The sequence below is a fragment of the Phaseolus vulgaris genome, chromosome 1 (assembly GCF_000499845.2).
Source record: "Phaseolus vulgaris cultivar G19833 chromosome 1, P. vulgaris v2.0, whole genome shotgun sequence".
In the NCBI taxonomy this organism is placed as follows: Eukaryota; Viridiplantae; Streptophyta; class Magnoliopsida; order Fabales; family Fabaceae; genus Phaseolus; species Phaseolus vulgaris.
This window is the reverse complement of record NC_023759.2, coordinates 14,983,342-15,055,430: the sequence shown is the minus strand read 5'-3', so window position 1 is coordinate 15,055,430 and position 72,089 is coordinate 14,983,342. Positions and strand designations below refer to the sequence as shown.

General features: G+C 32.3%; 2 protein-coding genes and 1 non-coding gene across 3 annotated transcripts; 1 reads left to right on the top strand and 2 right to left on the bottom strand.

Moving 5' to 3' along the window:
* Positions 1–38,742: 38,742 nt before the first annotated feature.
* Positions 38,743–39,126, top strand: LOC137815568 (secreted RxLR effector protein 161-like). The gene has a single exon (XM_068618682.1). The coding sequence runs from the start codon at positions 38,743–38,745 to the stop codon at positions 39,124–39,126; it is 384 nt and encodes a 127-aa protein (XP_068474783.1).
* Positions 39,127–41,114: 1,988 nt separating this feature from the next.
* LOC137813665 (glycerophosphodiester phosphodiesterase GDPD1, chloroplastic-like) lies at positions 41,115–43,683 on the bottom strand. Its single transcript, XM_068616040.1, has 7 exons — positions 43,332–43,683; positions 43,074–43,255; positions 42,721–42,780; positions 42,342–42,620; positions 42,101–42,196; positions 41,779–41,975; positions 41,115–41,682 (listed from the first exon to the last, which is right to left on the bottom strand). The coding sequence occupies exons 1-7, from the start codon at positions 43,618–43,620 to the stop codon at positions 41,448–41,450; spliced, it is 1,338 nt and encodes a 445-aa protein (XP_068472141.1). The 5' UTR covers positions 43,621–43,683; the 3' UTR covers positions 41,115–41,447.
* A 21,665-nt stretch (positions 43,684–65,348) lies between these two features.
* LOC137816767 (small nucleolar RNA U3) lies at positions 65,349–65,571 on the bottom strand. The gene has a single exon (XR_011081879.1). It is a non-coding gene; the product is annotated as a small nucleolar RNA U3 (small nucleolar RNA).
* Positions 65,572–72,089: the final 6,518 nt, after the last annotated feature.

The following is a 72,089-nucleotide window of genomic DNA, read 5'->3' as shown; positions in this document are numbered from 1 at the left end:
CAACTTTTGATATATTTTTTTCAAACTTCTATATAGATTAGAGTTATTGTGTGCTTTTGATTTTCATTTTTGAGTTCTTAAATTGCTACTAGACCATTAGTAGTTTTATTTAGAGAGATTTCCATTATCATCCTCTTCAAATTTCAGTTCCGAAAATTTCTCAAAATTTTTTGAAAAAAGTTTTATGGTGTGAAAAGAAATTTCTAGTGGTGTAAACAGTAATTTGTTGTGTTCAAATTTTCACAAAAATTTCGCTGCACCGTCATTCACGTTTATATTGTTCTTCATTTTTTTGGCGCGGAAATGTTGAATTATGTATTGTTACTATTTTTGGTATTACTCTGAAATTTCACTGAAGCATTTCATTATGTTTGAGCAACAACGTAATTGAGTGTGAATCCTACTCTAGGCGCAATTCTTGCTTCACGATTTCAATGTTCGGTGAAAAGTTATTTGAAATTCACACTGGCGTATTGCTGGAATTGATTGAAGAACGCATTGCAATTGAAGAATTACTATTTTCTGTTCTGGATTTGTTTAGCTGGTGAAGGAGCTATTCTTCGTTCTTTTCTGTTGCGACTAGTTGAGTTGTGAAATTCACGCTATAGCGAAATCCAGTGTTTCAAGCTACTACAATTGGAGTGAAATTCATTGTGAAACAGTGCAAACGAAGTAAAACAATGCAACAAAGTGAATTTAGAAGGTTGAAATAAGAGAAGTTAACTTCTCCGACGTCAGCAAATTGACGCTGATTTGAGCAGCACAAACCATTTAGTTGAAGCAATTGTAGAAGGTTTTCGGTTATTTTTAGGTGTTTGATTAAAAGCTTGATTCAGTGATATTAAGTTCAAGTTATGGTGTTGTGATTGAGTGAGGAACTCAATGTATTTTAATAATTGTTGTTGTAAGGAGTGGGCGCCAACTGTTTGCTAAAATTGCAAAACTACTGAAATTGGTGTAGCAGAAAATTGAAGATTGATTTGGAGTTGTAGTGCTGCATATTAACCAAATTAGAGACAATTTATGATGCTTTGATCAATCATTGGATTTGGAGAATTTGTTGGCAAGCTGGTGCAAAATTAAAACACGTAATCTGATTCTTTGGTGCAAATTGCTTATTGAATTGCTTCAGCTTGGACTAAATCATCTCAAGTGTCAAAACTCAAAACTCAAATTACAGTACCTGCAGATTTCTATTCTATTCTGCATTAAAATTTCGAGAAATTTATAGGAAAATCTAAATCCATTTTTACTGATTTATTTTTTTGTCCTTTGCTCGCAGAATAAGAGTATTAATTTGGGCATTGAAAGCTAGCGCTGGTTTGGCTGTCTTGTTATAGATGTTGTGCATAATTTTATCAATTAGCACTGATTTTTAAGGTTCTTGGTGCCAAGTACTGTTGCATGAAATTCATGTGGTTAAAGCAATGAAATAATTGAAGTGATGTTGAGCATTTTATCCATGAAAGTTAGTGATTGGTTGAATTGCAAGTAGATTTGATGAAGCAGGCACGTCAAAATTAGTTGATTAAATATATGTGTGGAATTTTGCTCGGTGCACAAGCAAGAAAAAGGCAATATGCTAGTAAACAAAGGTGCTGTCAAAGTCTAACGAATTTTATTGTTAATGCATCTAAGAAATTACCTGAGAATCGTTGATTGGTGAAATTGGATATTTTATTGCAGCAGCTGAATTAAAATTCAATGGCAAGTTTTGGCCGAGATTCGCTATAGTTAAAGTTGTAGTAAATGTGCTTGGTGTGTGGCTTTGATTGGTTACATTCCTTCTTCGATTTTAATATTTTTGCCTATTTTTAGGAAATTATTTTTGTGCCTAGATTTTTAGAAACCTTAATTTCTTTCTTGTTTTAGAGTGTTTAAAATTATTCTTTGAAGTTGTCATGATTCCAAATAACTTGACTTGAGTTTTTTAGTTTTGACTTTTTCTTGATTTTGAAATTTTGTTCACCTCTTGAGATGGAAATTATCTCTTAGTTATGATCTTTGAGAAATGTTGACTAATATTGTATGACCACTCTTTAGAGAACAAACAAGTAGAAGTTCAACACTAAGAGTGATAAACACTTTAGAGGAAGATTTGGCAAGCTACAGAGATCAAACATAAAATTTTATTTTTGTAAAATCATATTGTCACGGAACTTTGTGTTAATTTTTTTCATTTGTAATTTGTTTGCTTTGTGTTTGGGAAAATTCTCTTAAAGCAATCTCAAATTTAAACATTGTAATAGTAAGCACTTAGTCATGTGGAAACGTGATGAGAATCAAAAAGATGTTATCCATAGAAGAAATGGACAAGGGCCAAAGCATTTAAAGTTCTTCTTATTAGTCTTTGCAAAAGATGAGGCCCAAGCCCAAGAAGGCCCAAGCCAAAGAAGCCCAAGTCCAAACCATGAGGGGCAAGGCCAAGCATTAAATAAAAGAGCATCATTTAAATGACTCTGGTAGGAGGTGTGGATATTAAATAAATAGGTATGAATGTATTAGAGAGAGTCACATTGTCCATGTGACTTAGTAGGGGGGTGTAGGTGTAGTTTTTAGGAGGTGTCATAGTAGAAAAAGGTCACACCTCCCATGTGACTTGTTTTTGGTGGGAATTTCAAATGAGTTTCATTTGAATTTTCCCACCTATTTTTCAGCACCTCTTAGGCTATAAATAAGGTGCTTGCCTTTGTAATATTCAGATTGGAATTTTATAGTAGAGAGACTATACTCAAATTTGGAGAGAAATTGTGAGTCTTGAGTCTTCTTCTTCCTTTGCCTTATCTTGTGAGCTATGGTGAGCTTCAAGTGGCGGCATTCCATCACTTATCTTGGGTCAAGGAACCAAGTGGCGTGAAGTGTCTTCCAATTCTCAAAATCCAGCAAGCTTCTCCTATAAGTGTTCTTCTTCCTTCATGTTCTTTCAATTTCATTCGGCAGTTTTTAATTTCCTAGTCTTTCCTTTCAATTGCACCGTTTAAATTTGTATTTCCAGCTTTGTTCTTTGTTTCTATTCGGTTCAGTAGCTTAGCTTTTCAATTCTGTCCAGTTTTCATTTCTTGTTCTTCATTCCTTGTGTTTTGATTCCATTTGACAATATATGGACTTCCATATGAGTCTTGGTTGGTGCTAAGTCTTGGTGAGTTCTTGAATTAGAACATTGATCCAATTCTAAAGTAAGGTGCCATTTATGACCAGCTCAAGTTGCTCCTAAGAATGTCAAAGAATCATGTATTCTTGTAGTTACATTCACATCAAAACGTGTCAAAGGGCTCAAAGTTGTCACTTGCATTTTCCTTTAGGAATTTCATCTAGATTTTTTTTTGTTTTACTTTAATTTCCTGATTTCCTTTTATCTAGGGTATATCTCTCAATTATATCTAGGGTATAACTCTCAATTTTCGTAGTTGATCTTCTTGTGATCCTTAGGAAGCCTTGCACACACACAACTAGGAAAGTTTGTTTCAAATTTCTTTTGAGAGAGATTGGTTAAGTCTATTTCAGGAATCTCTGGCTAGAAAGACAATCATACTTATGCGGTCCAATTGACTCACCACTCATTCTTGGGAGTGAACTCATAGAAACCTAGACTCGTTTACCTTGATAAGAACTTCCAAATTAAAAAAACCTATTTGTGAAAATTTTTATCACTCATTCATAAATCATTTTTTTTTTGTGAAAAGCAATTTCTTTTTAGTTCAAAATGAGTGATCATATGCATGTATAAAGTGCTCAAGGTAAAAGTATGGGTGGAAAGAGGAACTTAGGTTTGAGAGAAAATTTAAAAAATGGATAGATAGAAAATTTGATGAACTAAAGTAAATGATGTCACAAATACACTTTAATAAAATAGAGGCAAGGAACATGATGGAGGACCATTTGGAAGGACTAATATTAGGCCTTTGACAAGGGTCGTGGCTAGAAGATTGGAAGCAAAAGAATGAGCTCAGAAGACTCTCTGTTTGTGAAGAATTAATTGTTGATTTTTCTTCCAATTTCTATGGTCTTGTAAAAATTGTACAAAGTAGTCTAGGCTTTATTTGGGCCTTATTTGGGCTTGTACTTGGGCCATGTATTGGGGTTATTTCATGGTCCAATTAGAGTAGGGTGTAAATAGGAAAAAAAAGTCTAGCTAGAGTTACAATTAGGCCTCCTTGGACCCAATGCAACTCTAGACCATCTAGGGTGCACAAATAAATTACTAGGGTGCAAATAGAAAGCATGGAGTAGGAAGGAAGGCATGAAGGTCCACTTGTCATCTCCTTTATAGAGAGGATTCTCACCAATTCCAAACACTACTTGTTTTCATGGGAATGGAGAATACTTGTCAACCTCTAATTTGAGAGGATTTACTCAATTGAAAGGAAGTTCATTGTCACCATGTGAGTGAAAAGCTTTTAGGGTTAATACTTGCACATTTGCTTTCCTTTGCACTATAAATACAAGTGCTAGCCCTTTTATAAAGGAGATTAGAATTGATAAAGAAATCTTACCCAAGTTTGTGTACAATTTGTCTTCTTTACTCACTCTTTTGTTAGAACTAGTTTAGTGTTTAGCTTAGAATCACTTAGGAGTTGGCCTCACCTCTTCTAGGTCTCTATATTCACCACCAAATCCATCTTCTCCATTCAGTTTTCTTCATCCATTTAACCCACTCAATGTTGAAGATGTGAGCTTTGATGTTTCAAATCCACATGAGGCCTGAAGTTGTGTTGATTTCGAGGTTTGGGTTTAGATTAGGGTGTTTAGAATCTTTGTAAGATCAGTCCTTGATTTCTACACAAAGCTTGATCATTCAGTTTTAAAAGAAACAAAGTATTTTTTCATGCAAAGGGAAAACAACCGGTTGAATTGTCGAGACAAACGATTGTTTGTCACTAAGCTGACAATGAGGTTTCGAAACTGTTTTTCGAATTGGTTATGTAAAACTACCTGACCCATTCAACCGGTTAAATCGTGGTTTCAACCGGTTAAATGAGTGTTGTGCTAACAGTTTTTTGAAAACCTGTTTCAGCTGCTTTAAATGAGATCAAAATTGATTTGACTCTGTTATTGTACCGATCGGGTAGTCGGAAGTGATGACGTGGCAGCAAGCGATAATATAGGCGTGTTGAGCGGAACACCTGGCTGACAGAAGGGAAGCACATCGGGAAGTTTGTGTAGTCGCCAATTGTTAGCTTGACGTTCTCCGATCCCTGGTATGTATGACCGGCGGTCACCAGGCTCGCGTCATAGTCGCCGTATACGGGTTTTAGGCGACCAAATGGTTAGAGACCGCCGAAAGGGGCACATCGCCGAAAGATCAGGAAGGCTTGCTTAAGGCTTCCAAGGGGTACTAGTATGAAGGACGAAGTTATCAGATGATCATTCCCTGGCCAGAGGTCGAGGCAAGGGAACAGTTTACCAGAACATGCGCGATGTGCAAGAGAAGTAGATCGTGATAGCGGCAGGCGAGACCACAGAGAAGGTGTGCATGGTGACACCCCGTACTCGCCACTTAGAAGAGATCGCGCTCCAAGGAAGCTACGCACCGAGTTACTCCTTTCATGGGTAACTTAGTCGAATAGCTTGAAGAGTAGAGGTGACGCTCAAGTAGAAGGTGGCTCCAGATGGTGACACGTGTACAGCTGGATATGAGCCACGTGTCCAGAGGTGTAACCGTCAGGAGAGAGAAAGTGCTCAGGTATATAAGGAACTCCAACGAACTTCTGAGGTACGCGCGTTTAGAACACTTCTTTACGCTTTTGAGAACACTTGAGTACGCTGAGAGAACATTTGCACGGTTCCTTGAGTTTAGCTTTTCTCTCTTAGTATTTGGTGATTCCGTCACTGACTTGAGCCTCGGAGCGCAATCGGCCGCAGCGGCGCCATTCTGTGTCTTTGTTTTCTTCAGGTTCTCGCGAAGAATTGAGACGTGGAGATCGAAGGCTAGCGTGGTGCGAAGCTGATCGAGAGAAGATACCTTTGACGTGGCAAGACTCTTGCACTCGAGTCAATCGGCAGGATCAGTTATATTGCCTTTAAACGGCTAGATTTCAAATGCTATAAAATATCCTTCTTTCAAATGTTTAATAGATAAGTTTTACACTCTGATTTAAGATCAAAGGAGTTTTCCAAGATTAGCAAGATTGCTTTTAAGATTTGTTGTGGTGCAAGAATTGGTCATAGGGCTTCTGGTTTTCAGTAATTCCAGGTGTTTTCTACCCTTACTTAGTTTCTTATAATTGTATTCTGACATTGAAAACGTGTTTGTAAAATCCTGTAAAGTTAGTGTGATTCTGGCTTGAGGTGTGTGCTGGTGCAAAGAGGGTGAGTAGGCTTTGTGGGATTCAAAGTCACCTCTTTGTGGTGCGTTGTTGTAATCTATGATTGATTACATAGTGGAATACTCAGAGATTGTTCTGAGGACTGGATGTAGCTCAGTGTTGAGTGAACCAGTATAATCTGTTTGTGTGAATCTCTCTATCTCTTAACTCTCATAACTGTTTGTGTAAATTCATTTTCTGATGCTGCTATAAACAACCAGTTAAAACGTATTTTTAACCGATTAAAATTCTGAAACTGTTTTCTGAATTAGTTGTTTATCTGTGATTGATTGATAAAGATTCATTCTTAATCAAATATTTGCGAAAAGCTTTTATAAACAATTCACCCCCCCTCTTGTTTAGCCCTATAATTCTAACACTCAAAGCATCCATCAAACCACAAGATATCAAAAATCACAAAGAGCCACGTGGCTTTAAGTTACAACTACATCAAATATGAAAATGAAGAACCTAGACTTGGATGAAGAAATAGTTATGAATCCAGGGATCATTCTGAGGAGTTTTATAATGAATATCCTTATCCAACACACTCTAGAAATCATTACAGAACCCTAAACCCTAAACCTTTCCCAAAAGAACAAAGGAATGACCTTCCTCCGTTTTATGAATGAAGTGACATACATGAATTTTTAGATTGGGAGATGAAGGTAGAACAAATCTTTGTTAGCCACCATGTTAAGGAAGAAAGAAAGGGGTCATTAGCTACAGTTATCTTTCAAGGACAAGCAATGTACTGATGATCTGCATTATTAACATACCATGAGGTTCAAATTAGATACTGTAATGAATTAAAGACTGCTCTAAGGGAATGCCATATTCCCTCTTACCATGACAAGGAGTTTTTGTATCAACTCCATAGGTTCCAACAAAAGGATAGAACTATAAAAGGAATGCAGGCATAAAATAGAGTTACTTATGTTAAAGGCATGAATAAGGGAAAAGCCTAGAAAAACCATTGCCAGATTCCTGAGTAGCCTAAACCTTGATATCAGAGATAGGGTTGAAATTTTTCCTTTTAATTACTTTAATGATAGAAATGATTTGGTTCATTACTTTAGGGTAGAACAATAACTCAAAAGAAGGTATGCCTCTAGGGAAGACTATCCTAATACATCCTATTCCAGGGAAGGGTTTAAAAAGGAGGACTGACCATCCAAGTCCAAGTATGAAGGCTCATGAGAGGAAGAAAGGGAAAGAAAAATAAAAAAGGAAAATATAGAAAAGTCTTTTTTTGGAGCTAAACCAGGTATTGATAACATTTTACCTTGCATAAAAAACCTTTTGAGGATGTGCTTGAAGAACATATGTGTTTGGGGCTGAACAAGATATAAATATAAACTTTTCCTCCACAGAAAAGCCAAATAAAAATTTGATTGAAAATAAGAAAAGGAAACTAGTAAAGAAGAAGAGTCTTTTATGACACTCCCTGCAAGCATAGCTGAGAAAGAATCCTTAAAGGGAGATTGCAATACTTTGAAATATTAATTTCAATTATATAATGATAATTTTTCATCACAAAAATTCCAGAAACAACACTTTTTGAAAACCTTTGAAAACTATTGTTGGGTTCAATAGTGTCACAGTTCAAGAGGGGGGGTGAATTGACCTTTTAAAACTTTCGCGCAGATTCAGATTTTATCACAGTACACAGAAAATAAATCGATTTATTTAGCAATGAACAGATTTATTTTTACACTGTTTATGTATTCAAAACGATTATATCAGCCAAATGATTCTTGAAGTTATGCAGATTGATTTGCAAGCTATACACACACTGATTTTAAGAGGATATTATGAAAAACAAAATCAGTGACCTCCAACTTTTTAAGCAAGTGATAGAGGTTCAATTACTAGCTTGACCACCAATTGGGTAACCTATCACAATCAAACTGTTCCAGTTGTATTTAACAGATCATATATCTTCTTAATAGGACCAACCTAATTTTCCAGAAAATAAGAACAGAATGAACAAGCCCAGAAAGAACAGATTTATTTTTAATTGAACAGATTCAATTTCTAACAGATTAACAGATAAGCAAGAACCGAGTGCAGGTATGAAGAGAAATTGAACACATAACAATTATACTGGTTCACTCAAATGAGCTACATCCAGTCTCACCTAATCCAAGGTGAAATCCACTAAAAAAACGTACCAAACACTTACACAGCCACTGTTCTTGAACCCTACAAGAACCCTGGCACACTTGCTGAAAAACACTATTTCAACACACACTCTTCAAGAAACACTATCAAGAAGAGTTTACAATCACACTTTTACAAGAATTCGAAATATGAAACGAATACACCTGGTAGAGAACGCAGAAATCTGCCTTAGACCAGTAGAACAGATTGCTCACACAGTAGCAACACCTCTAACCAAGCCTTAGAGCCAACCAAGAACAAGCACACTTTGTGATTTGGAAAATCTTTCAAGAACACATGTTAATTCTCTGACAATCCTTAGTTCTCTGTTGTAAAACTTGTTTTCTAAATTGTATGATTAACGTTTAAACGCAGAAACAAGCTCTCCTTTTATAGAAAAGCAACTTATAACAGATTTTCAAAAAATAGTTAAAGCTGTTATAAAAAGAACAGATTGAAAATAAAATGAACAGATTTATTTTCAAAAGTAGTTAGAGAATCTGTTATGTGAAGGAGACTTAGTCAAACACACTGGTGCAAGGATAAAACGTAAAAAGCCTTTTAAGGTAAACATGGCACCAAACTAAAAAGAATCCATTCATTTACAGATGAACATATTTATTTTCAAAATGATAATAGAAACTTCTTAACAAGTAAAACACAGTCGTTTTGATGGATTGAAGATTTAGTTAAAATACTTGATGCACAAACCATGATTTTCAAAAACACTTAATCAAAGCATCAGTATAAGAAAAAGAATCTATTTATTTAGAAAAGAACATATTCATTTTTTTATGCAGTAAGGATATTTTTGCAAAACATGTAAAAAACAGTTTCAGAAAACTTGTGCTTGCTCTTATCACATGGTCAGGGGTTAAGAGGTGAGTTACTTAGAAAAAAGTCTACTCTAAACAACCTCTAAACTATACCTAAGACATTCTTAAAGCAAATGTAAATACAAATGAAATTTACACAAATGGCTTCATCAAACACATGTCTTGAAGGGGCAGCAACCATCAACAACAATCTCCCCCTGTTTGATGGAGACAAAACCCCATAGCTCTGTTGCTTTAAGAACCTGTACTGCACCAAATACCAAACCAGAAAGTTGAAACAATGCATAACATGTGAATCAGTTTTAAGGTGCAGAATGTAATGTCCTGTTTCACCTAGCATGGTGAGCTATTTTTCTTCCCCTTTGGATTCATCAAACAGCATTTAAGCATAGAGAAAGATAAAAACAGAAAGATAACACAACCAGTCCATAAACAAATACAAATTGTTCAACATTACAGAAATATAAAGTGATGAAAGGAAAGCATGGAAAGCAAGATACTCCTAATCTTTTTAGTATAATTCTGCAAGTTGCAATTGAACTCCTTCAATTTGATCATCAAGATGTTGAAACCTTGCTTGAGTTGTCTCAAAGTATGCCCTTTGTTTTGCTGTCATGGCATCAAGGCGATACAGAACCTGCCTCTCAAACATGAATAAAGGTTCACCTCTATATTCTGGAGTCTGATAGGCAACAATAGTATTTTGATGAGTTGCAGCAGCCTCTTCATGCATTGATTGGGGAGCATGTGAATCTCCTCTGATTTCTACAGATGGAGAACTTATCCTTTGACTTCCAGCATGATCAGCAGATGGCTCTTGCCCGTAGGAGTGATGGATAACATAGCATGAGTCTTCTGCAGCTTGAACAGTGTCATCTTCCATGGGAACAACCTCATCTCCATCTTCATTGTTGAGGTTTGAGGCTCCATGTTCTTCTTGAGGATTTTTGCCTTTAAGAAACACCCAGTTGTCCTCCACTTTATGAAACCCCATTTTTGTGAGAGTTGAGTTATCAATCTCACTTACAGCTTTGATGGTTTCATTTCGCTCATTAGAGGTGTCAATGCCAAAGTAATTAATCAATTTTGAAACAAAAATAGCAAAAGGAAAGCGATAATCAGTTAATCTTTTGGATTTCAACATATGCTCATTCATGATATACACCCAGTTAACCTTGATCAGATTCATGAAGCAGTAAAAAGGATTAAATCCTCTTCATGTAGAACAGCATGATTTGTACCTCTAGGAATGAGCTACCATGCAATGATGTAGGCAACTAGACGTGGAGTTAGGTTCAGATTACCTGCATGGAATCTGTTTATACTCTGGGCAGGGTTCCTCAAACAGCTTCTGTAATATTGGATTTTGTTGAACTCCTGAATCCCACTTGTGTTCCCTTTTCCAACCTTTAGACCAGAGTATTTGATTCCAACCACTGAATTCCAGACTTCACTGGTGACCTTCATTTTGATCCCTTTCACATAGGATACAATATTCTTTCCATCTAGAGTTAGATTTGTGTAAAACACCTTAACCAAGTCAGGGTATACATTACCAGTTAATTCCAACAGCTTTTTCAGTTTCTGATGCTTCAGTGAGACCTTGTTTCAGCCAGTTGAAATCCAGCACCTTAGGTATGTTAATTTGTTTTATGCTCATCTCGTGAATGTAGGCATTGATTCCTTCTTCATCTCCAGCAAACCAGCTTTCTAGAACTCCTTGAAAGGTGTTTTGCCTATCCTGGTTTTTCTTTTTCTATCTTGAAGAGGAAGCCATGGTTGAACCAGAATTTTTTTCTTGCGATTTAAATGGTGAGCAACGATTATGGGCAACCAATGTGGGTAGCAATTTCACATAGATTTATATTGAAAAATGAAAGGGTTGATGGAGCAGTTAAGAACAGATATGCACGAGGATCTTATTCTCTGAAAAATGTGCAGAGAATCTTTGAAAAGGTGCAACAAATATTTGGGGTCACGATGCACACATATCCCACCTTAATTGAGCAGCCAATGCATCAAATCAGTTACATAACCATGACCAAAACCGTCAAAGGTACAGTGGTTAATACCCACTAAGTCAGTCAATCAGTCAAAGATCAAATTTTCTCTTTACTAGTCATCAAAGCATATCAGTACCAAAAATAAACACATTCAATTACAAATAAACAAATTTAATTTTTTACTACGAGGCACAATTGACATTTATAATTCCCAATTCATTAAGCAGAAAATTAAACCTATCTTTAGCCAATGGTTTTGTAAACAAATCTGCAAGCTGTAGATTTGTACCAATGAACTTAATCTCACATGTTCCATTTGATATGTGTTCCCTTAGAAAGTGATGCCTAATTTCAATGTGTTTGGTTCTTGAATGCATGACAGGATTTTTGGTTAAGTTGATGGCACTTGTGTTATCACACAGCAAAGGTATATGGTTAAGTAAGATACCAAAGTCATTTAATTGTTGTCTTAGCCATATGGTTTGACCACAGCAACTCCCTGCTGCAATGTACTCTGCTTCAGCAGTGGAGAGAGCAACACATGCCTGTTTTTTGCATTGCCATGAGATCAAGCTTGATCCAAGCAAGTGACAGGTACCACTGGTGCTCTTCCTATCAATTTTGCAACCTGCAAAGTCTGAATCAGAATAGCCAGTCAAACTCAATGAAATGTTACCTGGATACCACAAGTCAACTTCTTTAGTTCCTTGCAAATATTTCATAATCCTTTTGGCAGCATTGAAGTGTGATTCTTTAGGAGAAGATTGAAACCGAGCACACATGCACACTGCAAACATTATGTCAAGCCTGCTGGCAGTGAGATACAGTAGGGATCCTATGAGTCCTTTGTATTTAGTTTCATCAACAGGAATTCCAACTTCATCATGATCCAAGTGACAGCTAGTTGAGAAGGGTGTGCTGATTGATTTGCACTTGTCCATTTCAAATTTTCTCAGCAGATCCTTGCAATACTTGGCTTGATTCAAGAATATACCTTCCTTGAGTTGTTTGACCTGCAAGCCTAGAAAATAATTCAACTCAGCCATCATTAACATTTCAAACTCACTCTTCATGATTTCCACAAAAGTTTCACACAATTCTTCATTGTTTGATCCAAATATGATGTCATCCACATAGACTTGTACTAGAATTGTGTCATCTTCTTTCTTCTTAATGAACAAGGTCTTATCTGATGTGCCTCTGTCATAGCCTTGTGAGATAAGGAAGTCACTTAGCCTCTCGTACCATTGCCTAGGAGCTTGTTTAAGCCCATAAAGAGCCTTTTTGAGTTTGAACACATGTCCTGGATGCTGATGGTCTTCAAAACCTGGTAGCTGTGAAACAAATACCTCTTCATTTATATAACCATTCAAGAAGGCACTCTTCACATCCATTTGGAATAGCTTGAACCCTTTGATGCAGGAGAAGGCAAGTAGCAATCTGACAGCTTCTAGCCGAGCCACTGGTGCATATGTTTCATCATAGTCTATTCTTTCTTCTTGATTATACCCTTTAGCCACTAGTCTAGCCTTATTTCTGGTAATCACCCCATGCTCATCCATCTTGTTTCTGAATACCCATTTTGTTCCAATGATATTCATTTCAGGTATTCTAGGAACAAGAGTCCATACCTCATTCAGAGCAAATTGATTCAGTTCCTCTTGCATGGCCAGAATCCAGTTACTGTCCTTGAGGGCTTCATTTAGATTTTTGGGCTCCACTTGAGATACAAAGGCCATTGTCTCACAGAAGTTATTCAGGAATTTCCTAGTTGATACTCCCTTCTCAATTCCCAATGACATTATCAAGGGTTAGGTCTCTTGGGGTTTTCCATTCTTTTGGCAAACCTGTAGAAACAGTAGGTTCTTGGATAGCATGTGAGTCAGCAGTATCAATATGAATCGATTCATTTTGATTTAAAACAGATTTAAATTCATCACATTCAAGGTCATCTGCAACAATTTTAGATATGCTATGATCAACTTCATCAAATACAACATGCATTGATTCTTCTACTATGAGCAATCTTTTATTGAAGACTCTATATGCATGACCATTCAAAGCATAACCAATGTGTACACCTTCATCAGATTTAGCATCAAACTTACCTAAATTCTCTTTGCCATTATTCAAAACAAAGCATTTACACCCAAACACTCTAAGGTGACTCACACTAGGTTTCCTGCCCTTATACAATTCATATGGTGTTTTCTTAAGAATGGGTCTAATTAAGGTTTTGTTTAACACATAAGTTGCAGTATAGACTGCATCTGCCCAAAAATACTTAAGAAGCTTATATTCATTTAACATAGTTCTAGCTAGTTCCTCTAATGATCTGTTTTTCCTTTTAACTACATCGTTTTGTTGGGGAGTCCTAGGGGCTGAAAAGTTATGTGATATCCCATGTTTCTCACAAAACCTCTCAAATCTAGCATTCTGAAACTCTCCACCATGATCACTTCGAATTGATTTTATACAACAACCATTTTCATTCTGTAAAATCTTTGCTAATTTCTTAAAGGCATTGTAAGCATCATTTTTATGTGCAAGAAAAAGAGTCCATGTAAATCTAGAGTAGTCATCCACAACAACCAAAGCATACAAATTTCCAGCCAAGCTAGCAACTCTAGAGGGTCCAAATAAGTCCATATGCAATACATCCAATGGATTTTTTGTAGAAACAATGCCTTTTGAATTGAAAGAGGATCTTATTTGTTTACCTTTCACACAAGCATCACAGAGTCTGTTATCCTGAAATTTAATGTTAGGTAAACCAGAAACAAGATCTTTAGATTTCCATTTATTTAAGTGATTAGTGTGTATGTGAGCTAACCTACTATGCCACAGCCAAGACTCATCACTTCTAGACAGTAAACACTCATTTGAAGAATTAGTTTCCATAATATCCAAGAGATATATGTTATTCGCTCTCTTACCAGTAAATAGCACCTTACTAGAGGAGTCACTTGAGATTGTGCAGCCATTTGACTTGAAGTTCACCTTGTATCCTTTGTCACAAAGTTGACTGATACTGAGAAGGCTATGCTTGAGTCCTTCTACATAAAGCACATTCTCAATAGTGGTTGAATTCCCTGTTCCAACAGTGCCTCTGCCTAGAATTCTTCCACGGTTATTATCATCATAGGTTGCATGTCCCTCTGCCTTGAGCTTCAAGCTAGTGAATTTTGTCAGATCTCCAGTCATATGTTTGGAACAATCACTGTCCAAGTACCATTGATTCCTCTTGCTGCCTTTCTGCAAAACAGAGCAAACATAATACAAATGGTACCCTTTTCAGTATAGGGTCCAACACAGATTAAAACCTTTCCTTTGGTAGCCATTTTGCTAAGCTCTTAGGAACAAGATGTTTTTTAGCAATGGATGACCTAGAGGTATGACCAGATTTCATGCAGTAAAAACAGGTAACATGAGATGCCTTTTTGCCACTGTTAAAAGCTGAGAAACCTGATTTTGCTGGAACAAAAAAACTTGAAAACTTGAAAGTTACCTTGGGTTGCCAGCTTCTGTCGAGGCACTTCAGCACTTTTATGTTGAGTTACTCTCTGTCAAATTCCTTTCCCAATCCAGTAAGATGATTCACAATATGAGTGAACCTTTTCTTCACATCAGCAATGCTCTCCTCGGGTTGCATTCTAAACAATTCATATCCTTGGATGAGAGAATGTTTTCTTGATCTCTTCACATCTTCAGTACCTTCATGAGTAACTTCCAAGACCTCTTACATCTCCTTAGCTGAACTGCATTGGGATATCCTGAAGAACTCATCCATTGTTAATGACGAAGTTATGATGTTGTTGGCTACAAGATCATATTGAGCCTTCTTCCTTTCAGTTTCATTCCATTCAGATCTTGGCTTTGCCACTTCTTCATCCTTGACAACCTGCATTGGCACATAGGGTCCATGGACCACAGCCTCCCAAATAAACGAGTCAATAGATTCCATGAAAATTTTCATTCTAATTTTCCAAAAAGTATAATTCATCCCATTGAACATAGGGGGTCTATTGATAGACAAACCCTCAGCAAAAAGCACTTTAAACTCAGACATTATTGCAAACAAACTTGATTAAAATACAAGTCCTAGCTCTTGATACCAATTGTTGGGTTCAATAGTGTCATAGTTCAAGAGGGGGGGTGAATTGACCTTTTAAAACTTTCGCGCAAATTCAGATTTTACCACAGTACACAGAAAATAAATCGATTTATTTAGCAATGAACATATTTATTTTTACACTGTTTATGTATTCAAAACGATTATATCAGCCAAGTGATTCTTGAAGTTATGCAGATTGATTTGCAAGCTATACACACACTGATTGTAAGAGGATATTATGAAAAACAAAATCAGTGACCTCCAACTTTTTAAGCAAGTGATAAAGGTTCAATTACTAGCTTGACAACCAATTGGGTAACCTATCACAATCAAACTGTTCCAGTTGTATTTAACAGATCATATATCTTCTTAACTGGACCAACCTAATTTTCCAGAAAATAAGAACAGAATGAACAAGCCCAGAAAGAACAGATTTATTTTTAATTGAACCGATTCAATTTCTGAAAGATTAACAGATAAGCAAGAACCGAGCGCAGGGATGAAGAGAAATTGAACACACAACAATTATACTGGTTCACTCAAATGAGATACATCCAGTCTCACCTAATCCAAGGTGAAATCCACTAAAAAAACGTACCAAACACACTTACACAGCCACTGTTCTTGAACCCTACAAGAACCTTGGCACATTTGCTGAAAAACACTATTTCAGCACACACACTCTTCAAGAAACACTATCAAGAAGAGTTTACAATTACACTTTTACAAGAATTCGAAATATGAAACGAATACACCTAATAGAGAATGCAGAAATATGCCTTAGACCAATAGAACAGATTGCTCACACAATAGTAGCACCTCTAACCTAGCCTTAGAGCCAACCAAGAACAAGCACACTTTGTGATTTGGAAAATCTTTCAAGGACACATGTTAATTCCCTGACAATCATTAGTTCTTTGTTGTAAAACTTGTTTTCTTAATTGTATGATTAACATTTAAACGCAGAAACAAGCTCTCCTTTTATAGAAAAGCAATTTATAACAAATTTTCAAAAAACAGTTAAAGCTGTTATAAAAAGAATAGATTGAAAATAAAATGAACAGATTTATTTTCAGAAGTAGTTAAAGAATCTGTTATGTTAAGGAGACTTAGTCAAACACACTGGTGCAAGGATAAAACGTAAAAAGCCTTTTAAGGTAAACATGGCACCAGACTAAAAAGAATTCATTCATTTACAGTTGAACATATTTATTTTCAAAACGATAACAGAAACTTCTTAACAAGTAAAACACAGTCGTTTTGATGGATTGAAGATTTAATTAAAATACTTTATGCACAAACCATGATTTTCAAAAACACTTAATCAAAGCATCAGTTTAAGAAAAAGAATCTATTTATTTAGAAAAGAACAGATTCATTTTTTTATGCAGTGAGGATATTTTTGCAAAACATGTAAAAACAGTTTCAGAAAACTTGTGTTTGCTCTTATCACATGGTTAGGGGTTAAGAGGTGAGTTACCTAGCAAAAAGCCTACTCTAAATAACCTCTAAACTATACCTAAGACATTCTTAAAGCAAATGTAAATACAAATGAAATTTACACAAATGGCTTCATTAAACACATGTCTTGAAGGGGCAGCAACCATCTACAACAGTTGTGTGGCTTGGACAATGAACAACACAATGTGGACAAAAATACTTTTGAGAAAGGTCCCATTTCTTCCTTCTAAAACTTTTATAAAAATAAAGAGCCTTATTTCTTTTCATTTTAATTTTCTTTTAATAAAGAAACTTATCTCGTATTTGTTTGATGACTATTGTAGAATGACATTTGCTCTAGGAGGAAATAAAAAATAAATAGAGGCTGCTATTTTACTGGATAGGCCCTCAGTCCAAGAATTTGGTTGTGATCAGCTCGGCTTTGGGCCCAAAAGCGGGTCATGGACTCAGCCCAGTTTTAATGGTAATCTCGGTAAAAGAACAAAAAAATATTAAGTTTAGATATAAAGCCGTTAGTTAAATATATATGTCGATATATATTAAGCTATTAAAATATAATACATGTGAATATACACAGAGTTGGTAGTTAGTTAAATATATGTATAAAGTTGTTAGTTAGTTAAATATATGCATAAAGTTGTTAGTTGAATATATAAAGTTGTTAAATAAGTGGAGAACACACGAGAATAAAGGTGCACGAGATTCTCTTCTGTTGTTAGAACCGTGAGTAAAGGTGCTCGTTGACAGAATATTTTCCTGTTGTTAGCACCCTAACATGAAAGGTGCACGTGAGCATGTGGTTTTCTGTTATTATTTTATGCTTTCAATAGAGATTATATTCTCATGAGTGAAAGTTGTTAGAGGAATAAATATAAAAGGGGCTTGAGACCCTCGGAAAAGGTATGTTGTTTCTTAATACTAGAGACTAAAATTGTTTATTATTTTGTATGCTCTCACTGACTTGATCTTCGGAGTGTGATCAACATGTAGAGTCCCCTTTGTCTCAGCGGAGCGTTGTTCCAGTGCACAAAGAGGAACAGATTAGAAGCGGACCTTGCCCATTCAATCAACTTGAAGGTCAACCGGGGAGAACAACTATCATTGAGCATCATTCAGGTCTGAGAACAGATCCTTCTCAAAAGCAAGGAAATGATGAAAATTATCTAGCCTCCAAACTTTTGGATAAGAAGATAGACGCATATTGAGCCTTAATGAAGAGATTTCAAAGTATTTTTATTTTTCTTAGTCTTGTAAAAATTGTATAGAGTAGTTAGGAAGTATTAGACCTTGTATTCTAAGTCAAAGTATAGTAAGGTGTAAATAGAAAAGAAAGTAGATTGTAAAACAGTAACAGAGGGTCCAAATAGAAATGTAGGCAAGGAAGGCATGAGGGTCCCCATGTTCTCTCCCAATAGAAATGTTTTACTCTATTGAAGGCATGCCACTGGTCACCCTCGCAATGGAGAGGATTTGCAGCAATAAGGTGGTGACACATGTCACACTCTCATTTGAGAGGTTTTGAGAAACTTTCTCCTATAATATGAGTCTCTTGTTCATGATTCTTAACTTTGATTTGAGTAATGAAATATTGTCCAATTTGTGAGACGAATTTACTTGTTCAAAATTCTCTCTAGAGTTGTCTTCTTGCTAGACAATTTTCTAGACTCCTCCTACTAGTGTTGGTCCAACCTCACTCTAGAAACTAAGTGTTGGTCTAACCTCACTCGAGAAACCAAAAGAGACAGGAAAGGGACCCATGAAATCAATACCCCATACATTGAAAACTTCACAAAAGAATATGGATTGCTGGGGAATTTGTTGTCTTTTGCAGATAGCAGCGCCAACTCTTTGACAGCTCTCACATGTAGATGAGACAGTCCATACATGATATGATTCCAATAACATGATAGAGATATTATATGAACATGTTATGGATTCAACCATAGTTAGAATATGATTAGGCACTTTCTAAGAATTGGATCAATGTTCTTAACATTCAAGAACTCACCAAAACTCAAGAAACCAAACCAAACTCACTTAGAAACCCATAATATGGCATATGAACCGATTAAAGCAAGAGAAAACACAATTGCACCAATTAAAACACAAAGAAACTCAACCTAAACCACAAGAACAGCAAGATAACAGAAACTACCGAACAGAAACACAAACAAAGCAATTTCTACCGATTAAAATGACTAGAAACATCAAAGACATGTTTTAGAGTTTGTTTGGGAATGGAAATGGATGAATAAGATGGAAAGAAGAAGGAAACTTATGTGGTTGGAGTCCTTAGAGAGGAGCATGCCACTTGAAGGATGCAAAGCTTCAAGATGAGTGTAGATGTCGCCACTTGAGGTTCCAAGAGTGCACTCAAGATAAGACTAGAATAGGAGAAGACACAAGTCTCTCAATCACTCACCAATTTGGGAGAATTTCTTTACTCAAAAATATCAAATCTGTATTAGAAAGACTCAAGCCCTCCTTTTATAGGAGAAAGACCGGTCATGAGTGTACAAGAAGCTTACAAAGGAAGCTATCCAAGGTTACCTTGCAACTCTTCCACTTCTAACACCTAAAATGGAGAATAGAAGGGATACCTTCTAGATTTTTCTAAAGATAATATCTAAAGATGTTTTACACAAGAGGAGGTATCTTTAGGTTTCCCTCTTAGCACCTACCTAAACACTATTCTATATTATTTACAAATTTATACAAAATAAACTATAAAGAGAGATATTAATTGAAGCCCATTCTTGAAAGCTTGTAGTCTCCTTTTGGCTTTAGGCTTGGTCCTCTCTTTATTTTAATTCTTCTTTAATTTTTTAGAAGACTAGAAGGAAGAACTTCAAATGTTTGGGTGAATGACCTTTTCCTCCATTAGTAAAATCCTCTCTTATTTGATCTCTATCATACTCCCCGAGTTGGAGAGAATTCGACCACGAATTCTGAATCCCTGCATATAACAAAGTCAGTTTACTTTCACAATTAACAGTTGAAGAAGAAAAAGGCAAACATGACTTAGAATTTGTAAGCAGTGGGAGTTCATAAAAGGAAGTCCTATAAATAGACCAAGTTGGAAAAAATTGTTTGGGGATGATGATATTTTTTTGAAAAAGTCCTCTTAAATGGTGAAAACCATTAGGAGGTATGAAAAAATCATCCCTAACATTCTTTAACCAAGTTGGTGTTGAAATAGGAACCTTGGGTAATAAAAAAGATAAAGAAGAAGAATACCTTTGAGGTTCAACTTGAGGCATAGCACAAGTCAACATGATTGATTTAGTGGATAAAGTGGTGTGACTCGGTTTAGTACTTACTTCTTTTCCTTTCTCATTTTCTCTTTTAGTTTTCATTTTTATTTGATCCTTATGAACCTCTTTGGGAGAGAGGGTTTTTAAGATAACCTTGCGCCCTTGGAAGGAAAAAGACATTGTATTGGATAGGCCATCATGTAAAACATGTCTATCATATTGCCAAGGCCTTCCTAAAAGAAGATGAGTTGCTTCCATGGGCACAACATCACATAAAACCTCATCTTTATACTTTCCTATTGCAAAGTTAATGAGAACTTGTTTGTTAACCATGATTTCACCTTCGGTACATAACCATTGCAATTTATAAGGCTTGGTATGAGAGATAGTGGGTAAGGCTAACTTCTCCACAACTCTTGTACTAGCCACATTAGTGCAACTACCCACATCAATAATCAAGGAACATAACTTGTTGTTGATAAGACAGAGGGTGTGAAAAATATTTTCTCTTTCGATATCATCCAAAGATTTTGGAATTGTTCCCAACATTCACCTTATCATCAATAAGTCACCTTCATAAGGACTTTCGCTCTCAATCTCACTTGATGGCTTAGAAGGTGAAGAATACCTAGATGAATTGGAATCATGCTCACTAACTACTACCCCATTATGCACAAATATATTCCTTTTAGAAGGCCAATTAGAAGTTATGTGACCATATCCCAAACATTTAAAACATTTCTTACTAGACGATTTGATTGGTGATATATGAGTAGAAGTAGAAGGCTTAGACTCTTTATGGTTGAAAGAAGAATCTTTAGAAGGAAGGTTTGAAAAAGTTTTTTTATTTTTCCAAGAATTGTTGTAGTAGCCATCATTGGGAGAGTTTTTAAAAGCATTTTTCTTTGCAAGTTGGGATTCAACCTTCATTGCAAGGTGAACCAAAGAACCCAAAGATGAATACTCTTGAAGTTCAACAACATCTTGAATATCCCTTCTTAGACCACTCACAAACCTAGCTATCAAAGCTTCCTCACTCTCTTTCAAGTTTACTTTAAGTAAAAGCATCTCTAACTCCTTAAAATAAGCATCCACACTTAGCGTGCCTTGTTGAAATCGTTGGAGCTTCAACATTAGGTCTTTCCTAAAGTGTGGTGGCACGAATCTAAGGCGCATACACTCTTTCAAATCGTTCCAAGAAACCACGGGAGGTCTCTTGTTATATCCAATGTCCATTACAATACTATGCCACCAATTCATGGCATAATCTATGAATTTTAAAGAGGCTACTTTCACCTTTTGGTCTTCATGGACCTCATAGGCTTTAAAAATTTGTTCACATTTAGCCTCTCAATCTAAATACAGATTAGGATCACTATCACCATTAAAGCTAGGTACTTTTACAAAAGAAAGTTGAGGCTTTGCTTCTTGGTGATGTCTTTGTTCACGGTGATGGCTTTCTCCATGGGAATGATGATGATGCCTCCTTCTTCTATAATCTTCTCCATGGTCGTGAGCATTGGAAGAATCTTTGGAAGAATGCCTAGAAGAATGATGTCTTCCATGAATGGAATGTGAAGATCTTTCTTGCTTCAATTCAACTTTTGCTAATCTTTCTTCCAATCTTTTCATAGCTTCATCTTTGAGAACAAGGGCTTGTTTTGCTTCTTTTAACTCATTAAGAACATAAGCCTTATGAGGAGAATGTGGCTTGGAAGATTCAGCACTTGAATATGTATCAATTTTACAAAGAAAACAGCAAACACAATAGCAAACAATATTAAGAAAAAAAAGGTTAGCAAAAAGAACAATTATAGAGATGTACTGAAAATTAAAAGTCACTCCAAGAAAGAATACTTCCCTCAACCAATCTTCTCTTGAAGTCTTAGTAACCTCAAATGAAAGATGTCAAATCAAAAGCAATTTATCTCAAAGCCAAAGCACCACAAAACTTAAAGAACAATAAAAGACAAACAAGAAAAGGTGTAAACAAGAAAGGCTATAACAAAAGGAATACAAGATATATGACAAACTCAAAGATTAGTGAATAAAAGACAAGCAATAAAATAAGGTACTCAATGAAAGGAAGGCACACAAAAGAAACCTAGAGAAAAGCACTAGAATAGATGAAGAAAACAAAAAACAGAACTACTGGAAAATATTTTTGTGCAAACTGTGCGTGACTTTACAGATTTATCTGGAATTGTATAAAGCGAACTGGATTATGAAATTGTAACCACAGAAATTTCAATATCTTATCTCAATAATGGCACTGGAATTACACAAAAACAGTAAGCCAATTAATTGCGATAAATTTTATAAAATCACTGCCAGATTACCGTATTTTTTTCGGCAGAATTACACACTGATCCTATTTCATTTATCATTTTTTTTGTATTTGGAATTTTGATGTACTTCTTTTTTCTATTCTTTTATAACACTTTGAAGAACTCAAATCCAGAATTTCAGAAATTTCAAGTAAGAAAATAAATTGAAACAGTCAGCACGTTTTCAAGAAAACAGAGGAAACCTAACAGGAATAAAAAACAGAATTAAGAACTAGCAAAGACATAATAGAAATGATGTTTAAGAACTTGTATAGCTCTATTACACAAGTATGAACTCAATACTAAAATTAAAATGCACCAAAGGATCAAGAAACAAACACATAAAATTGCACTTAACACAAAATCAAGAAACAAAAATTACAACAAAAGGACCACAAAGAATTGATAACATTTTTGGAGAAACATGACTTTGACAAAACTTATAAGGATTCAAAAATTAAAATTACACAAACACAATGTAATAACAACAAGAAAACAGCAAGAAATACCCAAAATAAACCTAAAACAGAAAGGTAACAACAAGAATGTAAAGTTCTTGAATTAAAAGTGCCAAAACAACTCAAACACAAACAAGAACAAACCTAAGACTCATGATACCACATTATATGATTCCAATAACATGATAGAGATATTATATGAACATGTTATGGATTCAACCAGAGTTGGAATATGATTAGGCACTTTCTAAGAATTGGATCAATGTTCTTAACATACAAGAACTCACCAAAACTCAAGAAACCAAGCCAAACTCACTTAGAAACCCATAATATGGCATATGAACCGATTAAAGCAAGAGAAAACACAATTGCACCGATTAAAACACAAAGAAACTCAACCTAAACCACAAGAAAAGCAAGATAACAGAAACTACCAAACAGAAACACAAACAAAGCAATTTCTACCAATTAAAATGACAAGAAACATCAAAGATATGTTTTAGAGTTTGTTTGGGAATGGAAATGGATGAATAAGAAGGTAAGAAGAAGGAAACTTATGCAGTTGGAGTCCTTGGAGAGGAGCACGCCACTTGAAGGATGCAAAGCTTCAAGATGAGTGTAGATGTCGCCACTTGAGGTTCCAAGAGTGCACTCAAGATAAGACTAGAATAGGAGAAGACACAAGTCTCTCAATCACTCACCAACTTGGGAGAATTTCTTTACTCAAAAATATCAAATCTGTATTAGAAAGACTCAAGCCCTCATTTTATAGGAGAAGGACCGGTCATGAGTGTACAAGAAGCTTACAAAGGAAGCTATCCAAGGTTACCTTGCAACTCTTCCACTTCTAACACCTAAAGTGGAGAATAGAAGGGATACCTTCTAGATTTTTCTAAAGCTAATATCTAAAGATGCTTTACACAAGAGGTATCTTTAGGTTTCCCTCTTAGCACCTACCTAAACACTATTCTATATTATTTACAAATTTATACAAAAGAAACTATAAAGAGAGATATTAATTGAAGCCCATTCTTGAAAGCTTGTAGTCTTCTTTTGGCTTTAGGCTTGGTCCTCTCTTTATTTTAATTCTTCTTTAATTTTTTAGAAGACTAGAAGGAAGAACTTCAAATGTTTGGGTGAATGACCTCTTCCTCCATTAGTAAAATCCTCTCTTATTTGATCTCTATCTCTCTAAAATATTTGGCCAAAATAAACCACAATCCAATACCTTTCTTGCAGTTTCTTGTGCAACCAGGTGTCCTTCAACAAGTGAGGCATGGCAAAAATTCAGCACATATGGGATTTCATGATCAGGAATGCATTTTTGTATGATCTGACCATTGCAAAAATTCCATAAGTAGGGACCATCCCAAACATAGTACTTGGCATCACTCTTGAGCTTGTCTATGTGCTTTAGTAGCCGTAGGTGAAAAAATAAAAGTAATAAGATAGTTGACAATGTCAGCAAACCACTGTGTGGACAAAGGAGCGCTAGATGATTTGGCTAGTTTGTCTACTAGGTTATCAGAGGGTCGATTGGACGGTATATCAGATTCATCTAAAAAGAGATGCTCATCTGGAAGTCATCCCAAATAGGGTATGTGTCGTCTGGCTCTTGCTCAATACGACTAAGATGGTTTGCAACAAGATTACATGCACCACTCCTATCTTTTATCTCCAAATCAAATCAAACTTTGGACGCATAATATATCACATGAGATAGCCTATTAACTCTTTGTGATAGGACAACTCTGAATGCATAAATGGATCCATCACACATAAGATCAAATGGAAGCGTCCAATCAGGTGGTGTAACAAAAGGTGTTGTCTTTTGACAATCAAATGCCTTTTTACATTGTTCTCCAAAGTCAAAAGGAACATCCTTCTATAGTAGGTTGGATAGGGGAAGAGCAATCCTACTAAAGTTGTGGATGGATCATTTATAGAACCCTGCATGTCCAAGAAAACATCTAACCTCTCGAATAGAAGAGGGGTTAGGTAATTGTGAAATAACATTCATTTTGGCAAGGTCTACCTAGATTCCATTTTTAGAAATTATATGGCCTAAGACTATTCCTCGTGACACCAAAAAAATGACATTTTTCATAGCTCAAAACAAGATTATTTAATATGCACCTATCAAGTGTCTGACTAAGGTTAGCCAAACAATCATCAAAAGAAGAACCATACATGCAGAAATCATCCATATAAATTGCTATGCAATGCTCAATCAAGTCAAAAAATATGCTCATCATACAACACTATAAGGTTTTAAGGTTTTAGGGGCATTGCAAAGACCAAAGGTCATCCTTCTATAAGAAAACGTTCCAAAGGGGTAGGTAAAGATGGTCTTGTGTTGATCTTCTAGTGCAATACAAATATGGAAATAACCAAAAAGCCATCCAAGAAACAATATTGTGTCTCACCTGCTATACGTTCAAGCATTTGATCAATGAAAGGAAGGGGAAAGTGGTCCTTCCGTGTGGCTTTATTCAAGCGTCTATAGTCAATACAAACTCTCTGGTTGTTTTGCACTCTAGTGGGAATAAGTTCATCACGCACGTTCTTTATCACTATTATCCCAGATTTCTTGGGACCAACTTGAATCGGACTCACCAAGGTGCCATCAGAGATAGGGTGTAATGTACCAACTTGTAGCATCTTGGTGACCTCCTTCTTCACCGTATCAAGAATCTGTGGATTAAGTCTGTATTGAGGTCGTCTCACAAGTTTTGTCCCTTCTTCCAATAGAATTCTATGCATAAAAATAGAAGGGTTGATACTTAGAATATCTGACAGTGTCCAACCAATGGCTTTCTTGTGCTCTCTAATCACCTACAATAGTTTTTGCTCTTGTTCATCAAATAGAGCTTAAGATGATGAGGAAGTGGCTTCAATTCAAGTGATGATGGTTGGATGATGGATGATAATGGTCTAGTGCTAAGAGAAACTTTAGCAACCTGCAATTCATTAGGGTTAGAAACGTCTAATATTCCTAAGTGTGTGTCAACAACATTTGCTTCAATTGCAAAACTTGCATCACAAAAGTTAAAATAGTTTAGACCATCAGACGATATAAACTATCTTAGCGTCTCTCCAATCAATTGAATCAAAAAAATCACAATTCCCTAGAAAATCCAACACATCATCATCCACAGTATCATCCAAAATGTCAAGATGATACACAAAGTGATCCGCGGTCGAGTGTTTCATAGCATCTAGGATATTGAGTTGGACTAGACAGTATCCAAACTCCATAGTTAGTGGGCATGCATGAACATCAATCTTAGTGTGGGTTATCTTCAAAAAAGGTCTATCCAAGATGATGGTTTTTGTACCAGAATGTGAATTTTCTCCACCCATGTCCAAAATGTAGAAATATGCAGGAAAAACAAGTTTATTTACTTGAATAAAGACATTGTAAGAATGTATGGCTTTAAACTAGAGGAGGGGTGAATGGTTTAAAGAGGGTTTTCACAAACTTTTAAGTCAAGAATGAAATTACTTCAAGAAACAGTTGATATGGAAATCAGTTTGCCAAAACACAAAGCAAAAACCACAGCACCAGAAAAATAATCGGTTGTTTATACCAGTTCACAAATAACAAAACTGAATTTAAAGAGATTAAGGATAGAGAGAATGCACACAGAGGTTTATACTGGTTCACTCTAAACCCAAAGCTACATCCAGTCTTCCCAAAAACCACTGGGGAATCCACTAAGCAATCAACCCTAGATTACTTACAACACAACCAAAGAAGTGACCTTGATCCCCTCAAGACACACACTCCCTTTGGTCCAGCACAACAACACTAAGAATGTTGATCTTGATCCCCTCAAGAACACACAGCACTTCTCAGCAAACACACAAGGTTCTTACAAAAGATACAAAGGATTACACTTGTTACAGAACAAATCTGAAATCAATACAAGATGAAAAATCCTATCTCACACTCTTTGATCAAACTCAATCTCTAAGCAATTCTCAACTTTTCAAATTCTCAATCTCTTGAAAAACTCAAATCTGTTTTTCTGTATATAATCAAAGTTGTTGCTTGTTATCAAATCTTAACAAACTATTCATTGCATTTAAAGATTGGTCAAAGCATTAAAAATTGGAGCGTAAACAGTTAGAAAATCATTTAATGCTCAGTCAAAGCACAAAACAGTTTTCTGTTATGGTACCAAAACAAACAATCGGTTGTTTCCACGAATCAATCGGTTGTTTTAGTTTTGACAGCAAGTCAACCATTGAAAACAGTTTTCAACCTTTCTAAAAACTCCTAAGTATAAAACAATCGGTTGTTTCGACAAAACAACAGGTTGTTTTTCACTTAGTTTGAAAAACACTTTTCTTTTAAAAGGATTGAGAATGCTTATGTTTTGGATTCAATCAAAAGTGGATTATACATAAAATCTACCCCAGATCCTAACTAAAAGATAGCTCAGCAACAACAAGCACAGCTATCCTTTCATCATCCTTCAAAGGGTTTGGATTCTTCAAAGCTTGAACACACTTGGTTCAACAGACATCTCCAAAGAATTCTACAGGTTGGACTATGCTCCTATTAGTGAGTTGAATGACTATGCATGAGGGTTTAAGAGGATCAAGAGAAAAAGAAGTAAACACAGATAAAGGTATAACAGTTATAGATGCTCTCAAGTCAAGGAATACATTTTCAAATCAGTTATTGCCTTGGTCTTTGCATTTTTCAGGTATTGCTACCACAGGCTTCTCAATGAGAGTAGAAACATTCCTTCCCATGTTTACCTTTTTGTTTCTTTTAAGACGCCTTTTATGTGTGCACATATCCTTCAAAAATTTGGCATATCTAGGAATTTGTTTGATAGCGTCTAGAAGAGGCATGTTCACATCTACCTTTCTGAATGTCTCAAAAATGTCCTTGTCAGTCTCTTCCATTTTTCTACTCATTTGTACAAGTCTTTGTGGAAAAGGAAGAGGAATAGATGGTTGCTCAGAATTGGAGGTTATCTTTTACACATTACACGTGTTAGGTGGTGTATGCAGATTGTTTGCATTAGAACCATAACCACTCATAAGGCTAGGTAATGATGGCGCATTAGAGTGTTGTTGATCAACCCTTCCTTATGCAGTATCTTCAGGAACACAGTACTTAAATCACTAAACAGTCTTAGTTGACTATCTACTTTGGTAGAACTTGTTTCTTACGTAGGTGCTTGTAATATCTTACGAATTCTCAAAGTAGTGGCATTGACATTTTGTGGGTTGATGACTGTTTGGGAGGGAAGCTTATCAGACCCCTTCAATATCATCTCATTCACACTAGTGGCTAACTGGCCAAAATGATTTTCCAAGTTCTGAATGCTCACTTATGTTCTCTTTTGGAAATTCACGTTAAATTTAGTCATTTGGTTCACTATTTTTTACTAAAGTGGATGGATTTTATGTGCTCAAAGCTCAACCATAAAGACTAAAGTGTTGTGCATGTGTGTGTTTGTGTTTAGGTATATTTTGTTGTATCTATTTCACTATGCATTATGGTTCAAGACATCTCCAAGAGAACCTTTGTTTTAAACTTGTTATGTTTTTAAATCAATTGAATTGTCTAAACAACTGCTTGAATTGGCTTGACAGCAAAGTCAACCAATTTAAGCTTTGTCAAACCTGTTTTAAACACACTAAGTGTCAAACAACCGATTCAAACGATAAAATAACTGGTTGTTTTTCCACTTCTTTGTAAAACACTATTTTTTTAAAAAGGATTTGATTTAAACCAACTTTGAATCCTAACTAAGAGTGGATTTACAATTCAAACTACTCAGAACACACACACACAAGCTACATTCAGCCTTCAAGCAATCCATAGATATTTGGAGACATCAAAGCCTTGTTCAACACCATTATCTCATTTTGCAAAAGATAAATTGTAGACACAAGACAAAACAAAGCTAGGTTTCATCAAACCCAAATTGGACAAATACCCTAAGATATCCAACAATAAAGTCAAGCATCTGCCACCACACCACTTTAAAACAAATCAGCTAACACACAACCTTTACACGATATATATAAATTCTTTCTTCTTTCCAAAATTTTGATTTCATCTTCAAATGGACCATCTTTGCATGATAGACACTAAGAATTTTTTTCAATTCTGATCTTGTTGTTATTGCAAATGGTCAGATAAAAGAAAATGATGAAGGCATCCACTTTGAATGTCCAACTCCTAAATTATTTTGTATCCTTCAAAATTATACCTTCTCTTATTTAAAGGAAAAAACTTGTGGCATTCTGGGACTACTAGATCAAACAACATTGACGAAGTTGTACTACCATCAATCTCAACTAATCACACAAGGGAAAATTAAGTATGATGTTGTTCAGATATTAACTTTGAACTATATCCCAAGTTAATAAGATCTACAAAGGAAATTGTATGCCTTATAAATGCACCCACTACATCTAGCTCTTCCAGAAGTCAAGAACCAATCAATTCAACTGAAGCAATAATCTACTACGAAGAACTTATCCAACGGACCACCATAACAAAAATTTAAATTATTATAGTCTAACCTCCACATTTGTCAACCTAAAAGAATTTCAATCCCATATAATTGTTCTTTCAATCATCTATTTCAAAATATATTTGAAATACAACAAATAGAGACCAAAAACAAGTTACTGAAATAAACTATCAACGTCCAGATAAAGTTGTCTATTGAAAACTTGTACACAACATAGTTCAAATACAAAATTATATTTATATCCAACAAATGGTTAATTAGAAAAGTACTCAAGCTCTTAACCTAAGTGTCCAGCGTGAAGATTTAAGGTTTAGGATTTAGGGTTTGCAAAAATTGAACTTTAGAGGATAGTATCTACATTGACCATCTCCAAAAAAACAAGATCCACACATTACGTAATAGTAGTTTCATTACAATCATATTTATGTTATATCAATTCCATACATTATTTTTCATTCACCTTTAACTAATATATAAATTACATTTAAATTATTCATCACCACATATTTTGTTTCTCTGTTTTTTATAAAAATCTATAACCAAATTTCATTACGTAATATTTTTTATTATACTTTATTTTATATATATATAACTAATTTTTTATTTACAACATCTGTCATTCCCATTATCAATGATTTTTTAATTTCAGAATTTAAAATTATAATTTATATTTTTTTTATTAAACCAAATTATACACTTATTCACTAACTAATTTATCATTACATACATATGAGCAATGAATAGATCTTATAACGTTTATTTTTAATTTTTAAACCATTAAAATAATATTTATTTTTTAAAATTACTCAACATTTCAATATCACTTTTGTTATTATTTATTTTGATTTTTTTAACAAACTAAAAATAAAAATTTAATTCCAAAACATATTATAATTTATTCTCCACGATTTAATTTTATTATAAAAATACACAACCGAATTTATTATAATTTATTCTTCCCAAATCAAATTTATTATAAAAATACAAAACAAAATAAATTATAATTTATTATCTCTATTATAATTAATTATGTCAAAATATCTATAAAATATTTCGTTTCATTTTTATTATCCTTTCAAAATTTTAATTCAACCCTTTTTATATTATTAATTTAAACCCATTAATAATCAAAACTTTAATTTCAAATAAATTTACAAAAGGCAAATGATTTTCCCTTTTATATAATACTTTATTTACCTCCTCGATCATAAAAATTAAAAAAGTCCCAAAATTTAATTCAATTTTTAATAAAAAAATTATTGTAAAACATTTTTCAATATTAAAAAATCATTAAATAAAAATTAATTTTAAAAACTAAAATAATTAATTACTATTTGACTAAATTAGAGATTATTTTATCAATAAAAAAAATTATTAATATCTAAATTAATTTTTATTATTAATAAAAATTTATAAAATAATTTTTAAATTGGTATATAATTATTAGCTATCAAACGACTATTTTATAAAAATTACACTATATATCTCTAAGTGTTTTTTTAAAATCTTTTCAAACTTTTAATTTATAGTAACAATAAACATCAACAAAAAATTATATTTTCTTCTATTTTAAAATTTTAAAATATTTTAATTCTCTACACAATCAAATTATATTCCGCCTTCCATAATTTTTTAATTTATTTCCTCTCACAGACCACTTTAAATGTATTCTCTCTAATTTTAATTAATTTTTTCAAATCATCTTCTCCCTAAAATAAAGTTTTTAATTTTTTTCCTTTCTTTTTCTCTACTCATCTCCTACAGAGCAAAAACAACAAAAGCCCCTCCCAGACTTTGGCAAGTGCAAAATCGATCTTCATAGATTTCAGACTCCAAAATTAAAAAATAAGGTTGGAATTTCACTTTTCAGAAACCAAATTCCAACTGTCTGTGTCGTCGCCAGCTTACCAAACTACTCTCTTTCTAAAACAAAAGAAAGTACATTATCTAGAATTCGGTTTTCAAAAGCTAAATTCCAGTATATCACGATTAGTATTAAATTCAAACTCATCATCAATTTTATTTCAACATTTGAATAGGTAATAATTATTATTTTTAGTTTTAGTTTTGAATGTCATTTATATTTAAATATAATTTATAATATAGGTTTTATGAGAGAGAAGGTAGAATTTAATAAGTCTATTGTAAAATTATTTAGAGAAATTGTATTTTCATTTGAAAAGTAACAGTGGAATAATAAAAGTTATATTCTCTGTTTAGTGGAATATCTTGCTCTTCTTTATTTTCCCTTTATTTTGTTGTCTACCTTTTATTCTGCAATGTGGCTGTTTGTGAACCTGCAAAACATGATAAACATTGGATGGTTGCAATGAAGGAGGAGTTGTCAATAATTGAGAAAAACAAAACTTTGGAGCTGGTTGATAGACCACATGACAAGAAAATAATAGTAGTGAAGTGAGTATTTAAGACTAAGTTAAATCCTGATGGCTCGGTCAACAAGCTCAAAACAAGGCTAGTAATCAAGGGATATGCTCAAGTGTTTGGAGTTGATTATTCAAACACATTTGCACTTGTTGCTAGGCTTAACAAAATCAGATTGCTACTCGCTCTCGCTACTCAAAATAATTGGAAAATGTTTCAGTTGGATGTCAAATCCTAAATGGATTTCTTGAAGGAGAAATTTATGTTGAGCAACCTGAAGGCTTTTTGGACAAAGGAAATGAAGACAAAGTGTACTTACTGGAGAAGGCATTGTATGGCCTGATGACTTACTTTCTTGGAATGGAAATTAAGCAAAGTCAGGATGAAGTATTCATCTGTAAGAAGAAGTATGTGTTAGAATTGATGGCTTTAAACTAGAGGGGGGATGAATTGTTTAAAGAGAATTTTCGCAAACTTTTAAAACAAGAATGAATTTATCTCAGGAAACAATTGATTCAGAAATTCAGTTCGCCAAAACAACAAGCAAAACTTGCAGTACCAGAAAAAACAATCGGTTGTTTCACAAAAATAATCGGTTGTTTATACCAGCAAACAACAAATAAAACTGAATTTAAAGAGTTAGAGATAGAGAGATTTGTACACAGTTGTTTATACTGGTTCACTCCAAACCCAGAGCTACATCCAGTCTTCTCAGAAACCCTGAGGAAATCCACTAAGCAACCACACCTTGATCACTTACACAACAACCAAGAGAATGACCTTGAACACCTCAAGAAACACACTCTCCTTGGTCAACACACCTACACCAAGATTGTTGATCTTGATCCCCTCAAGAACACACAGCCAATCTTAGCAAACACAGAAACGAAACTTGTCTTTACATAGAATACAAGGATAACACTTGTTACAAAAAATAATATGAAATCAATACAAGCAGAATCCTATTCCACAACTTTGATCAATCACACACTCTTAGCAATCTTAGCTCTTTGAAAAACTCAGAACCTCTTTGCAAAACTTGTCAAAAGATTAATTGTGTAATCTGTTTTTCTGAATTTATTCAAAGATGTAGTTTGTTATCAAATCATAACAAACTCTTAAATTGCATTAAAAGATTGGTCAAAGCATTTAATGACTGGAGCGTAAGCAGTTAAAACATTTAAAGCTCAGTCAAACAGAAAACAGTTTTTCTGTTATGGTCCCAAAACAAACAATCGGTTGTTTCCTCGAATCAATCGGTTGTTTTGGTACTTAACAGTTCAACCATTTTAAAAACAGTTTTCAATCTTTTTCTCAAAACACCTAAGTATAAACAATCGGTTGTTTCGACAAAACAATCGGTTGTTTTAACTTAGTTTGAAAACATTTTACTTTCACAAAGATTGAGATTGCTAATGGTTTAGATTTAATCAAAGGGTGGATTACAACATATAAACTACCCCAGAACTAAGCTAAACCAGCACAGCAACACCAAGCACAGCAAAGGCTTCAACATCCTTCAAAGGATTTGGATTCTTCAAAGCTTGAACGTCACTTGGTTCAACAATCTCCCCCTATTTGATGAAGACAAATCCCTTATGCTTGTGTTGTACCTCATTAAATCTGAAGCAGTTCCTGCAAGATACAGTTTTGAACAAAGCATAGAACTTTTGATATTTGGTTAGCATAGATAAACATTAATAAACTTCAGAACTAAATATCAGAAAATATTACTCGTCCCAAACTGCTTTAACAAAACATAAACACAGCAACAAAACTTAAACACAGCATATATCTCCCCCTATTTGTCTTTACAAATAGACAAAGAGAAGAGATAAAAACAAGATATTGTTTTGATTACATCAGAATTAAAGCAGTAACAGCAGAAGGAAAGAAATTTAAAAACCAGATAAAACAGCTAAAAACAATCGATTGTTCTGATAACCAATCTTCATCAGCAAACTGAAGATCAAAGATTTGATTCTGAACAGCTTCAATCTGTTCATCCAGAGTCATGAACCTTGCATCCATGTTGTTGAATCTGTTATCAATGTTCTGGAAGTTGCTAACACACAGATCATGAAGATTCCTTTGATTCTCCCCAAAAGTATCAAGCCTATTGATCATGTATCTTTCAAAAGAAGACATGGTTGGCATTCCATCTTCCTGATCTCTAGCACCAGCACTAGGTCCAACATCTTGATAATCTTCAGGTGGATCTTCATGTTGAACATCCATATCTGCAGGTTCATCTTGTTCAAGATTATCAGCACCACTAGATGAGGCACCATGATCACCATCCTTGCTTATCCATTTTCCACCTACTTTTGTAAAACCCATTTTGTTGAGTGATCCATTGTTCAACTCTTGAGTTGACTTGACCAACTCAAAAGTTTCATCTTCAAGGTTAACTTCAAAATAGAATAGAAATTTAGATACCAAAACAGCATATGGATAATGATAATCACCTAACCTCATGGCTTTTTGCATGTGTTCTTTGATGATATGGATCCAATTGATTTTGATTTTCTTGGTGATGCAGAAGATATATACCAGATCTTCTTCAGTTAGCACAGAATGATTACTCCCCCTTGGAGTTAGAATCCAAGTCACAATGAGAGCAAGCAATCTCTCATCAAGCTTTAGACCTCCAACCAAGCATGTACTTACTTGAGCATGTTTATTCTTCAAGCAACTCTTGTAGAATTGGATTTTGTTAAAATCCTCCACCACTCCAAGGTTTCCCTTGTTGATTCTAAGACCAAAGAACTTGAGACCAGCAACAACAGTCCATACTTCATGAGTTATCTCCATTTCTACACCCTTCACATGAGAAACTAGATTGTTTCCCTCAAACTTTAGGTTTGTGTAGAACACCCTCACCAAATCTGGATATATGTTTCCCTTCATCTCCAGGAACTTTTTGAGAGATTGATCCTTGAGCAGTCTTCTCACGTTATCAAGCTTTTGATTTTTCAGCCAATCAAAGCATACAACCTTGGGGTTGTTTATCTTCTTGATACTTGTTTCATACCTATACTTCTCAATTAGATCATTGTCTCCAGAAAACCAGCCTTCTAGCCTTCCTCCAGACCTTACACCCCTGGTTTTGACTCTTTTTGAGGTGGGAGGAGTTGATTCCATGATGGCAGAGAGGAAAACAGAAAAGAACTCACTTCACATATTTTTTGCAAGAGATGTTGCAATTGGTTGTTCTTGTGGAAGAGATCATCTGCACCAGATTTTATAGCAGAAAAAAGAATCAATTTGTATTTAATTTTATTCAGTGGGTACCTGATTTTCAGAGAGAGAGAGGACTTGACTCTGCTTTGCACAGAAAATGTCAGAAAAAGCTGAGAATCACTTGGTCTTCACATGTGATCTTTGACTAGTCATTAAGGCTCTTGAATTTCCAAGATTTTGGAATATTTTCCTTTATGACTGTTGTAACTTCTCTCTAAACATAACCAGCTTTCAACACTGATTCTTTGACCAAGATTCTCTTTTTGAATTGATCTGCAACGGATAGAAATTTAAAATAGCAATTAAAACAATTTCTTCATAGTGTTGTTAGACCTAAAACAATCGGTTGTTTCGAAGAAACAATTGGTTGTTTTTCTGCAGCAGTTAAAAACTGTTTTTTTTTTTTAATTCTAATCATGAGCAGAAGGATTTCAAAGCAGATGACATTGATCAACATAAAAAGATTGTTTAACCATGAGAAAGAACAAAAATTAAAAACAAATAAAGGAAAGTCTTATCCTCATTTTAATTCTTCAATGAGCCATGTGCTTTATGATCAAGAAGCCTCTTTTCACTGTAGAGGTCCTTTGCATATCATTGATTCAGCTTCAATGACTGTCTTTCTCTTCAAGAACTTGATCAGATGACTCAGTCCTCCTTTTTCTTTAGTTTTCCTGCATAAAAGATTTCAAGTAGCAAGATTTGGTCCCCTTACAAATTTGGGTACGTTTGACTTTTCTTTGCAGTTAGAAACTTCACATCCCTTAGGAATCCATTTCATAAAACCTCTTGGAACAGAATATTTCCTTATTTTACAGAACCTAACAGAGTGGCCTTTCTTCATGCAGTAAAAGCATGTAACAACCAGTTGTTTCTTCTTAACAATCGGTTGTTTTTCTGATTTTCTTGAAAAACTTTTTGAAAACTTATCTTGCTTGTTCTGTGGATTAAAGCCTAAACCAGCTTTTCCAAAAACACAACTTTGAGATGCCAGGACATTCTCAAAGTTAGATTTCCCCTTTGAAAGCTTGTCCACAGTTTCAACAAGATAGTGAACCTTTTTCTCAAGATTTTCACAATTTTCGCAAATGGGAGTATCACACTTGCAAGAAGCATTTTTGAAATGGTTTTCCAATTTTTCAAAATCACTTTTTGCTTTTTCCAGATCTTCTTCAAGTGATTTAACTCTCTTTTCAAGCCAACTGTTAAGATCTTTCAATCGGTTGTTTGAAAGAACCAATCTATTAGCTTCATCATGTGTTTCTTGAAAAGCTTCAAGTAATTCACTATAATTTTGTTCATTTAAGGAAGCACATAAACTTACCTAACTTGAGCTGCAAGATTCATCATCATTTTCAGCTACCAAGCATATGTTTGCTTTCTCCTCTTCACTTGATGAAGAACTTGATGATGACACCTCATTTTCATCCCAAGCTATGTAGGCTCTTTTTGTCTTGCCTTTCTTCTCCTTGTAGCTACACTTTTTCTCTTTGCTCTTGTTTGGACAATCTGCCTTTATATGACCTTGCTCACCACAACCAAAACAAGTATAGTTATTTGAATTAAAATCATTGGATTTCTTGTTTCCATACCTATCTTTGTTGTTGTCTTTGTTGCGGTTTCTCTTTAGAAATTTGCTGAATTTTCTTGACAGCAAGCTAAGATTTTCCTCATCACTATCATCACTGGAATCTTGCTTTCCCTTGTGCTTGGATGCTTTTAAGGCTATGCTCCTTGTGTGCTTATCTTCACTTTCTTGAACATTGAGTCTATTCATCTCTGGCTCATGTTCCCTAAGCTTTCCAAACAAAGAAGCAACACTTAATGATGTTAGATCTTTAGATTCGGAAATAGCAGTTACCTTGGTTGCCATGCTCTATCAAGACATTTCAAGATCTTGATGTTCAGCTCTTCTTTATCAAAAGTCTTGTCAAGGCTCATAAGGTGATTGATGATGTGCGTGAATCTTTTCTGCACCTCAGCAATTGTTTCTCCTTTAAGCATTCTAAACATCTCATATTCTTGGATAAGAGCATGTTTTCTAGCTCTTTTCACCTCATTTGTTCCTTCATGAGTGACTTCTAAAGTGTCCCACATTTCTTTTGATGATTTGCATTGTGAGACCCTGAAAAACTCATCAGAATTTAAAGCAAAGGTTATAATATTTTTGGCAATGCAATCGAACTTGGCCTTTTTGCTTTCTGCATCAGTCCATTGAGACCATGGTTTCTCAATGACGGATCCATCCTTTTCAAACTTTGGGACAAAAGGACCATTTTCAATTGCATCCCAAATTCCTTTGTCAAGAGATTCCATAAATATTTTCATTCTTACTTTCCAAAACTGGTAGTTCAAACCACAAAACAAAGGTGGTATGTTAATTGAAGCACCTTCCCCAAAAGGTAGTCTATCAGCCATTAAAAAAATATTTTTAGGATCAACTTGAATAACTTTCAAGAACCAAGCTCTTGATGCCAATTGTTAGAATGGATGGCTTTAAACTAGAGGGGGGGTGAATTGTTTAAAGAGAATTTTCGCAAACTTTTAAAACAAGAATGAATTTATCTCAGGAAACAATTGATTCAGAAATTCAGTTCGCCAAAACAACAAGCAAAACTTGCAGTACCAGAAAAAACAATCGGTTGTTTCACAAAAACAATCGGTTGTTTATACCAGCAAACAACAAATAAAACTGAATTTAAAGAGTTAGAGATAGAGAGATTTGTACACAGTTGTTTATACTGGTTCACTCCAAACCCAGAGCTACATCCAGTCTTCTCAGAAACCCTGAGGAAATCAACTAAGCAACCACACCTTGATCACTTACACAACAACCAAGAGAATGACCTTGAACACCTCAAGAAACACACTCTCCTTGGTCAACACACCTACACCAAGATTGTTGATCTTGATCCCCTCAAAAACACACAGCCAATCTTAGCAAACACATAAACGAAACTTGTCTTTACAGAGAATACAAGGATTACACTTGTTACAGAAGATAATCTGAAATCAATACAAGCAGAATCCTATTCCACAACTTTGATCAATCACACACTCTTAAGAATCTTAGCTCTTTGAAAAACTCAGAAACTCTTTGCAAAACTTGTCAAAAGATTAATTGTGTAATCTGTTTTTCTGAATTTATTCAAAGATGTAGTTTGTGATCAAATCTTAACAAACTCTTAAATTGCATTAAAAGATTGGTCAAAGCATTTAATGACTGGAGTGTAAGCAGTTAAAACATTTAAAGCTCAGTCAAACAGAAAACATTTTTTCTGTTATGGTCCCAAAACAAACAATCGGTTGTTTCCTCGAATCAATCGGTTGTTTTGGTACTTAACAGTTCAACTATTTTAAAAACAGTTTTCAATCTTTTTCTCAAAACACCTAAGTATAAACAATCGGTTGTTTCGACAAAACAATCGGTTGTTTTAACTTAGTTTGAAAACATTTTACTTTCACAAAGATTGAGATTGCTAATGCTTTAGATTTAATCAAATGGTGGATTACAACATATAAACTACCCCAGAACTAAGCTAAACCAGCACAGCAACACCAAGCACAGCAAAGGCTTCAACATCCTTCAAAGGATTTGGATTCTTCAAAGCTTGAACACCACTTGGTTCAACAGTATGCAAAAGAAATACTTAAAAACTTAAAAAGTTTCAGAAAGAAGATTGCAAGGCAATGGGCACTCCTATAAATCAAAAGGAGAAGTTGGTCAAAGAAGATGGATCTCCCAAAGTTGATGAAGCTGAATTCAGAAGCTTGATAGGATGTCTAATGTATTTGACAGCAACCATACCTGACATTCTAAATGCAGTAAGCATTCTATCCAGATTCATGCATTGCCCAAATGAGACTCATATGAGGGTTGCAAAGAGACTCATCAGATACATCAAGGGAACTTTGAACTTTGGAGTTAAGTTCTTGAAGCATAAGGTGTTCAAGTTAAGTGGTTTCTCTGATAGGGATTGGGGAGGTTCAATTGATGACATGAAAATTACATCTGGATCAAAGATGTTTTTATGGAGCTTAAAAGAAGCAAGAAACAGCTCAATCCACTGTTGAGGCAAAATTTGTTATTGTATTGGCTATTGTGAATCAAACTCTCTGGTTAAGGAAGATCCTGACTGATTTAAATCAAGAGCACAAACAAAGCACAAATATTTTTGTTGATAACCAAGCTGCTATTGCAATCTCTAACAATCCAATTTTTCATGGCAAAACTAAGCACTTTAATATCAAGTTAGTTTTTGTAAGAGAAGTGCGGAAGAATGGTGATGTGTGTCATTGTTACTATAAAACTGAAAATCAGCTTGCATATTTGTTTACCAAGCCAATTCCAACTAGCAAGTTTGAATTCTTAAGATAGAAGATTGGAGTTTGCAGTTCAAAATTAATGAGGAAGTGTGAGCGGTGACAATCAGAAAAACAATCAGAATGAAGAATATGAAAAGTTTGAGTTTAAGGGGGAATTTGTTAGCATTAAACTCAAAGTCGTCATCATTTTTATTTTAGCATTTGAATAGCCAATAATTATTATTTTTAATTCTAATTTTGAATGTCATTTATACTATGATTTAAATGTAATTTATAGTATAGGTTTTATGAGTGAGAATGTAGAATTTGATAAGTTTATTGTATTTAGAGAGATCGTATTCTCTTTTGGAAAGTAGCATTGGAATAAAAGTTATATTCTCTATTCACAAGAATATATTGCTCTACTTTGTTTTCCCTTTATTTTGTTGTCTACCTTTTATTCCTCAACACCAACAATTCCAATAACATGTGTCGTCCTGGACTTATACATAATCATAACCATAACTATTTGGGTATGTAGAAAGAATTCGTACAAGATATAAATTTTGAATTTGAATTAATGTTAGATAATGATCAAGGATAACATCAAGTCTGAAGGGATTAGGATGATCAAAAAATTACTTTTTAAATAAAATTTAGTGATTATCCTAAAACTTTGACTATATCATGACGGAATAAGAATGATAAAAAATTACTATTTTAATAACATTTAGTGATTATCCTTAAACTTTGCCTATTCCAAAAAGATAAACAAGAGAAAGAGATTTATCAAGGAATAACAACCTTTTCCTACCTACCGTAATTTTAGCAAAATACCTACAAATAACTCTTAAAAGATAATAAATATGTTTTACGTAAATTTTTCACAACTTTAATCAACCTGAATCGGTCTATAAAAAGGAACAAGAACAATAAAAAAAGGTCAGAACTTGAATTTATAGAAAGATGAATTTTCTTCTAAAGCATTCTAGTGATAAAAAGGATAATGACATATTAACATTGATGAAATAAAAAATTACTCATTGACATTTTTAAATAATAATATTTTAATAATATTTGTTTTATTTTTTAATTAAAAATTTTAATATATATTGTTATACTATTAAAGTGAGTTGTTAAGTAAATGATAATTTTTTGGAAGAGTGTGAACAAAACTTAAGAGTACAAAAAGTCAACCTGCCACGCGAAAATCCAAAAGTACAGAATAATTTCCGTGAAGTACATCAGTTGATAGGCTGAATTTATTATATATTTCTGAAAAATTATAAATCAGTTTTTTTAATTATTAACAGTCTAAAACCTCTACGCTAACAATATCCAAATTACATTATTATTTAAACTGTTGCATGTCGTAAACAATGTTTTTCTTCCTCTTTTATCTTCCATTTTTTGTCACTCAAACTTTTGGTTATGTTTCCCTCACTTACGCATTCAATTTAGTTTTTCAATTCAATTTTGTTTAAATATATTTAATCAAAACATTCAAAAGTTGTATCAAAATACACTGATGACGAAAAAAAAATTAAAAATAACTAAAATAGTAAAATAAAATTTATTTTAGATACTCATGAAAATTGGTTTGATTTGATTTTAACATAGAAATAACACGAATTCAATCCAATGGGTGGATTTGATGAAACTTATCTCAATCGTAACAATTAACACCCTGTCCATAATAAGAACACGGAAGAAGAAGATTAGACATTAGGAGAGTAAAAATGAAAAATCATAAAGAATTTCTTTGTACGAGGAAGAAGAAACAAAACTTTCGTATTTTCTCATTGTAATGGTAGACAATAATACCACGGTGTAACAACATTGATACAATAAACATAAAATGTTAGTCACTATTCGCACGAGGACCTTCAAACTACTTAATTGATACATAATTCTTATCTTTCCATTATCCCCAAGTGAAAAGAAGAAACATATGTACAAGCGTTATGGAACCCCTCCAGAGGGTTCTACTGTTTTTGTGAAAGGCCATGTATATAAAGGAATAAAGCGTAAGGACGCAAGACTCCTAAACGGGCAAGTCAATTAAAAGTCGCATGTTTCTCTTGTTTTTTTCAAATTTGTATCAATTGTGGAATGAGCTTCAAAAGGAAAGACAAATCCTGCTGTGAAAATTGTGGCCTTGTGTTCCCCTGCACCGCCCCACTGCCATCTGTCAAACCCTCTCCTTCCCCACCCTTTGTTGACTTTATCATATCTGCAACTGCCTCGGTTATTTCTTTAACCAAATCCACAATTACCCCATCGATTCCCATTAGATGTTGCATGTAAACTGCCTCAGGAACATTGCTGCAATGTCAAACATAATCATCAGCCAAAATATTACACCTTTTACAATATTTCAACCAATTATTAAAGGAAAGAGAGTACTAAAACTATGCATACTTTAATTTGCCGTAAGAAAGGAGGCAAAGCTTGGACTCCTTTATTTTGGTTACTGTACCAGGATCTCTAAATATCCCTTTAATTTCTGAGACAATTCCTTCCAATCCATTCTCCACAGAGAGCTTCATGGCCTCCTCCAATGAGTTTCTCCTCACATCTTCATAGATTTCACATCCTCCATTTGTCAAGAAGAACACCTGGTTGTTCCCAACAAATTAGCCACTACATTAGATCCAAGGATAAAGAAATATAATAATTGAACCAGGAGCACTTTGCCTCCTCCAAAATTCTTAAAACAACTAAAGAGGCTTAAAGAACTAACAGGGTAGTTGCTTTGCAATTTCCGGATGAGCATTGCTGCATCTGGCTGGAACGTTGAGAAGATAATAGGTCTATCCTTGGCATATTCAAACACAACCTGCTCCACAATTAAAGCCATCAAGTTAAGACAAAAAAAAAACAAGCACCTTAGAAATTGGGAGATCAAAGTCACCCTTTTTAAAATGCAAAATTAAAACAAAATACTTAGTGTTTTACGCTTAAGATTAACCCTCTTTGTGTACCTTTAAGATGGTCTGAAGGACATGGACTAGATAATCTTGCTCATAGACAATGTGGTCATCGAACTTCAACTCAATGTTAAAACCAATAGCGGGTTCCACCTTAACAAAAGCTTCTTGGAGAGTGCATAATGAGTCATCTTGTTCAACATCCCATGGTATTATCTTCCCATCTTTTTTCCTAAGCAAAATTTTTCCCTCATTCCCATGCTCTCTCTGAGGCCCATAAGAAAGAAACTCAGAGAGAGTAAGCTCTGTGATCCTCCTCCCAAACACAGCACCCTGCAACACACATCAAATCCGTCATAACAAACTCGAAAAAAGTCAACCCATTGGAAAAAAAAAAAAAAAAAAACTCAAAGCAAAGCGAAAAGAAACTCACATTATCCTCCGAGAAAATGAAATCGTCGTGGAAAATGACAGGGCAATCATCTCTCGTCACCTACAAAACACGCGCATTTTCGCTTTAACTTTTTATTTCGGTCTCTTTTTTTTTACTTCAATTTTTTTAATAAAAAAAATGCAACGCGTCAAACAAACACAAACAAGCAGCCAATCAGGACCGTTTCGAGAGAAGAAAAGGAGCAGACGGTCTTAAAAAGGCCGAGAAAGGCAAGTTATTTACAGAAACGCCACCGGGGCAAAATCGGAAAAGGAGAAAACAAGACAAGAAGAGAAAACGGTGCGCGGGTGGAATAATGAATGCAGAAGCATAAAGAGGAATAAAACGGTTACCTGAACGTCAAATTCTACAAAATCAAGAGGGAATGTGGAGGCGGCGTTGAAGGACATGATAGTATTTTCTTTTATGGCTCTCATTCTTCGATCCGAAGATTGCAAAACGTTCATGCCGTTACCCCTGTGTCCGATGACGACGAACTTCGGCAACTTGAAGGCACTCCGACCCATCTCCACCCCTGCATTAACGATCAACAATAATGTTAAAAAAAAAAATGGGGAACGGAAGAAGGGAAGGGAAGAGAGGATGAGGACCGTTGGGGAAGCGGGAGGAGCAGAGGGCGAGAGAGGCGTTCTCGGGAACGTGGTCAAGGGAAGGTACGTCGGTGACATGGACGGCCTTGAGAGCCATTTGGGTGGAAGGAGTGGGAGAGGGGGAAGGGGAGGTGGTGGTGGTGGGGAGGGTGCAGGATGGTTTATTGTTGGTGGTGGTTGTGGTGGTGGTGAAAATCAAGGCATGCTTTGGTGCGCTATTTATTGCGTCCACCAACGCCAAATTCACCCTCCAACGGATCTCCTTACGAATATTCCTCTCCCATATCATATACCTTGGATATTCCTCTCTCACCTATCATTTTAGACCCCTAAATTTCAACGTACACTTTGTTCTTCTTTTCTTAATCAGTCCTATATCTTCTAAATCACAAATCCATTTTCCCTATTAATTAATCAAATATTTTAGCTTCCATGCTAATTTCGATCTTTTTAATTTTAATTCTTAATCATTTTTAATTTATCAAATTTAATCATTTTCAATCTTGTATGAAATATACCAATATCATATATTTCTCCTAATTTTAATATTTCTCAAAAAGTATAACATTACGGATAATTAAATAAAGTTGCATATAATGAAAAATAATTTAGGAATCAATGTTACATATAAAATATATGCTTATATATTTTTCTATCATGATCTAATACTTTATTTAAATTTTTGTATTCTATTTATAGTTTATTTGTTTCTGTTATTTATTAGAAAATATTATTCAAATCAAAATTTAATAGAAACTTTACATTTAGTTATATATTTTTCAATTAATTTATTAAAGTGTGATCCAAATTTTATAAATTTATTAAATAGTAGAATTTTGAACTTATTTAAAGTATAATATTTTTGGCTTAATAGATATGAATAAATTGACATCTAGATAATATATATCATGATAAAATATATCTGACAAATACTTATAAATTTAATAAATGGTAGATGTTTGCTATATATTTTTTTATAAATTCTTCTAATAGCAAATATGCAAGTATCAACAAAAAAAATGCAAGTATCAACCAATACTTAGATTAAAATAATATAATTAATAAACATAAAAAAAATTAAGTTAAATAAACTCAAAAAATATTTTGTATTGGTTTTCTTTTAAATTACGCATATTTTCTTTTAATAATAGTCTGGAAAATTTCAACCAAAATTTTCATAAAATAAATTTTAAAAACTACATTCAATAATTTAAAAGTTAAAAAATAATTTAATTTATAAAATATTGTTAGAATAATGACTTATAAATATATTGTTATTATTTTATATAACAGAAAAAACATTATCTCATTTATTTACTAAACTTATTCAAATAATGTTAGTTGTGATATCATTTATTTGTATCAACTTTAATTTCTAGAAAACCTATAATAACTATACTATTGAGTTTGTATTTAAAAATGTAATATTGTGACTAATTTTTCATCCTAACACATCAAATAATTTTTTTATTAAACTTTTAAAATATTGAACATTAAATTTTAACATTTTAATATAGTTTTATTACAATTAAAAAAATATTTGACTAAAATAATTTTTTTAATCTTCACGCTCTCGACGTGAATTTGATCTAATTATATTTAAAATCTAATTGTGTTTAAGAATTTAGTATTTATCTATGATATAAATGTACTCGTATAAATTGATAGGGCTTACATAGTACCTTTTACCAACTTGAATAATTGTTTTTGGTCCCTCAGTAGCTCCTCCTTCTCTCTTCTTGTATTCATTTTCTTGGTGCTCTGAATAAAAGTGAGCGAGTGATTAATAAAAGCATACCTTACTCTTGTATAATAATGTTTATTTATAGTGTTAATAATGGATTATTTAGTTTATGGGCTTGTTTATGGACCGTATCTGACACCTGTTTTTAATAAACTGATTTTTCACATAATTACGAAATTTATAAGATATCATCCAAATTTATAAGATATTACTTGATTTATTGTATATCTTTTTATTCGCTATCTAATATAATCAAATCATTCAATAGTCACATGTCATGGTTCCATAAAAATACATGTTTAAAGATTGAATATTTAAGTAATAATAATAATTTAATATATGCACTCCATTTATTTGTATGATAATCTAATGTTTTATTAGTACTTATTTTTTAGCTATTTGTTAGCACGTTTATTCAAGTCAAAATATAATAAAGTATTTAATGTAATTATATGTTACTAATTTATTGGAGTGAGATCATTTTTTTATAAATTCATTAAATAGTAGATTTTTCAAGTAATATTTGGTGGTTAATATTTGTTGGTGTAATATATGAATAATCCGATATTTAGACAATATATATATATATATATATATCATGTAATAAAAATAGAAAAACCAAGTTCCAAATATTTAATAAAATAGTATATTTAATTATTTTTATTCTTTCCTATAATTATCTGATCTCATCCAATTGTTATTTAATCCTTTGATCTCATATTTATTTAATAATAATTTTTTATAGACATTGGAAAAAAAAATATTTGTATCCTATTAACATTGAATAATTTATAATATTATGTTTTCTTTCTTATGATTTTTATATTTTTTGAAAAATTATTTAATTAATATTTATGATAAATAAAAGGAGAGATATAGATATATTTGTTAGTTGATGAAAATAGAGATATGAGAAAAAATTTGGTATGCATGAAAATGAAGTTTAAATAATTAGATGATGAGAATAAAAAAGTCCAACTCATTCATAATTTTGACTGCTCTGGATTCGGACTCTGAGCCATAAATTTAAAGGATAAAATTGTAAATTTATATTTATATTTTTTTAGAAAATTATAAATTTATAACAATTATCATATTATTGCTGTCTAATTAAGTAAATAAAATATAAACATAACACCTGTCGGATTCATGAATGATGAAGCGCGTAACACTTAAGAAATAAGTGCTGTGTCATGCGTGACGGTGATTGGTAACAGTAGTGGGAACACCGTCACAGCTGTGGCTTCAAGAAACTGGTGGCGGGTGAGAATTGGCTGGGTGACAGCACGGATATTATATTATGCCTGCTGACCTGTGAGCAGACAAAATACAAATATTTTGGGATTGTCCTAGCATTGCGGAACTGTTTCTTTTACTGTATTTTGGTTTTATGCATGCTATTGATTAATATGGCATTTTATAAGATAATTAATTTATAAGATAATTAATTGGATATGACGTGGTGACACAACAGCATGTGGATAAAGGTAGACAGAGATAGATGGGTGATTACAATTGGATAAGCCAAACGAAATGATCTAAGAATGACTCAGCTGGCTAAAACAAACTAAAATAGTTTTCTTCTAGATTGAAACAAAGTTAAATGTGATTAATTTTATTTTATTTATGGATAAAAGTTAATGTTCACTTTTGTTTTTCTAAGAAAACAAATAAAAGAAATGGAAATTGAGTAAAAATAATTTGAGAAAAAGATAGAGGAAAAATGTTTTAAAAATTATGTAATTTAATTAATTTCACACAAAATAGAAAAATCAATAAAAATATCTCCATACATAAATTGAAATTTTAATAATATATATATATATATATATATATATATATATACACACATATATATATATATATATATTAAGAGTAAATATTTTTAATTCCTAAAATATCACCTTGTGTTTTCTAATCTTTACAAAAATATTTGTTAGTTTTAAATATGTGACATTTTCTAACTTTCTTTTCCAATTGTTATTCTGACTATTAGTTTAACGTAAAACTGGAAAATATCAATTTATATAATAAAGACAAAAAATAATTTTTAAATTAAAATAATTATATTTTTCAAGTATAAAATTTAATTTATCATATATCTCATTTAATATAAATGGTATAATTATATATATATATATATATATCAACCAATAATTTACTTTTAACATTAAATATTTATTAAAGATAATTATAATTTATTTTCTATATATAAATTTTGAAATTACAATTTTAGATGGTAAAAAACAATTATTTTCTAATATATCACAAGTATATATTTTATTTCTAATGAAAAATAAAACAAACCATGTTTTATATTAGTGTGAATTACTAATTAAAATGCACTAAAATTATGTGTAATACTAATTTTTTTCTCTTTTACAAAAGGTATTTCTTTTTGGACTTAGATGGAGTGGTGTAAGTTGATTACATCCACAACATGTTTGGAGTATTAGAAAGTATTAGAAAGTATCAACTTAACCATGAACACAAATGATCCTTTCTTGAAATGTAAGGATTGTATTTTTATTTTATTTACTTACAAATGAGACAAGACCTATAACTAAATTTGTATTTATATAGTTTTGGAATTCATAATGAGAATGAATGTTTGACAATTTAATAGAGAGAACATATCTTTGCTAGGATTCTTCCCTTCATCTTGCGATCTTATCAAGAATTCACCCATTCTTATAGTGATTATCCTTAGGTTTGTCAAACTTTGTTTGTGGCGTTTCCCTCTCTCCAGGTTTTCATTGTTACTATTTTTAATTGATTCCAATCCATAACCCTAAATTCCTAATTCTACTATTAGTTCTATTTGAAATCATATCATTTGGTATTCAGAAGCAAAGGTTTGAGTGATAATACAATTGTGCATCCTGCTTTTTTTTCCCTCATCACTATTCACGATATTGTTCACGACACTATTCACGGTACTGTTCATATTTTTTTAAAAGAAAAATAAGAATAAGAAGAGGAAGAGGAAGAAGAATAAGAAGGAAGAAGAGGAAGAGGAAAAAAAAATGCAATCATCCAGTGCATACTTTGTGTTTCTTAAAAGTCCTAAGTTTCAAGTGTCTTCTCTACATTTTCTTTTCTATCTACATTCTTGAGTATTGATTGCTTGATTCTTGTAAGAACCTTAAGTTAGAGAACTAGTGGTAAAAGGTGTGTGATCATTAAAAAAAAGCCTTGTTGTGTGAAACACTAGTGTGGAGTGTAAACACATGAGAAAGTGGTGTGAGGCTTGAACTTATTATTATTTTTAATCTGTTTACTTAAGCATGGCAAGGGAAATGCCAAATAGTGGACTTTCACAAATACTTTCACAAATACAAATGCAAGCCTTAACACAACATTTTGAGAGACTAATGAAACAACAAAGTGATGGAATCCATGAGAGGAAGTTGCACCAATGTAGCTAGCTCAAGACCAGTTACCAAATTGAATTTGGAGACAAAACCCCACCCAAGGCCATACAAGCTTCAATGGCTTAGTGAAGATGGAGAGATGACAATGAACAAGCAAGTGGAGGTGAACCTAGGACAATATAATTACAATGTCTTGTGTGATGTGGTTCCAATAGAGGCCATGACAGTTTGACACCAAAGATATCCATGATGGTTTAACTAATAAAATCTCTTTCATGCTCAATAACAAGAATATCATTCTCAAACCCTTATCTCCTAGAGAGGTGTGTGAGTATCAAATGAAATTGAGAGAAAAGAAAGTCCAAGAGAAAAGAGAGATGAGTGAAACACCTAAACAGAGCAAGAGTGAAACACTTAAAAAGAGAGTAACACGTAAGAGAAAAATGAGTGGATTACTGAAAATGAATGAAATGAAGAAATTGTTACTTTCTAACAAACCTCTTTATTTACTTTATTGCAAAAGCAACACTTTGGTTGCTAACCACTCTACCAAATTATTTTTCTTCCTAGTGTTGATTCTCTTTTGCAGGAGTTCAAGGATGTGTTTCCAAATGAAATTCCTAGAGGACTCCCACCTCTAAGGGGATTTGAACACCACATTGACCTTCTTCTAGGAGCATCTTTGCCTAATAGGCCAGCTTATACAAGCAACCCTCAAGAGCAAAGGAGATCCAAACTCAAGTTGAAGAATTGATGAACAAAGGATGGGTACAAGAGAGCATGAGCCCATGTGTTGTTCCAATCATTTTGGTGCTAAAAAAGAATGGTTCTTGCAGGATGTGCACAAATTGTAGAGCACTAAATAACATTACCATCAAGTATAGACACCTTATGCCCAGGTTAGATGATTTATTGGATGAATTGTATGATGCTTTATCTAGAAGACATGTGTTGATTGCTACTCATGAAAAAAAAATTGTTTGGTCTTGAATTTTTAAAAGAAATGTATTCAAATGATTCTAAATTTTCTGAAATCTTTAATGCTTGCACAAAATTTAACACCAATGGATATTTTAAGAACAATGGTTATTTGTTTAAGGAGAAAAGATAGTGTGTTCCTAAATGTTCTATTAGGGATCCTTTTAGTAAGAGAAACACACGAGGGAGGGCTAATGGGACACTTTGGGATTCAAAAGACCTTTGACACTTTGCATGACCATTTTTATTGGGCTCACATGAAATGTGATGTGCAGAAGTTTTATGAAAATTGCATTACTTTGAAAAAGGCCAAATCAAAAGACAAACATCATGGTTTGTACACTCCTTTTTCTATTCTTGATAGTCCTTCGATTGATATTTCAATGGACTTTGTATTGGATTTGTCACAGACTCAAGGAGGGAAAGATTATATTTTTGTGGTTGTTGAGAGATTTTTCAAAATGGCTCATTTTATTCCTTGTAAAAAAATGGATGATGCTTGCCATGTAGTTGATTCTTTTTTCAGGGAGGTAGTAAAACTTCATGGACTACCAAGAAGTATTGGGAGTGATAGGGATACAAAATTTCTAAGTCACTTTTGAAGGACATTATGGGGTAAGTTAGGTACCAAGCTTTGATTTTTGACTATTTTTCATCCCCAAACAGATGGACAAACAGAGGTAGTGAATAAAACTTTGGGTACCTTACTTATAACTATTTTGAAACAAAAGTTGAAAGCTTGGGAATTATGTTTACCTCATATCGAGTTTGCTTACAATAGGGTTGTTCATAGCACAACAAATTGTTCTTCATTTGAAATTGTGTATAGATTAAATCCTTTAACTCCATTAGACTTGTTACTTATGCCTAACATTTTATTTTAAAGCATAAAGATGCACAGGCTAAGGCTTACTCTGTGAGAAAGTTACATGAAAAGGTTAAAGCATAAATTGAAAAAAAAAAGTTGAAGGTTATTCTAAACAAACTAACAAAGGAATAAAGAAAGTAATCTTTGAGCCTCGAGATTAGGTTTGGGTACACATGAGGAAAGAAAGGTTCCCTAAACAAAGAAAATCCAAGCTCGAACCTAAAGGGTATGGACCTTTCCAAGTGTTAGAAAAAATTAATGGCAATGCCTACAAGATTGATCTTCCAAGTAAGTACAGTGTGAGCAGCACTTTTAGCGTGTTTGATTTGTCTCATTTTACTACAGATGATGAAGCTTTGGGACATAATGACCAAGACACAATTCTCCAAATAAAAAGTATCAACTTAACCACTGGGACAAATGATCCTTTCTTAAAATATATGGATTGTACTTTTATTCTATTTATTTACAAACGAGATAAGACCTATAACTATATTTTTATTTATACACTTTTGGAATTCAGAATGAGAATAAATGTTTTGGTAATTTAATAGAGAGAATAATTCTTCCATGCATCTTGCAATGTTATCAAGAATTCACCAATTCTTGTGGTGATCATTCTTAAGCTTATCAAACCTTGTTTGTGGCGCCTCCCTCTCTCCAGATTTTTATTGTTACTGATTTTAATTGATTCCATTATGTAACCCTAAATTCCTAATTCTACTGTTAGTTCTATTTGGAATCATATCACAAGACTTATGATTGTTTCATTTGATAGCCAACACAATTGTATTACCATAATGTTGCACAAGTTGAGATTGTCGACTAATTTGATTATTCTTTATCCTCATCCTATGCCAAACCTAACTTTTATAAGGTGACTATAGAAATTCCAAAAGGGAATTCTCACAGATTCCACATGGATCTCGTTGAGGGGCTTTGAGTAGTGGTGTGTATTGGGTGGGGGTATTGATTGCTTAGGATTGAAAAATTTATATGTAATTGATTATCTTCTTTTAATTAGCATGATATTCGGTTTTTGGGTTGTAATTTGACATCCATGTGAAAACATATAATTTGTTTTTCTATTTATACTTAGTATTTCTATTTATACTTAGTATGATGAATGGACTTTATTTTGGGTATTATATGTCTATTGTGACTTGAAAAATAGTTGATGACCATAAAAAAAATGTTTGAAACCTAAAAAATATATATTTAAATATTATATAAATAATAGTCACGAGTTTAATTTTAGGTGTTACATCTTCTTATGATGTTCTTATTACTCACATTTTGGAGTTTCACGACTTGAACTTTGTTGCAAAAGAATAAACCACCCCAAAATGGTCACATTTGTTAAATGAAAGATGATTGAGAAAACATTAAGTGAATAGAAAAATAATAGTTTGAAAACTCTCTAAAGAACCCTTGATTTGATGGGTTTAGAAATAAATATATATAATAAAGGATAAATTTGTAATTAAATTATATGAAAAAATATTAAAATAATAATATTTGGTTGTATAAAAAATTGAAGTTATCAATGTATCATTATTCATGTGAATAATATTAAAGGTGTTGATAACATGCCAAAATCCCACCAGGATCATCAATAACATCTCGAAGGTGAAAACTCTTTCGAATAAGTATTTGCTCCATTCTAGTGGTCATAGTCAATCCCATACAAGTTAATTCTGGACTATACTCATAATTGACTACTCATAATTAACACATTAGACGATGTTGTTGGTTGAGTTAAAAGTGATCTTGTGACTATATTGACCACTTTGACTTTTTTTCATTTTCTAGGGAGAATTTGTATTTCACATTATTATCTTACACTTCTCAATCTCATTCAATTTCACTTATTTAAAACTAATAAATCAAAGTGTTATACATTTTTTAAACACGAATTCCATGAGCATGTCAATTTGTTTCCAGTGAAATAAATATCTAGATTTCTTCTAACAGTATAGTAAATAAAAATTATATAAATTCTTTGTTAGACTAACAATATTAATTTTTAATTTAAATAAATTAATTTGCACTATTTAGATTATAGAAGAATTATATGTAGTACAATTTTTATAGCAATCACAATTTGAAAACAATATTTTTTATGTTGATTTTAATGAACACCTGATTGTTATTTTTTAACATGTAAAAATCAAATTTATACACTTTTAATGATTTTCATTATTATTTTTTCAGCTATTATTCAAATACTTACATAAATTTATGAAATTTAACTTTCAAAATTTAAAGAATTTTGAAAAATAACATATTATATCTGAACAAATTTGATTAATTAAAATTTCAAATGTAGAGATTGATGAAAAAAATAAACTACAAATTAATTCAGTTTTAACATTAAATTATATTAATAATAAAGATTCCAAGTGAAATATGAAAAATAAATGGAGAAAAGTGAAACTACTATACATAATATTGGAGCTACACAGTTTGGTCCTAAGTTGATATGATCTAATGATTTTTCTCAATTGCATTTGGATTAATTAATCACATCATATAATATAACGCATCTCTGCCACAATACTCCCTTAAAATTAAGAAAATTTTGCCATAATTTGACCCACATTACCACCCTACCCCTCATATTAATGAATAAACCCATTGGTGAAACTTTGTGCCCAATTTTTCCTTTTGTTTGATGGCTACTATAAATGAGAAATTCAAAGTTGCATTTTTTCTTTTGCAAACGAAAATGAGAGTGAACAAAGGAGAATACATTTCATATTCTTTGTGAATCCAATCATTGTATTTTTAAAATAATGTCAAATAAGTCAATGTATCGAGAATTGTTAAGGTAAAAGTTCAACACCTTAAGATTTTGATTAACCGTTAAAAATAACTAAGTATAAAATATGATCATACATAGTTTGAAAGATGTATCATTTTATTGTGATTGGGTCACAATCCGATCACTTAAAGCATGTCTCATCGGCCTACTTAACTCGGGTCCAACAAACAGTGTTCGGCCCAAAGAAGGGCAGGTCCAATGGCCCTAAAAAATGTTGGTTTCTACAGATAACGAATATGTTAATGTTACACGTTAAAATAATAAAAAATAGAAAACAACTTAAGTATTTAAAATATAAACTGAATCGGTTAGAATTATATTCTTTCTTAGCACAAGCTCAATAAAAGTAAATAGTCAGAGACGATACTTTGTATATCAACACCCCTAAAATAAAGAGAATATATTAACAAATTATTATGTGGTTACTAACTCCAGAAGAAGGATCTACGAGTGTTATAAAATGGCTTTATAAGACCCCTAACAAAAGGTAAGCATTATTCCATGCAATACACACTACACTCATATTTTTTAATGCTCTTACTAACTTGATCGTTGGAGTCTTATCAACAAGTGAAGCTCCCCTAATTGTGATCTTCAAGAATCTCAAAGAGGTGGTGTTGAAAGGTTGACCCGAAAACCACCTTCAGGACCTGACCCATATTTGTTGGCGAGAACAAAAGACGATAGTTCTAACAAATCATGTAAGATGCGGTGTTTCATCTCACAGATGATATAACATTGTGTTGTCTTTTGCTTAAGTTTGATAAGGTGCACAAATGAAACACGCAGAAGACCTTAGATAGTAAGCGCATAAACTAAGTTATTTTTGCCAGACACAAGGTGGACATGAAAAAAGAATTGAAATAAAGCCTACCATTAAGAAGAAGATAGAGAGAATAGAGATTGCATTATGCCAAAACGTTGTTCAAATCTAGTGCAATTCTCAAAGCTTCAGAAAGGATCTCAGATCTTAGAGCATGAACGTTGCCAAAATACACGGATCCAGAAAAACATAAAAAAAAACACCAACAGTGTTTATCCGGTTAACTAGGAGAGTAAGCTTGCACTTGTATTCGTCGAAAGACATAATCCTTCCTTAGAGAGTAAACATGTGATCAAAACTAGGAGATAAAACTTAAATATTATACCCATCGTCATATGCAATCCTCTTAGCCAATGATTAGTTGATCATTTAAGCACCCAACCTTTAGACCTTAGCCAAAAGTGGTTGTTTGCCAAATAATACTCACGGAGAGTAGTCATAAGTGGCTAAATGCTCAAAGAATACTCGGTTAATCGAAGAGTGACTTGTGGAAAGAATACTCGTTAAACCAAGAGTACTTGGGAAAGAATACTCATTGAGCTAAGAATGGCTTAGGAAAGAATACTTGTTGAGCCATGAGCAACTTAGGAAAGAATACTCGTAAATCCATGAGTGGCTTTGTAAAACATACTCAGTTGAACTAGGAAAGGATTGTGAAAGAATACACATTAAGCCAAAAGTGACTTGAGGAAAAAATATTGAAGGGATTATCCTGGAATGACTACGAGCCCAAAGAATACTCTAGTGTACTTCGAAGTATTAGTTTACCTAGTTGAACTTGGCTTATTGATCAAGAACTAGATGTAGTCTATTATGATAGAAGAACTAGTATAAATCACTATACATATTTTCTCTCCCTTATCTCCTTTACTAATGTGATCTTAAAATTATATCCTTAAACTAGTGCTAGGTTAGATGCATGGACTATGATATGAGCGCTTGTTATCTTAAACGTGAAAATACAAACAAGTGATTATATTGAGTTGCAAAAGCTAAGTCTACTGTGGCCCTTCAAACTAAAGAGATTTGTTTTAGAATAAAATTTCAAACATGTCTTTTTGATTAAGTATATAATGAAGTGTTGAAGTCACATAGTATGTATTTCATCAAACGTACCATGTTGAAAACTACTAATGAAAACACACTTCGTTAAGTCACATGTGTTTAACAAATAAGTTTAGTTCAAGCATACATTTGTATATTTTCATTAGACAAAACATTCATCATCTGATATCTTAATGAATTTTTTTATCTAAAGATTTATAGTGAAATTATGTTTGGGAAAATCTAAAAATCATTTAAATAACATTTCATCCTTCTCTTATAGTGATTTTCCCATTTTCTATGGTTGGTAAACAAATGAACAATTTAAAAGAAGATAAAGCAAGTAATGCAAATAAAAAATGCTAGATGATTTTTAAAAAGAAGTGCAATTGACACTTAGAACCAATTGACACACTCATTGACACACTCCTACACTGTACGTTCCATTACAATGTTTGGCTTTCAAGAGGATTTCCTTGGAGCATTTTACTCATGAAAGTAAGCTATATACAATGCTAGAAGAAACAAAAATGAACTCAAAGGTTCCATGGTACAAACAATTATACTTGTAACATTTTTACAACTAGTACTCAAAATCACATTTGGCCTTGATTTGTGTCTTTGCTTTTCTTCATTTTATCTTCTTCAAGACAACTCTATGTTGTTATGGTTTTTGTTTCTCTTGGTATCTTTTCCCTTTTGGCAACACTTGTAGAGTGTTCTCAATCCTTAGAAGGTGACCAAAGTTCTCATCATACCTCTTCAATACAAGGTACCAATCCCACTTACAAGAATCCAAGAATCAAAGTAAAGAAAGCTCAATTTATAGTTGTTAAACTCAAATGGAATTGTCATGACATACATACTCAAAGAACTTAGAACAAGTAGACAATCAAGAAATTAAGGCACAATAAAAAATAGTTGGCATACAAATGCAAATAGAAATAGAGTAGATCCTCGAAACCAAAAAGACTCTCTATTGGATGGTTCTGACAATGTTGATTCCATAATTTACCTAAATTTTTCTAGATCGAATTATTCTCTCAAAAATTTTACCACTAATTATTAACACTCACTGTGCCAATTAGAATTAATTCATCTTCCGAGAGCAGTCATGAAGCTTGATTCACCCATTTTCAACACTGACATTTAGGCTTTTGTGATTTATTACTTTTTTTTTTACTTTGAATCTAGATGCACCTTTTTACCACATATTTTAAACATGATGAAGTGATCAAATATCAAATTTCATAAAATTTGGATGCGAATTAAACTCTCAATAAATTAATCAATCTAGTGCAATTATATCAAGCATTAGCAGTAACGTTGAAGCCTAGGAATCCAAATGAAATGATACAAACTTCAAGACACAATGGAATGATATGTATTATGAGATTTACTATTGATCTACTAGTAAATCATAAACTCATAAATACAAGTTAAAAGACACACGACAAGTTACACAACACGGTTTTCATAAGTTACACCACACAATTTTTATTAAAGCATTTTATCAAACATGTGGATTACAATTTAGCTAGGCATTTTTACAAACACTTAGTAAACTAGGTTAAATTCTAGAATTGAAGACAATTAAGGAGTAAAATGACTTTATACTTAACATGAACCGATTAAAAACTAAAAAACAATGTGTAAACATCAAAATGCACCAATTAAAACTTGAAGAAAGACTCAAAACAATAAGAATAAAACACAATAGCCAAGAACAACACCTATTTGACTCGATTTTGAAGTTTAATGAAGATTTGCAACATTTGCACCGATTAAAATGTAAAAACAACGAATATAAACAGTGGAAAAACATCAAGACATGAAATTAAACAGTGAAAAACATTAAAAGATACCAATTGATGGAGATCTCCTTGGCTTTATTGACTGCTCTTTGGTGCTAGGCTGATTTGTGTGACTTGAAGCAGCGAAGGGAAGGTAATATGCAAGGGAAATTGTGGTTGGATTATGAGGAATGGAGGAGATTAGCTGCAATGAAAAGGTTAGGTGAGAACTTTGGTCACCTTCTAAGGATTGAGAACACTCTACAAGTGCTGCCAAAGGAGAAAAAATACCAACAAAATCTAAAACCATAACATCAATTGAGTTGTCTTGACGAAGCATAAAATGAAGAAAAGGAAAGGTACAAATCAAGACCAAATGTGATTTTGAGTAATAATTGTAAAAATGTTGCAAGTGTAATTGTTTGTATCACATAAATTTCAAGTTCATTTTGGTTCTTCTAACCTTTTATATAGATTACTTTGATGAGGAAAATGCTCCAAAGGCAATCCTATTGAAAGCCAAACATTGGAATAGAGCATAGTGTAGGAGTGTGTCAATTAGCTCTAAGTGTCAATTGCACTTGTACTTAGCAACCATCTAGCATTTTTCATTGCATTACTTGCTATATCTTCTTTTAAATTGTTTCTTTATTTCTTTGTTATTGCTTTATATGTCTCTGTGGTACTAGAACGTTTCTTCTTGACTACATATAGTAGACCTTCTTTTGGTCTAATAGGTTTCATTTTCACTCACACACACTAAGCTAGTCATTAAAAATTGTTTTGGAAATTATTTGAGGAAGCATAAGTAAAAACTATTTAAGGTAAGTTCTGATTAGAAAAGGTTCAATTATTGAGTAGTCTAAGTGATCCACCTTCTTTTCTTGAAAGTGAACTCGGAGACTATCTTACTATTGTATATGTTTCAATAGTTTACCATTGTGTATGTTTAAGTTATATTTTAAATTACTATAAGTTTTATACAAGTTTTTTATGGATTTATGGTAGAGATAGTTGAATTTTTAGGATGTTATATCTACAGTGATCAAAATAAAATAACTAATAAAGAGTTTCCAATATTTAGAAATTCTTCATCTACAAGCTTTTGTAGCAGTATAAACCAATGCATCATAGTTAAGATTTGAAGAGATACTAAAACAAAAAAATAAGAGACTAAAAAGAAAAAATTATAACGTATCATCGAGGGACTCGAATGACACACAAAGTAAATATAATATAATTTTAGTTAAAATATAGTTATTGTCTATAGTTTTATGTAATACCAAATTTCAAAATGATTAAATAAAAAATATTTTAAGAGTATATAGATTGCAAATCAGCAAAACAGATTTTCGGAAAAAGATGTTAAAAAATTATTTCAAAAACAGTTTTTTGTCAATATTAAAGCTTATTTAAGTTGCTTTTTTATTTGAAACAGATGCACCATGGAAAGTGACAATTTTTTATATCAAGATAATTTTAAAATACAAGAAAGTGTGATTTTCGTAAAGAAAACTTTATGATGTTCAAAATAGAGAACAATTTGTAAGTCAAAACATGAATATACGTAAATTGAACACATACAATTATGTTCACAAATAGATCTTATCATATCATGATTCTCACACAAAACATACAATGAAGAAGGAATAGGCATTTACCTTGATCCATGAGTGATCCTAATTGAGCAGTTACTTTATCTCCTTTATCCCAATCTATTTCTTAGCAATTTCGTACTTGTCACACACTTTCGTGATGGTTAACAGTGAGACAACTATTATTTGCAGAGACAGAACCCTATAGCCTTTAGTACCCAATCTCCATCAGATGTAGGTTTTCTATTAGGTATATCATCAGATATATATTTCTCACATTAACCAATGGGCCTTTAATTCTATTATTATTATTAAATCATATTTGGGCCCAAAGCCCAAACTCTAAGTCATGTGAGTCACTTTATAGAAATTAATATACATAATTTCTTACATTCTCCCACTTGACTCATATGAGTTATAATACTTTCATGATTTAATAATTACATAAATGCGCATTTAAAAGGCCTTACATAAATTGGTTCTATCATTATTCATAACCAAGAATACAGAAATAATAAGAGTCATGGCGGTTACATGTCATTTGAATCAACACATTTCCTTCCATGTACTACTATATCATTCTTTCTCCTTGATATGACTTTATAGTGAGAAATTCATAATAGGTTCAAACATAATGTCATTGTCATCAATAACAACATAATTTGTTTTCCACAACACAATAACATAATTTGCATGCATATACATAAAGTAGAAAACAACATAAATTTCAGAAAATTTATTTATCAATGAGTTCAGAATGTCAAATAAGCATTAACAACATTCATAATTCACTAGTAGACATAATGCCCATATTTACAACATGACCAGTAAATGTTTTGGGCGGTAACCCTTTTGTTAAAGGGTCAGCAATCATAAGATTAGTGCTAATATGTTCTATTGACACTTTATGTTTCTGAACTTCTTCTTTAACGGCAAAGTATTTCAATTCCATATGTTTAGTACCTTTGGAATACTTGTCGTTTTTAGAAAAGAAGACTGCTGCGGAGTTATCACAATAAATTTTCAGCGGCTTGGCAATACTGTCAACAATTCCAAGTCCTGAAATAAAATTCCGCAACCAATTAGCCTGAACTGTGGCCTCAAAGCATGCCTCAAATTCAGCCTCCATAGTGGACGCAGCGATGACTGACTACTTCGCACTTTTCCATGAAATCGCTCCTCCGGCTAAAAGATACACATAACCAAATGTAGACTTTTGTGTATCCACACAGCCAGCAAAATCTGAATCTGTATATTCAATCACCTCAAGGTGATCAGATCTTTTATAAGTAAGCATGTGATCCTTCGTTCCTTGCAAGTATCTTAAAACTTTCTTTGCAGTTTTCCAATGATCCAATCCTGGATTACTCTGGTATCTACCAAGCATACCAACTGCAAAACTAATATCTGGTCGTGTACAAGTTTGAGCATACATTAAACTCCCAACAATAGATGCATAAGGTATATTCTCCATCTGTTTCCGTTCCAAGTCATTCTTTGGACATTGCATGAGACTAAATTTGTCTCCTTTCTATATTGGAACAGGAGATGTCGAACATTTATCCATTTTGAATCTCTCTAAAACTTTATTAATATATGCTTTCTGAGACAAACCTAACCGTCCTTGTGATCTGTCACGGAATATTTCAATTCCTATCACATAGTATGCCTCACCCATATCTTTCATCTCAAAGTTATTAGAGAGAAACTTCTTAGTCTCACTTAATAGACCAAGATCATTAGTTGCAAGCAAGATATCATCAACATATAGAATCAAGAATATAAACTTGCTCCCACTGATCTTCAGGTATATACACCGATCAACAATGTTTTCCTTAAACCCAAAGGACACAATAGTATCATTGAACTTAAGATACCATTGCCTAGAAGCCTGTTTAAGCCCGTATATTGATTTCTTAAGTTTACACACCATGTGTTCCTTTCCTTCTTCAATGAACCCCACTGGTTGGTCCATATAAACATCCTCTTCTAAATCCCCATTCAGAAAAGCAGTTTTGACATCCATCTGATGCAACTCAAGATCATAATGAGCTACTAATGCCATGATAATTCTAAAGGAATCTTTCTTAGAAACAGGTGAAAATGTCTCCTTAATCAATGTCATCCTTTTGAGTAAAACCTTTGGCAACAAGTCGGGCCTTGTAACGTTTGATATTGCCATGAGAGTCACGTTTAGTCTTAAAGACCCATTTACACCCGACTCTCTTGCATCCTTCTGGCAATTCTATAAGGTCTGGCAATTCTATAAGGTCCCATACATCATTCCGTGCCATTGATTTAAGCTCATCTTTCATGGCATCTAACCACTTATCAGAATTATCATCATTGACGGCGTCTGAAAATGAAACTGGATCATTATCAATACTTAAGTCATTTTCTGACTCTTGTAGATAAACCACATAATCATTCGAAACAACAGACTTTCTTTCTCTTTGAGATCTTCTTAATACTATTTCTTGTGGTTGTTTCATTGTTTTCTTCATGATCATTAATTTGTTCTTCTTCTTCATCGTTGAGTGACTCAACTACATTAGGAACAACAATACTGGAAGTAAAGGTACTAGTTAAAGGAACTTGTACTCTAACTTCCTTAATCTCCACATTTTGTGAAGTATTACTCCCACTGGTTTCACCATTTTCAATGAACCGTGCATTTCCAGATTCAACAATTCTTGTGTTATGGGTAGGACAGTAAAACATATACCCTTTTGAGTTTGCTGGATAACCAATGAAATATCCACTGATTGTTCTTGCATCCAATTTCTTCTCTTGCGGATTGTATATTCTGACTTCTGCCTGACATCCCCAAACATGCAGGTGTCTCAAACTGGGTTTCCTTCCTGTCCACAATTCAAAAGGTGTCTTTTGAACTGCCTTACTAGGAACCCTGTTCAACAGATACATGGCAGTTTTTAAAGCATACATCCACAATGAAACAGGTACAGTTGACTTACTTAACATGCTCCTAACCATATCCATTAAGGTTCGATTACGCCTTTCTGAAACACCATTTTGTTGTGGTGTACCTGGCATTGTGTATTGAGCACAAATACCACGTCTCTCAAGGAACTTAGCAAACGGACCAGGGTGTTGTCCACTTTCATCATATTTTCCATAATATTCACCACCTCTATCTGACCTTTCAATTTTCACCTTTCTGTCTAATTGCATTTCCACTTCATTTATATAAACTTCCAAGGCATTCACCGCTTACGATTTTTCATGCAGTAAATAGACATAACCATAATGTGAAAAATCATCAATGAAAGTGATAAAATACCTTTCTTTATTGAAAGAACTTGCATCAAAAGGTCCACATATATCAGTGTGTATAATTTCAAGAAGCTGAGTACTTCTTATGGCTCCCTTCTTTGTGTGTTTTGTTTGTTTACCTTTAATACAATCCACACATACATTCAGATCAGTAAAATCCAAATTTGGAAGTATTTCATTCTTTACCAATCTCTCCATCCTTTCTTTAGAAATATGTCTCAAACGTTTGTGCCACAAGAAAGCAGAACATTCATTCACTAAACTACGTTTAATGCCAACATTATGATGCGAGGTCATAAGAGTTTCAGCATATAGATTATCGAGATTCAATCTATATAATCCATCATAAAGAGTACCAGATCCAATAGACTTAAGTCTTGCCGCAATATTAGTCATTTCAATGACATGTTCGTGCATAGTACGAGAACCATCAAATTCCATGGTGGTTAATATACTCATTAATGTCCCAACAAGAGACTTATCAGTAGTTTGGGAGCGCTCTTCCACAAATTTCATAAATTCTTTTGCACCATCAGTTTTGGAAGAGCAAACTTAATATTACTTGCTATGCTCATTCGCATAAAGATACAGGAACAATACTTGATCACACATGCTTAACATTAATACTTTGAGTCATAAACTAAACATACAATACAGATTCAAAAAACATTCTATGTATACTAATGTTCTCCTTTGGGAGATTCATTAATACACAAAACATAATGATGCTAATAGTATTAACTTTATTTGGTAAGATATATGCATTAACTAGAAACACTTGTTATCTTTGGATATACAAGCAAAACTAATAACACATACTCACTACCAACAATCATATCCATTAATTATAAGGACAACTAATCAACCTTTGGGTGATCCATAATGCCCTATAATAATGAATTTCCATTTATCCATATATATAAATAATTTAGCATCCATTCTATAGGTAATTGGAATAAAATTTATCAGTAATCTGGAATTAAATAAAACTTAAAGATTTGATCACTTTGGTGATTACAAATCTATCATACAAATAATTTCATAAATAATATCATTAATTGAAATAAAATTTCATCATCCATAATTTGGAATTAAATAAAACATAAAGATTTGATCACTCTGGTGATTACAAATCTATCATACAAATAATTCCATAAATAATATCATTAATTGAAATAAAATTTCATCCATAATTTGGAATTAAATAAAACTTAAAGATTTGATCACTTTGGTGATTACAAATCCATCGTACAAGTAATTCCAAAATTTCAATTTAAAATTAAATACATAAAGCGGAAAAATAATTTTTCATTCCTCACTTTCAGTCAATTAATTAAACTTTAATTTAATGAACATAATAAAATTTCACTAAAACTTTAATTAAACTTTAATTTAATGCAAATAAAATTACATTAAAACATAATAAAATTTTATTAAAACTTTAATTAAACTTTAATTTAATGCAAATAAAATTACATTAAAACATAATAAAATTTCATTAAAACGTTAATTAAACTTTAATTTAATACAAATAAAATTACATTAAAACATAATAAAATTTCATTAATACTTTAATTAAACTTTAATTTAATGCAAATAAAATTATATTAAAACATGATACATAAAACAGAAAATAATTTTTTTTCGTTACTCACTTTTAATTAATTAATTAAAGTTTAATTTAAATGTAAATTTAATTACATTATAACATAACCTAAATTACAGAAAAGTAACAATTGATTAAATTTTAATATGGGGTGCAGCAAAGAATTCATACATTTCATGATGGTAGAGAATAATTCATACATGGATTCACTAATTGGATTCTTTTCATGCATTTTATTATATTATATTATAATATAATATTAATAAAATTAACGTATTTCATTATTTTATATTTCTAATATAATATTAATAAAATTGATAACCTAAGGCACAGTAAATCAAATTTGCTTCTTTTGCATGAAGCAAAATTGCTTAAGCTGCAGGGATGCCGTTAACCACCCCTCTCACAATGAGTCACCGTGCCGCAGCAGCAGTAGCCACCGTTCTACGCGAACCCCCGCGCCGCAACAGCCACCGTTCTTGCGTTTGGGTTCAAAAGGTTTTACGCCGTTAATGGCATTGATCCATAAACCCTAATTTTAAAAATTAGGGTTCTTCAATTGGGATTAATTAAAATTAGGGTTCTTTAATTTTGATGGTTTAGAACAATCAGGGATCTATTATAGAGGAATGGAAACCTTAATCTATAAATCCTAATTTTAAAATTAGTGTTCTTAAATTGGGAATATTTTAAAATTAGGGTTTCGAATTTTGGAAAAACATTAATGGAGAATCACAAAAATGAGCAACAAGGCTCTGATACCACATGTAAGTCAAAACATGAATATACGTAAATTGAACACATACAATTATGTTCACAAATAGATCTTATCATATCATAATTCTCACACAAAACATAACATACAATAAAGAAGGAATAGGCACTTACCTTGATCCATGAGTGATCCTAATTGAGCAGTTACTTTATCTCCTTTATCCCAATCTATCTCTTAGCAATTCCGGTACTTGTCACACACTTTCGTCGTGATGGTTAACAATGAGACAACTATTATTTGCAGAGACAGAACCCTATAGTCTTTAGTACCCAATCTCCATCAGATGTAGGTTTTCCATTAGGTATATCATCATATATATATTTCTCACATTAACCAATGGGCCTTTAATTCTATTATTATTATTAAATCATATTTAGACCCAAAGCCCAAACTCTAAGTAATGTGAGTCACTTTATAGAAATTAATATACACAATTTACTAGGAGAAATGAGAGGGAAAGGAAGAGAGATAAGTTTGAATATCATAAGATCAAATGTATGTTCTTCTCTTCTTACAACTAATTATTTGTAGAATAACTTAGAATTCAAAATTCTATTCAATAATTTGTTAAGAGAAAAGATCTATATATGGAGTCGTTCATTCTGATCTAACATCTTTTTATCGCTGTCTTTCACGGTCATTGAATTGATTCTTGATAAAAAAAATTATTATTTTATGGTCAACCATTTACTTGATAATTTCCTAATTATTTTCTGTAGTCTGACAACCCTTTATATTTTCTAGAACATTTCTTACCTTCTTTAATTGCCTTTTTTTAGTTCTTCTACAAATAATTAAGTACAATTATCTTTTTATACCATTTATTACTTATGTTCTTTAATTAGTAAATTATTTCTTCTGGCAAATAATTAACTACAACTATCCTTTTTTGTATGTATTTGATTTGCATTAATTCTAGAAATGTTTCCAAATTAATTCATAACGTATCGAAATAATTAAATGAAGTAGGATAAAAAAGGCATAAAAAATTAACTTACCAAATCTTATGAAATATATGTTAATCAAGTTGTATATCCTTTTTAATTAAAAATATCGTTCATTCATGTATTCATATGAGGTGACAAAGTTTCACTTTAACATTTTGCCCTTTCACTTAATATTAATTGAAGAAAATAAAAAATAGTTAAAAGGTTGAGAAAAAATGACATTATAATGTGAGGGAAAGTTGGGTACAAAAAATAAAACAAAACTGTAAAATTTTATAACACAAACTTAGTTTAGCTTATACCATATTTAGAGGAGTTAAGATCTAAAAGGAGTAAAAGGAAAAAAGGAAAGGGTCTGTCAGACAACCCAGTGACCATCCCATGTCATGAAGACTGGGAACGATCCTCTACAGCTAAAGATGCATCTAATCCAGAGGATAAGACGCACCTGACTATTAATCACGGTCTGATCACAGGGTCATGGTTCATCCACCAGACTTCAGATCCTGTCTCCTTAGAACTCAAGGATACAGAGGTACGAGCCTATAGAACAGATCCTGTTCAAGTAAGGTCGTGACTAAGTGCATTGGGTGTCTCTTTATAAACTTGTTTACTTTTTCTAACGTTTTCAATGTGGGACTATGTTACCTGTTGTCATGGTGAACAGTTCCTGTCTATCTGGTTTCTTATTGATTATGAAAAGTTCAAAGGAAATATCTTTTGAAGAAAGATTTTAGAGTGAAGGATACGGGTGGACGAGTCCAACAGCCTTTGTGGATATTTTTCTTGCATCTGGTGCCAAACATTGATCATTACGAGCGGTGAGTTTAAAAAAACTGAAATCAGCACAAAAGCTTTCAAAGGAAACTAGACTAAAAGAAACCCACCACTTTCCCACTTCTTCATGATCCATGATGCCAGCAGACAGAAGCAACACTATCTCTCAATACAACTATCATGCATTACCAATAATAAACTTCAAACTCAAAATATAAAACATTCAATAATTACACACAACTTGGAACAAACTGACCTGAACCTCCTCCATGTCTCCGAAGGGACAAGCATGGACGTAGTTGGCTTCATTATAAATACTAATGTTTTCCTAACATTGCACTGTGTGGGACTTCAACGGGAACTAAACATCTTGCAGTAGTGGAAGGAAAGTAGAGTATGCAGAGCAACATCATCATCCTGTGGAAATAGAGAAGATGGTGTGTAGTTGTTTCCTAAGCTGAGCAGATGAAGATATACTTTTATATATTTTTGAAACACAACAATAAGGGGATTTCACTGTAACCACTGCTAACTTAGCTGTCCCTAGCTTTATCATTACTCTTCTATTCACTTATTCTGATTTGACATTTTTCTATTTACTTCTTAATTCTTCTATTTCTATTTTTTTTTCTCTCTGCATCTTTCTCATAATTTTGCTTTTATGTACTTTATCAATATATTTTTTATTTTTGCATCTTTATTTTTTATTATATTATATAATATAAGTAATATTATAAGAACTGAAAGTTATTTTTAAAATATATTGTTATATCTTTTAATAAATTGTTTTCACTTTTACTTTTTATATTTTTTTTCTTTCATAGTATAATACATAAAATCATCTTTTTCCTATCTTTTTCTCACTAAGTACATATAGATTTAACATGCATGTAAACAAATTGCTTTTTAGAATAATTCTTATGTTTAAACAAAAATATGTAAATTAATTATAAAGAATTTTTCATTTATGTTTGTTTCTTTATGCAGATGAAACAGAAAGATTCTTTTGATTCAATTGATCTGCAACAATTTGTAATGAAAAATAAAAGTAAGTGAATGGATATCGACATTACTAAAAAATAATAAGAAAGACAGGTGACTTTCTTTTATTATATTTTATTTCTATTTTATAACAGTATAAAAATGTCTAAATATATAATATAATATAAATAAAATAATATTAAATAAATTTATATTATTAAAATATTTAATAACATTATTAATATAAATAAAATAATAATAAAATAATTATTTATAATTAAAAATTTAATAATAATATTATAATTTAATCTAAATATAAATATAAAATAATATTATTTGTTATATCTATATATATTATGGATTAATTTTTTTTAATATATTAAAATTTACTGTGTTTTAACTTTTTTATGATATTTTACAATTATAAATATTAAAAAAATTTATTTAAAAAGAAAAATTAATTAAAATCTATAAAAAATTACATCTTATTTTATTTTTCAATTATTAAAATAAAAAAAAAATTATATTTTTAACATTTAAAAAAAAATAAACTTTTTATATCACTGACAAATTCTAATATACTTTTTCTACAAATCTACCATTTTATATACTTAATCCAAATAAATTCACTTTTTATACCTGATTCATCGTCCTAATTCAAACAAATCATCGTGAAATATATGTATGCATTGTATTAAAAAATATTTTTTCATATGTTTTATCATGATTACAACATTGTATTAAAAAATATTTTTTCATATGTTTTATCATGATTACAACATTGCATACGGAAGAAAGTGAAAAGATAGAATTGTGAAGTTAGAAGGAAAGGGTCTACTACCTATAGGTGTTTAATTATATATGCAAAACAACTGTCATTTTATTTTGTCAAAAAATATAATTTAAAAACCAATTTATTTTATAAAATAACTTAATTTTTATTTCTGCTTATGTTTAAAGTAGAAAACTACTTTGAAACCGTAGCCACATTACATTTAATTTTGTTTTTATTTTTTATTTAACTTTTTATTTAGATTTAGTTGTAAACCAGAATTTATATAGAATCCACCGAGGAATAATACATAACAACCACCCCGCAATCAACAACGTCTTTCAGTTTGGTATATAGATTTGATGTCATGATACCAGTAGAGTACAAGAGAATTCTTTTAGGTTCCAAAGCTTTGTTGTTGAAGAATTCTAAGAAGTAAGGAAGTTGAATCTAGACTTGGTGGACGAGGTACGTGATCACGCCCGTATAAACTCGAAAACCTTAAAGAGAATAGTGGAATTAAAGCACAAGACCTAGACGAAACCTCAGCAGTTCAAGGTTGTCGACTTGGTGATGCAGAAGACTCACCCCACCAGATTGAGAACAAGTTGTCTCCAAATTGAACTGACTCGTTCCGCGTTGTCGAGGTACTAGGAAACGATGCATATAAGTTGGAAACCTTGGAGGGAGGAGTCATCTCACGAATGTGGAACGCAACAAATCTCAAGTTTTATTTCAGTTAAGACACTTAGGTTTTCATTCTTTTCCTTTGAACATTATGTTGTTTGGGGTGATATTCTTTTTCCCTCAAATGAGATTTTTAACGAGATCACCTAATAATAAATTTGTTCTTGAAAGATGATATATGAAATAAGTAAGATGATCTGGTTCGATGTAAGTTCAATTACCCCAAGTATACACAATAATTGTAACACAAATAGAATGGATGTTGTGGGAGTCAAACATTTTTTGACTTGGTCCTCAGTCCTCTTGTCAAGTTTTCAAAGAGCTAATCATTTAGGATTTATCATTTATCTAATAAAATATTTTTAAAATTTTGAAGGATATGGCAAGCCAAAGTTCAAATAGTTGTGTTCTGACTTGTCGAGATATAGTAACAGCCCATGATTTGGTCTTGTACTTCTATAGTGTCATGAGCCCAACCCACATTTTTTTTCTGGAACTTTATTTTGATTGACTGAATTTATTTTATAAATTTTGGAACAGGACATATCATTACATGTTTAGATTATCTGACATTTGGGTTTCTTCTTGTCGGGATCTAGATATCATGTTTAGAATGAAAAAGAGCAAGACATAGGATGAATTTCATTTGTTAGAATTATGCAGTAGAACATATATTTATCTTAAGAGACCAATACAAGCATAATTACATTACATTATACAAACACTCGAATTAATCATAATTAAGTATGTCATATGACATATAATATGTTGTATTTCCAATTATTTCTATAATAACATTATTTCTATCAAAATCCATAAGTTTTATTTTAGGTTTATTGACCATGGGTTATTTTTTTTTGTTTTTATCAAAATGGTGTCCGTTTAAAAAAATTATAAATTTAGGTAAGTCGTGCTTAATTGGGACGACTTCATATGCAGAAGTCGTACCAATTAGGCACGACTTCTGCCCTGTCATATACTATTCACAGATTATTATGCTTTCAAACAAGATTTCTATAATAATTGATTATTATTGTAAAAAGTAGAAAAAAAATTCTATAACAGTTTTCATAAATTAAACTATAAAATAAATATAATTTTCTGGTTGGGAACTTACCGTATATATTATGAAGACTACGAACTCAGCTAGAGTGCCCACAAGTAGGTTCTACAGTGTAGAAGTCTATATATTTATATATTAAACTGGAAGATGGATTTCTTCAAAACAATGTCCACAAGTACATTTCATATGTAGTTGGTGATAAGATTTTTTTCTCCGGTTTCGTTTCCCAACAAGGTGGTTTGGCAAAAGACTTCATAGTGTATAATTTAATTTCTATCAATCATTATTATATATAATTTATTTTTTCGTATTAATTAATTTCTATCAATCATTATTATATATAATTTTATATGGTAATAAAAATAGGTGTGTCTAATTTTATTTAATATTTAATGTTTTAAGAATCTGTAAAAATATTTTTTCGTATTACTTAATTTCTATCAATCATTATTATATATAATTTTATATATGGTTAATGTTTTAAGAATCTGTAAAAATATTTTTTCGTATTACTTAATTTCTATCAATTATTATTATATATAATTTTATATATGATAATAAAAAAATGTGTCTAATTTTATTTAATATTTAATATTTTAAGAATCTGTAAAAAGATTTGTTATTTAACATAATCCATACACAATTATCCAATTTTTTGTTCTTTAAAACTAACACTCTTAAAAAATTATATATAAAATTAATTTTTAAAATTACATAACTTACTACCCAATATATAAACAATAAAATAAAAAAAAATAAAAAATTATGACGTGGCAGAAGTCGTGCCAAGTTGGCACGACTTCTGTATGACAGGGCGGAAGTCGTGTCAAGTTGGTACGACTTCAGTATGACGGGGCAGAAGTCGTGCCAAGTTGACACGACTTCAGTATGACAGGGCAGAAGTCGTGCCAAGTTGGCACGAGTTGCCTAAATTTATAATTTTTTTTAAACGGACACCATTTTAGTAAAAAAAAAAAAAAAAAAACCATCATGGTCAATAAACCTTTATTTTAGTTGTGAAAAATCAAATGAACACGCATATATTGTTTCTAGAAAAGATATTCCAGAACATTTTGTTGCAATGATAGCTAATTTGGTTTAGCTAATTTGGTCATGCATCCATCAACGAGGTATTAACATATTTAAATATTTATTAATATCTTTTATTTTATAATTATAAACATTCAAAATCATTAACTTCAAATTATTTATTTTAGATATCAAATACTGAAAATGGTGCTCCATCACCTAATCAAATAATATGATCAAGTGCTGGAAGCAAAACGGATTAGAGATGAACAATGTGTGTTTTAATTTTTAAATTATGTATCAATTTTTGAACAATTATGTGTTTTAACTTTAAATTATGTATAAACTTTTGAACAATTATTTGTGTTTTAATTTTCAATGCAATGAAGGGATGCTTATAAGTTTATATCTTATTTCATTTTATTAGTATTTTATTTTTTTATTATGAAAATATATTATGTTTAGTTTAATTGTACAAACCAGATTATAAAAAAATGGTGGCTAAATTCCAATTATTTAAAATTAAAATTACGTCACTTGAAATCGACATATTATTTTTACAATTTTACTATAATATTGACAGTTAAAAACGTCACAACATATCCTATATAATGGTGCCAAAATCCTTTTCAACGAATTAAATTATGACAGTTATAACTGACATTACTTTTATATAAAAACCGTCACTTTAAACAGTGTTAAAGTGTCGGCTGTTGCGGCGGATAACATAAGACCACCACATTAAACTTTTATAGCGGTCAGTTTTATGGCGGTTTGGAAAACTGCTACACACGTATATTGTGTCGTTTATAAACGCCAGTTTATATGAAAATAACCGCCACCATATACCGCATTTTCTGTAGTGGTTGGAGTACTCTCATCAATTAACTCTAGCAATATATATATATATATATATATATATATATATATCATATCTATCATATCTAACCCAATTTAAATCATTCAAAGTCAAATAAAACCAAATCAATAACTCATTCACTTCAGGATTAACTTACACTATATCAACTATACAAATCAACCAATTTTTCAAATTTACACAAAAACATCTACCATAAACCATCCATATCAAAATCAACATATTCACATATGATTTTAAACAATACCCTACATTACTTAGAAACAATCAATTCTGCAAACAAAATTTGGAATTTGTGACCATGTCACTCCCATATCCAAATCTTCTAGCCTATGGTTCTATTTGAAATTAAAACTAGGTTCCTTTACCTGAAATTGAGCATATGCTCACTAAGAGTTCCAAATCCTTCAAGGGTAGCTTAACTTGGATGACCAAGTCCTGATAAAAAATCAAACTATATCACCAGGACCTTGAACTAACAGAGACTAATTCTAAAGATAAAAAACATCGCATACAAGCCTAACCTAGAGGTAAAACTAACCAGATCAAAACTAACTCAAAGAAAAATGAGTCAGAATGAACTTACTCTATCTGAGATTGACAGTCTTGTAGAGTTCGTTACCAAGAGTCCAATGATGGATTCTGATTATTGTTCTGATAAGTGAGGAAGTTAGAATATTAGAAAAAAAAAAGAAAAAGGAAAGTTTTAGAGAAACAATGATTCTTTAAAAATAAAACTTGAATTTTCTATTTATAAACTATTTTTATTTTAATAATAAAATATACCAGTTATACCTGTTATTTTCTAAATCTTTATATTTTAACCTATAATCTTTAATATATTTATCTATTATATTCCATATGTTCTTATAAATTTAGTTTCACAAACAACATTTTTTAAATAATT

Bases quoted from the DNA above. Each gene is read 5' to 3' on its own strand.
- LOC137813665 (XM_068616040.1), bottom strand. From the start codon at position 43,620: ATGATATGGGAGAGGAATATTCGTAAGGAGATCCGTTGGAGGGTGAAT. The intron at 43,256-43,331 runs GTCCTCATCCTC...TCGTTAATGCAG, and splicing joins CTCCTCCCGCTTCCCCAACG to GGGTGGAGATGGGTCGGAGT. The intron at 41,683-41,778 runs GTATGCATAGTT...TTGACATTGCAG, and splicing joins CTTTCTTACGGCAAATTAAA to CAATGTTCCTGAGGCAGTTT.
- LOC137815568 (XM_068618682.1), top strand. From the start codon at position 38,743: ATGGGCACTCCTATAAATCAAAAGGAGAAGTTGGTCAAAGAAGATGGA.